Below are 70,026 nucleotides of genomic sequence, written 5' to 3'. Positions count from 1 at the left end.
AGGTGACGGCTCTGTCTTCTTCTGGTACTGTTTCCATCACTTCTTGACTGTTTGATTTCCACTTCGTCATCTTCATGCCAGCATCTTCCAGCAGCTCACTAACTTGCCTCCTTGCTCCGATGGCGGATTCCGCATCCTTAAATGATGCGATCTCGTCGTCCATGTAAACGTGCTTGCTGATTACTTCAGACGCAACAGGGTACTTCTCTGCGTTGAGTCGCGCATGCTCCTTCAGAACAAACTGCGCGACGAACGGTGCTGCAGCGTTTCCGAAGATCCATCTCTTGGCTTCAAAAACTGTTGGTTCTTCATCTTGCTTCATGTTGCGCCATAGGACGCGGTGGAACTTCTGATCTTTTGGCGCCAGCTCGACTTGAAGGAACATCTCCTTTACATCTCCGACTAAGGCGATAGGATGTTGTCTGAATCCGACTAGCGTTTCAATCAGGTCGCTGTAAAGCGATGGTCCCGGAAGGAGCTGTGAGGTTGAGACTGATTCCCTCACTTTTGGCCGCTGCGTCGTACACGATTCGGATCTTGGATGACGCCTTGTCCTCTCGAATGACGGGAAAGTGTGGAAGGAACCACTCATCCTCTCCACTGTTTGATCTCTGCGCCGTGGGAGTTTTGGTCATATAACCTTTCTTCACGTACTCTTCAAGAATGTCGTTATACTTTGCAGCAAGATGAGCTCCCCGACGATGAAGAGAATTTTCCAGCTTCACTAGGCGAATCAGCGCAGATTCGTAGTTGCTTTTCAGCTGCGGTTCGTTTTCTCGCCATGGTACTGCAACTTGATATCTACTTCCTTGTTTCTTCAATGAACTTGCAGCTTTCTTCATAGCCACTTTTTCTTCAGCTGACAGAAGATTGGTCTCGGTGGTCTTGACGTCCAGCACCTCCAGATCTGTCATCGCTCTCATTGCTTGAATTTCTTCGTTTAGTGACTTATCTGTCAGGCAAGTTCTCAAGGTTCTTGCGACGTTTGTCATGCTCTTCAGCTTTTGTAGGTTAGAAGGATCTTCATTGTCTTGAACGCAGCCGAATGCTGTCCATCCAAGTGGCGTTAGGACAGCGACTGGGCTCGAACTCTCGCCGGAGACAGTCTTCAGAGGCACAAAGATGGGCATTGTCTCAGGGCTAAGACCGATCAGTAGGTCCACTTCTCTTCCAGCCATCTTTGGAAAGGGGATGTCTACCATGTGTGGCCAACGCTGCTTCACATCCTGCCAGCTCGTACATACGGAGGCTCCTTCCAGACTGGGAATGACGTGAACATCTAAGGACGTTTCAAACCTACTCTGGGTAGAGGCTATCCGGACAGCTCCTGACGTCATTTTCACATCCGTCTTGCCATTGACCGTCCCAAGCTCAAATTTGACTTCTTCTCCTTGTAGTCCGAGCTCGTCTGCAGCAGCTTTACTTATGTAACTGGCGTCAGAGCAGGGATCTAAGAGTGCGTTCAGCTTCAGAAATCGATCCTGACAGTGCACTAATACCGGGGCCGTCTGAAACGCGACTTTTCCACTTCGCTTCTCTTGTCTCTGGGCAGCGGTATTAAAACTTGCACCGGGAGCCGCGGACACCTGTGCACTGCTTGTTGGAGCACTATCTTCTTTAGCACAAGCGCGGCCCTCGACCGTTCTCGGAATGAATTCCTTGGCCTGGCTGCTGAGTGTCGGAGTCCTGTAAGACGGTCGGGCTACTTCAGGTGAGTTTCGAGAGTTTCCACCTCCACTGGCATGCAGGAGGCTGTGATGAGTGCCACCACAGCCCTCAACAGCACAGCCGGGAAACCTGCGGCAGTTAGTTCCCCTGTGCTTGCCACGCATACATCTAAAGCACAATCCTTCGGTTTTGCAGAATGCATATCTTCTAGCAACATCCCAGTTCTGTAGTTCAGCGCAATCTTCAGTCGCGTGTTCTGCGTGACACACTGCACATTTCAGCCGACTGAAGACATGCCGGCTGGCCTGCCTTGTGACAGCGTACGTCTTCTTTGTTCCGCGGCTATGCATTCTAGGTCTTGGCTCATCCTGCTCGCTACTGGCTGCTGTTGCTTCCTTGGCTCTTTTTTCCAGCATGACTTCTTCAGCTAGCCACTTTGAAAATGTTTCGAAGCTGTCTTGTTGACTCGTCGTGCTTAGCCACCTTTGATAGTTCTTGATGTAGGAGTGGTGAACTTTTTCAGACACAAGCATATAAAATGCTGATACTTCCGAAAGATCTCCGTCTGATCCATTTTCCTTCAGACTGGTGACGAGACTTGTCACCTTATTTGAGTACTCTTCAAGCATCTTTGTATCGTTTTCACCTATCTTGGGGAAGCTGCGAATGCTGGCTATCTCTGCTCGCACTCGCCTGGCATGACCACCATACTTTCTTTCCAACTCTTCTCTAGCTTTCTCATAACCAGCTTTCGACAACCCATATCGTTCTACCATTTGTAGGGGCTCGCCGGTCAAACTGTTCTTGAGGTAGACCATCTTGAGCTCAGCCGACGCGTTCGAGTTGCCGACGAAAGCATCGAATACCGCCCTCCAGTCACTGTAACCCTTTCTGCCATCGAATATAGGCAGTTCTGGCGGCTTTATACCCTTGATGGACGAATCCGTCGCATCTTGGGATCGGTTCGTGTTTTCCTTGTCCTTTGCTTCATTTTCTTTTGCGTGCTCGGCTGTTCACTCGCTTCACTGCTCGCACTTGTTTCCTCACAATACAGGTTTCCTAACAGTTTCTTGCGGATATACTTGTTTGCCATGCTGACGGAATCTTGAATGCTGGCTTCTAAGTTCTACTCCATGAAACATGTCCCATAGTGGTCCTGATTCTACTTCACCGCTGTTCTTCTCTTCCCAGATGGCCTCTACTACATCTAATAGCTCACTCGCCTGCTCTCCTAGCTCACCTGTTATCTTTTGGAGCTCTGAGAGTGAGGATTCTTGGTCGCAAATCAGCGAACTTAACTTGGATTCATTCCAGGGCCTCGGCTAAGGAATTTTGACTGGTGGGCCACTTGGGCAGCGACATGGACTGACCTTCGTAGCCATGCCCCCCCCAATTTCCGATTTCTCCCCAGATTTCGGCCACTTAATTCTGCAAAAAACGTCAGGATGGCATTCAAAAAATGTAAAAAAAAACGGGGCTCGACCCCCCCCCCCCCCCCCCGACTCTTCAGAGAGAGAGAGAGAGGAGAGAGTAGCTGTAGGGACCCACAACCCTCTCAGTGGTGATACTCCCGCGGTGCACAAAAAAAAATCGCACAAGCACGGAATTTTAGTCTACGACATATCGTAGTACATATCGACATATCGACATGTCGTAGACTATATATTCCGTGGCACAAGTATGCACACAATATTGACGTAGATTATAAAACTTTGGACGATAACTTACGGCCGTGAGTGGATCGCTCGCCGACTAGCCGGAGATTCGGAAGCGGTCGGACGGGATCGGGCGTTGTTCGGTGGATCGGGAGGAATTGTGAACAGCACGAGTGCAACTTTATATACATATAAAGTGGGTTGTAGCAGGAACCCCAAAAGGGGGTTGTAGCAGCAACCCCAACGTCTCTGAAAATGATCATTAAGCCTATTGGTGTCGCATGGAAAATAATTGACTGAAAAGCCCAAGCGCACTGCGCAACCCTGATATCAGTGGCGGATCCAGGGGGGGGGCTGCGGGGGCTGGCAGCCCCCACCCAAGGAAAACTGGCGCCACTGCGCCGAAGGCGCAGTGGCGCCAATTTTCAATTCGCAACTCATCGGAGTGCCGCATACTAGGACTAGGATGCAAAAATCAGTCGAATAACGTCGTTTCAGTACGCTCCGCACCGATATATCCAATCGTGTTGTGTCACTGTACATACTGATCCTGGGCGCCTCTTGTCAGGGCCACTGGGCGCCAATATTTCAGCGCCAAATCATCTCATAAGTTATGTACACGTTCACTTCTGGTGAACAGTGTCCCAAACTTCAGATTTCTCTTGGGTGTCTGAGTGGAAAATTCGAGCCACCCAAAATGTGAGAGTGGAAAATTATCCATTCTTATTCTTGAGTGTCATCTTCAGCCCAAATGAGAAATTTTTGGAACGCTGACTGTGAACGGTTCGAAATTCGTCCAACTGGTCAGATGTGTGACTGCAAGCATCATACCGGTCGTGAAGACGCATAATGTCGCTTGCAGACTTCAATCGGCTGGAAGTCGCCGACACTACCTCTAGTTTGACTCTGGCTTATATCGTGTCTATCGGCGAGCCGTCTGAGATCGCTCGCAGGCTTATCCCCGACCGTCTGAACTGGTCTGTTCTTTATTCGTAGTTTTTCTTGTAACCGACTGGTCTGCGGCAGATGCTTGTGTGACTGCAACCACTCGATCGATCGGAAAGCTTGCAAGAACTCTCGCAGACCTCGATCGGCTGGAAGCCGCCGACACTATCTGTAATTGACAGAGGCAGACGTCTTTCGCGATTATTGCATAAAATTTAAAGCCTCGGTCACACTTCACCGGATTGGACCAACGGACGAGAAACAGACGATAACTGTCAGCGTCCGGTGATGTCCGTTTGTTTCCGTTGGACGTCTGTTTGTCATCCGTTAATATCCGTTCTATGTCCGGTGGTGTCCGGTTGAGCACACCGGACACCACCGGACATGGAACAGATATTAACAGATGAGAAACGGACGTCCAACGGAAACGAACGGACATCCCCCGGACATCACCGGACGCCGTCCGTTTCTCGTCCATTGGTCCAATCCGGTGAAGTGTGACCGAGGCTTAGTCCACGTAGTCCACTATAGTTCACTTTTTACCCCAAGAGGATATTGCAAACAATAGGTTGAAGTTTTTTTTCTTCACAAGAATATGTTTCACCAATGGGTACTTTACAGCCTGAAAATGTACGATAAGATCTGCTATTTCAATTTGAAATGTGAAAAATGTGAAAACTTAAATTTTTCGGAAAATTACTGGTGGGCCAAAACGTTGAGGCTGGTGGGCCATTTCGGATCACTGGTGGGCCATTTGGCCCACCAGTTAACATGTTAGACGAGGCCCTGATTCATTCATTCGAATCTCCTTCAGTATTCTTTGCTTCTTCTTCATTTTACTTTCCACAATCTGGCTCTCCATGATTTCTTCAACGGCTACGCCAGCGCTTGAATTGCCGGCTTTGCGCGATTTTCCCATATCCGGAGTCACATGCACCAGATGTTATTATAGTTTTGCTATCCTCGCGTTGTGTTTTGTAATCTTAAATCTTAAATAAATGTGATACTTAATAAATAAACCAGCTTAAATTGCTAAGTACTTAATAACGGTTTAAACACTCTTAACACTTCATGTTGACTCCTGTATTTCTAGTAAAAATCTTTTTTCATTTCTCGAGCAGCTCACGCTCGAGCCTCATTGCTATAAAATCCTCCCAAACAGGCCCTATTATACTCACGGTATTTGCCTGGCTGTTGGTGGGCATGTTCAGCGATATAGTATTTCTTCAGTCTTTTTAATCTCACCGTCTTCTTCAACAACCGCGACCAAATAGCATTTTAAATCGGCCATCAGCAGCACACTATTTCCAACAGCTTTCACAACACTCGGAAATGGTCGGTGCACTCCATTGGCCGTAATTAAAGGTAACGTAAAACCCGGAATATTTTAAAGACCTTACAAAATAACTCGAAACATTAAGTGCTTTCCAATCATAAATTGAAATGTGTAGATTTTATTATTTTTCAGCGATGGACAGAGCACGAGCCTTTCCAAATGCACGCACCTCGAAAACGGCCTTATCGCTACCCTGGCCTTATCGTAGGCATTGAAGTCTACGGACTACGGCTTGCGAATACGAGAAAAATCAAAGAGCTTAAACACATTCTGAAGCTGTCCAAGTGAAGACTAGAGTTCTGTTGTCGAGACGCGTCAAATAAACTTTAATTTAGTCCTTACAGGTCAGCTTGAAAATTGATCTTCAATCGTCATTGTTGCAAGTGGCGGCTGCCTGATTTTATCTTTAATATTGGCTTTGATTTGTTATCAAGGATGCATCACGTCAGGTTACGTTAAAATCAAATCAGTGGTATTAAAACTATAATCCCTATATATATGGCCTTGCTATTATCAGAAAATCAATTCATTGTTCCGATCCAGGTCAATCTATATTTTTCTGTCACCATTTTTCTCAGCTCACACTCATTTTTCTTTGATCATACCGCTGCACGTGCTCAAATTCAGTATCATCATCTGCGGCACGTAACACCCTCCCCCCGTGAGACACACGTCTCACCTCTAACCTATCCTGCCCTCCAACAGATGAAGCCGCTGGATGGGTCGCACGACGATGCCATCCACGGTGCGAACGGAGGCGGCACGCACTCGGGCATCTCGGCCGTGGTGTAGCTCGACGATGATCCCTGTTCTCCACAAGGCACGTGAAGAGCGTGGATTGTCTCCAATGAGCACCAGGTCGTGTTCCGCGGGTTTACGTTGGCCGGTCTCCGGACGAGGAGGTAGACGTAGCTCCTTCAAATACTCAGTCTTCCATCTGTTCCACAGATGCTGAAGAACTTGTTGCCGGTATTTTCTTCCAGCCCTGAGACGCTGGCCGCCGATAGAAGAGAGGTCAGCATCATGGAGACCAGTTTCATCGCCTGCAGAGTTGCCATGCAGGAAGTCTTGCGGAGACAGAGGACGGACGTCCTCAGGGTCATCAGTAAGGGCCGTCAGGGGTCTCGCGTTGATGGCTGCCTCTATTTGACACAGCACAGTGCTCAATTCTTCCCACGTGAGGAGGCTTCTTCTTAGAGTTCGACGCAGAGCGTCCTTCGTCATGCGTATCAGCCTTTCCCAGAATCCACCCCACCACGGGGCTCGCTGTGCACTAAACTTCCACTTGATTCCTCTCGTGGCCAAGATAGGTGACGCCCCTTTGAAGTTCAGTCCATTGTCGCTGAATATCACTTCAGGCTTCCCTCGTCGTGCTGCAAACCGTTCGTACGCTTTCATGAAGTCGTCTGTCGACAGAGAATCTACCAGCTCCAGATGTACCGCCCTAACAACAGTGCAGGTGAAAAGAACTAGCCACACTTTCACGGGAATCGATCCAGGACCTTTTCGATAGATGGGGCCTGCTATATCTACACCTACAGCGGAGAATGGTGGTCTCGTTGTCACTCTCTCCCTGGGGAGCGGAGCAGCCTCTTCACTGAACGGTTCTGCAGAAAACACCTTGCATCTGCTGCAGCCCCGAATCAGCTTTCTCACGAGTTTCCGGCCACATGGGATCCAGAACCTTTCTCTGAGTGCATGGAGTGTTTGTTGTACGCCGCCATGGCATGATGTTTGATGGCGGTCGAGTACCAACAATTCCACATACTTGTGCTCCGCGGGAATGATCACTGGATGTTTCTCTTCCTGGGTGAGTTCAGCCAGCTGTATTCGTCCTCGCACTTTCATCAGCTGATCGGTGTCCAGGAATGGATTCAAGTTGAAGATCCTTGACTTCTTGTCGACTCCATTCCCTGATTGTAGTGCCGTGAGCTCGGCGGCGTACGCATCTTTCTGCACTTCTTTGAGCCAGATCGTTTCCGCTCGTTGGATCTCCTCTGGAGATAAGCTTTCCTGCCGCTCTGTTAGACCCGTACACACCGCACTCCATCTTAGCACCCATGCCGTAACTCGATGTAGTTTAGCCAAGGTGCTAAACCTGCTGATGTCAATCACGTTTTTCAGACCACCGTTCCCGTCCGGGTGAGCGTGTGCTCTTGATAGCATGACTGGTACTATCGTGCCCCTTACTTCACTGAGACATTCTCGTGGCTCAGAAACCCGGTAGCTCGGGGGCCACTCTGTTTCGGGTTGCTCCAGCCATGTCGGGCCATTCTGCCACAGCTCATCTTGCATCTTCGTCACGGAGGCGCCCCTGGAAGGCAAATCCGCTGGGTTGCTCTGGCCAGGGCAGTGACGCCAGGTCTCCGGTGGGAACTTTTGTTGCACCTCGGTCACCCGGTTGGACACGAAGGTCCCCCACCGACGTGGGTCACTTCGTATCCAAGCGAGCGCTACTTCGGAGTCAGACCACAAGTGCACCGCTTCAGGTTGGATCCCCAGAGACATGATGACGTATTCTGTGAGTCGGGCTCCGATGACTGCCGCCATTAGCTCCAAACGCGCCAGACACATCGGCTTGGTTGGCGCCAGTCTGCTCTTTGACATCACAAGTCTGCTCTTGCGTGGACAGTCACCACTTGGCCGCAGGTACACGGCGGCGGCGTAGGCTTCTTGGCTCGCGTCGCAGAAAGTATGAATCTGAAAGGAGCCAATGTTCTCTGAGTCGTACGGTCTTGGAAAACAGATCTTCTCAAGCTCCTGAAGTTCCTTCTTCCAAGCGAGCCAAAGTCGCTGCACCTCTTGATTCATCGTATCATCCCACCCTCGTCCATGTATCCATAGCTGCTTCAGCATCAGCTTCGGTCGGACGGTGAACGGAGTCAGTAAGCCCAAGGGATCGAAAATCCTGGCTGAGATCCGCAGAATGTTCCGTTTTGTGGGACGCAGAGAGTCGCTCAACAGCATCAGAGAACTGGGATCGAACCTAAGGCTGTCGTCTGCTCTCGCCCACAACACTCCCAGGACCTTCTTCTCATTTGACCCGCCGTCAAGAAGGGAGACTGGGCTACTGCAGTCAGCATCCCTTACTCCTGACAGAGCTTTGTTGCTAGCCCATTTTCGCATGTTCATCTTCGCTTCGCAAAAAATCTGTTTCGTTTCCTGGATGAAGTTTTCCGCCTCCTCCTCGGTTTTCAGACTGGTGAGCAGGTCGTCGCAGTACAGATCAGTGCTCAACCGCAAAGCCGATGAACTCCAGACGTCACTGTACTGACTCAAGTGTCGCTTGATGGTCGCTTGGAGAAGAAATGGCGACGCGCTGACCCCAAAGATGACACGTGTCATCCGAAATACGGATGGTTCTTCTCCCGGGGTTACTCGCCACAAAAATCGAGTCACATCTCGGTCTTGTGGATGCAGACTTATTTGCAAAAAGGCCTTCTCAATGTCCGCTGACACGGCGACTTGATAGAGCCGGAAACGCAGCAGTATTCCAGCAAGATCTGTGATCAGATTTGGCCCGGGAAGAACACAGTTGTTGAGAGAGTGGGGCTCCCCGGCGGATGCGTCAAACACGATTCTGATCTTCCCATTTTTGCGCACAGCATGGTGTGATAGAACATGTACCGGACCGTCAGGCTCGGCGGGGGCTCTCTCTGCGTAGCCCTCGTCTATGTATTGCATGAGAGCCTGACTGTACTCCGGTAGTCGTCCGCTGCGCTCTAACGTCTTCTCACAACGCTCTAGGCGTGCTCGTGCGAGACTGTCATCCTCAGAAAGGTCGGCGAAGTTTTCATTCTTGGGCCAACGGACCTCGTATCGACCGTCGTCAAGACGCGTGCACGTGGTTTCAAAATGAGCCACCGCCTCCTCTTCTCGAGTTTGTTTTTCTTCACACGAACTTGCAAACGATGGGCTTCTGATGCCAATGGATTCTAAGTCCCAGAGCCGCTCGAGTTCATCACTTGTGTTGCTTGCCGTTTGCAGAAAGAAGACTTGTTTCGTTTCTTCCTCAGAAGAATGGAGCCGGCCTCCCAAAATCCACCCGAAAATGGATTCCATCGCGATTGGGCCCGACTTGTTTTTACGGATCCTTCCCGTCATGACATCTTGATATACATCCATGCCCAGCAGTAAGTCTATCTCTTGACCTTCCTTCCAAAGTTCCGGTGGGTCGGCCAGCTGCAGTTCCTTCAGATGGGTCATATCCTCTTCCTGTATTTTGAGGTTTGTGTTTACAGGGGCACATATTGCTTCGATCTCTGCCACATTTATCGTGAGGATATTATCTGAAGTGTCTTCCACCTTCTTCAATGTGACTGCCACTTTCTTCATGGATTTATAGCACTTATCAGCGCCGCCAAACGTCGATACATTTGTGTCTTGTTCTCCGATCTTCTCACAACCCAACTTCGTGGCCAGCTTCTTTGTAATGAACGACTGGTTAGAGCCTGAGTCTATCAGCACCCGGGCGCACTCGGTACCCGCTGGACCGAGAGCAACAACGCGAGCGGTCTGTAATGCCACAGCCGTGCTCTCTTGGATATGCGACCGAGCCGCTAGTACCTTGGCGGGACTTCCTGCGGCTTTAGATTCAGGTTCAAAGCAGAGCAGCTCATGATGTTTGCGCTGACACTTGCCGCATGTCTTCTGGAGTTCGCAGGTGCTGGCGATATGCCTCGGACGTAGGCAAAGAAAGCAAGACCCAGAAGTGAGCAGCCGTTTACGTCGGTCGTCGATGCTCATCCTTTCCACTTCTGGACACGTCTCCGATTCATGTGACTGTTCACAGAATGAGCATCTAGGCCGCCCGACTCTTGAGTTCACCTGTAAGGCTGATGCCGATCGCACCGAACTAACCTTACTCGACTCTTTTGCGTACCGCGCTTTGGTGTCATTCCATGAAGACTTTCTTTCAAGATCGTACAAAGTTCGATTCCTTGCCTCCAGGTACTGTTGAGCCGTCTCGGTCATCTCTTCTAGCGATGATAGTTTCCTCTCCTTCAGAAATAGCCTGAGCTCAGCCGGACACGTTATCATGAATTGCTCTCTGATCATGAGCTCTTCCAGGGCGTCTCTTGAGTCATCTGTTTCTTCCAGGGCGATCCACTGTTTTAGATACGTCTGGAGCCTGACCACAAATTGTTGTGGGGTCTCGTCTTGTTCTGGCCTTGATTCTCTCAACCTCCTTCTATATCCATCGGCTGTCAATCCATAGCGCTTCAGCAACGCATTTTTCAAGTGCATATAGTCTGCCGCGTCTTCGACTCCCAGTCGATGATAGACGTCGAGAGCTTTCCCCGTTAGCAGGGCACTGAGAGAGACTGCCCACTGGTCCTCCCCCCATCCCGCCGCGCGGGCGAACCTTTCGAAACGTTGGAGATAGCTGTCCATTTCATCTCGGCCTTCCATGAACGGCGGCAGTTTCGGTGTCTGAACAGTAGCTGTTGCTGCTCTAGTGACGCTGGATATCTCGCTTTGGTATTGAAGCTTTTCGAGTTCATGTTTGCGTTCCTTTTCCCTTTCCTCTCTTTCCTTTTCGCGTTCTTCTCTTTGTTTCTCATACTCCTGTCTTTCTCTTTCGTGCTCCTCTCTTTCCTTTTCTCGTTCTCTTTCACGTTCCAGTCTTCGCTCCTCTCGCTCTGCATCTTTATCCATGCGTTCAGATGCAAACTTGAGAGCTTCTTCCCCGTTTAGTCCGTGGCGAGCCGCCAGTTCTAAGTATTTCTCCATCGTTGTCCTGTCACGGTCACCAGTATGTTGCAAGTGGCGGCTGCCTGATTTTATCTTTAATATTGGCTTTGATTTGTTATCAAGGATGCATCACGTCAGGTTACGTTAAAATCAAATCAGTGGTATTAAAACTATAATCCCTATATATATGGCCTTGCTATTATCAGAAAATCAATTCATTGTTCCGATCCAGGTCAATCTATATTTTTCTGTCACCATTTTTCTCAGCTCACACTCATTTTTCTTTGATCATACCGCTGCACGTGCTCAAATTCAGTATCATCATCTGCGGCACGTAACACGTCATGACATTGACCCGAGAAAGCTTATGCTGCATATCAATCGATTGTTATTAACCATTGTTCAGCTGAACACATTCTAGGAGCTTTTATCGATCTCCCATGATTTAATTCAAAGTTTTTGTCGAAAAATGGCTGGTGACCTTTTATGACCTTGCATGAACTTTTGAGTGACAGCCGGCCATCAGCTGCATCCTGCCAATAGCATATAGGTAGGTACCTATGTCGGTAATCACTTGAGTAAACACTGTCATATTTATGAAAAAGATTTTGACGTTTTCGTTCAAGGCAGGGTGAGGAGGCCTTTGTTTTTCCTCCATCGTCTTGTGATGGTGAGGTAACAAATATGACTCACCCCAGGCTACAGTACATAGGTATACCTACTAGCTGGCACTGGTATCTTCGTGCAATATTACCGAGCTTCGAACTTTTAAGAGATGAGCTGTAGGAATGACAGAATTGCAAGGTGGCATGGTATAGTTACTTATAACCAGGGCTGCGGAGTCGATGGATTTTCGGCGACTCCGAGTTCCGACTCCAACTCAAACTCCGGCTTTCAAAAACCAGCTCCGACTCCGACTCCGACTCCGGGCAGAATTGTCGACTCCGACCGACTCCAACTCCCGACTCCGACTCCGCAGACCTAGCAGGGCTGCGGAGTCGACAGATTTTCGGTGACTCCGACTCCGACTCCGGCTCGGGTTTCTAAAATCGACTCCAACTCCGACTCCGACTCCGGTCACAACTGTCGACTCCGACCGACTCCGATTCCGACTCCGACTCCGACTCCGCAGCCCTGCTTATAACGACCTGTTGACCTGACCTCATGTGAACTGACCTCAACCAGTTGCTTTCTGGCTCTGCAAGATGCAAAATTTAGGTATGAAAAACTATCAAAAATTTCGCTGCGCTGTGAGCTACGTTTTTCTAGACCCGTAAAAAGCTGGAGATTGTTGAAGACAATTTTGCAACTTTTCCAATCCTATACCTAAGTCAATAAATAGGGAAAACTGAACTGCGCTATTTTGGACGGAATTCATTCTAAACATTCGTAAAAATTGCACCCGTGACCCGCCCCTTTTATGCCCTGAGAGAGGTCACTTCAGGTCATAAAGGATCTCAAACAATTTTTCCTACAATAACTTTTGAAAGAGGTACGCCAGAGCGATGAAAATAGGTACTTACATACCTTGGATGCATTTAGCCCAACAATACGCATCGACTGTTACGCAGCGTGATCCTTTCCGGTCAGCTCTTGACCTTGACCTCAGGGCAAATTTTCAAAATTGCTTTTTAGAGTACTTCATTCATCGCGTCTCGAAACACGAAAAAGACACGATTCTGGTGAAATGAATAACAAATAAAGCCTGTGTGAAAAGTTTTCCAGATTTAGGTTTTTTCAATAACGTCAATTTTGATAGCTTTTATCCTCCGGATGCTCCGCGGCTTTGCCGTGGCGCTGTGCACCTCTATTCGTTCACGAGTTAAGGCCTGGCTACACTATGCGTTTTCTGCGTGCGTTTTTTTGCGGGTTTGCGCTTTTTGCGTAATATCGTTCTAGAAAAAAGTGATAAATAATATAAGTTTTACATTCGTTATATACGAAAGCTATTAAAACTCTTATATTTACCAAAATTTATCATAAAAAAAACATCACAAAAGCGTAATATCGTTCTTTTTCTAGAACGATATTACGCAAAACACGCAAACCCGCAGAAAACGCACGCAGAAAACGCATAGTGTAGCCAGGCCTTTATACGCCGAAATGGCAAAACATATAGAAATATGCGGACCACTGACCACAGACCAGTGACCTTACCATGAACTATGAAGATAACACTAAAGTTAACCTAAAAAACGGCACATCATTCGACGGGGTAACATTCTAATGTCAGTCCGAAAACAACACTTATCCAGTCTGCATTCCTCGAATATTTTTTTCTTCAAAGAGCCAGGCCAGGGGGCTCCTTGGACCTTGAGATAGCAAACACATCCGACCCGGGCCCCGCACCCGAGCTTGCAGGCTGTGCCAAGGCTGTGCAACCGCCCAAATGACATTTCTGATTTTCCCACGATCATTTTACTTCAACTTAGCGGCTCTTGCAATTTCCCCCTGCCAAATTTTACTTCACTTTATTTGGCAGCACAAAGGCAGCACGGAAATCGTTACATAATCGGAACGATTGCGTCAAAATATGCGCAGTAGAGATTTGATGTGATGCGTTTATATCACTGTTTATATTATATATCTTTCAATTTATTTCAAGTCTCAAGCCAAGGATCAAGCACATCAAAGTTGAGTTTATTTCAAGGACCTCTCAAGTGTACCCAGCACCCTCTCAAGCTCATCAAACATTGATTCTCACTTTTTGAAATAAATTTGAGACGTGTGGTAAAGATTGAGCCTTATTCGATAACAAGAACAGATTGTTAACGTTGAGTTAGCTGGGGAGGCAGCAAATTTATAAAGCAATACTCCCCAGTTACAGATTCAAATCTTCCTTTCATCAATAAGTGTACCTACTCCATTGTCAGACATCTCAGCCTCTGAATGGCTGCTCCTGTCGCCACCGCCACTGTCAGAGCAGTACGAGGCGGCAAAAGGCTGATCCCTACGAGGGCAGCACTGGTTCTGGTGAGTAATACTTGAGTATGATACCTTGAACGATAACAGTCAGAAATATCATAGGTAAAAGTTACTTGTAGTTGTAAAGCATGTGTCAAGCTTGTTTTTTTTCGACCAAGGAGAGACGCTACACCCAGAGATGCTTTTTAATCAAACCAAACCAAACATTCCCTACAACCTAAAACCTACCACCTAAAACCTTAAACCTAATCTACAGTGCCTCTCCTTGGTTGCTAAAAAAGTGTGACAGCTGCTTTACTACTACCTACCAATTACTCATAGGGTTTTCAGCTGTAGAGGTACTTAAGTTGAACAAAGTGTGAACTGTTAAGAAACTTTAAGCATGACTGATATGTGCTCTGCGAGATTGAATAGCAGGTCAATCAGTCAATGTTGGCTTACTGGTACTTTCCATAAAAATCTTTAACATGTCTTAATTACTCTCACTTAGCCTGCTTATGCTAGTGATTGTAGACAGCTTTTTGAAAACGTTTGAGATAATTTTTCTCTTTCAGACTAAGAATGCAGTTGATAAAATCAAGACTGTCCTCAGTGCCAAGCCAGATGCAGTAAGTATACATTGTTCTTAAAAAATTCCTATTCAAATCTTTAAATGTGTGCCAATAAATATTTTGTAAATGCAAGTATTCTTTGAAAGGTAAGAACCAGTATAACGCCTTATGGGGCGACTAACGGAGCGAGCGAGAGGGTGGGCCTTGCACGTGCGAAATTTCGAGGGGGTACCTCCAACTGACTTGTGCACGGCACCCTACTAACCGGTCTCTAGCGATGTGCCAAATTTGAGCACAATCGGCCCAGCCGTTCTCGAGATCTGGAAGCGGCACCCTGCACGTGCGCACGTGCAAAATGGGTCCCAACTGACTTGTGCACGGCACCCTACTAACTGGTCCCTAACCGTGTACCAAATTTGAGCGCCATCGGTCCAGCCGTTCTCGAGATCTGGAAACGACCCCTGCACGTGCGCACGTGCAGCAGCACCCCAACCTTAACACATGCAGATGAATTATCTGATGGAGACCTAACTGTGTACCGAGTTTCAATTCAATCGGCCCAACCGTTGTGCCGTTATTGAGGTTGCAATTTTGGGGGTTCTTAAAAAATGTCCAACTTTACCACGCGCCACGTGCGGTGGTTGGCAAGAAGGCATGGTGGCCATCACACCACAGAACTTTTACGTCCAAGTGACATTCAGTAAAGAAGACCGCTTGTCAATCGGATGTCCCGTTCCTAAGATATTAGCTTTTGAAGAGCGTCCCCACGGCCGGCCGGCCGGCCGGCCGGCCGCTCATACTCAGAAATTTCCGTTAATCTAAGGAAAGACTCCGCTCGCTTCGCTCGCTCCGTAATAAGATGTGATAAATTTTGATAACTCCTCATATTTCTTATTCAGGGCATATTTTTACTTGACTTGTCCACTTAATACTCAAAGTTCCTAGTTGAATATAAATGTGGAGTGAAATGTGGTAGTGATGAATTATCCTCAGGTTGTCATACATTTTTGTTTGCCAAGAGAAAACTTGTTTGCATCTTTCTTTAGATAATGTGTCTTTCTTGGCTGATGGCCTAAGATTTCCTTAAAACTAGTGCCTTTTATGAGAGCAGCATCCAAGGCAGCATCAAACTGATCTCCATATGCATCACAGATTGGCCTCAAGGTTGGCGTTCGGCAGAGAGGGTGCAACGGGCTGAGCTACACACTCGACTATGCCTTCGAGAAGGGAAAGCTAGATGAAGAAGTTAAACAAGATGGTAAGCTTGGCAAAAGTGAACCGCCACGTTGGTCAACTTTAAAATATCCTCTCTTACATAGATCGTCATTAATCTGGTAGTGTTCTAATCTAAAGCATGAGACAAAAGGAGTAAGATAGAGTCCTTTGTCGACTAAAATTAAATAATCACACACGATTTTTATGCATCCAGTCCAACATCCAGTTTGAAATTACGTTACACGTTTCTGCTAATGCCATGACATTCACGGACATGTTTCTACTGCAGGCGTTACCGTGTTAATCGATCGGAAGGCGCAGCTCTCTCTGCTCGGCACAGAGATGGACTACTCGGAAACAAAGCTGGCCAGTGAATTTGTGTTCAACAACCCAAACATCAAGGGCACGTGCGGTTGCGGTGAGAGTTTCTCCTTATGATAGTGCAGAGTCTGTAGTGTGTGATATTCACGCGTAGAGCTGGCGTGTCGTCGCCTGGCAGCGCCGACGGTTCTGTGATGTTAATCGTATTAGCAGCGTCTTTGCTGAATCGCTCTTGGGTTGTTCACGAATGTTGATGTGTGTAAGATGTCTCAGAAGGCCGAGCCGTTTGACTGTTACCGTCACAGAGTTGTCGAACTGGTGACGGTGGACACTAGCGGATTGAAGCACGTTTTAATGTATTGTACAGAATTAGCGGTGCGTAACAACATGCGGCGCAGCGTTGGCCCCTGTTAAACATATAAACCATTGAATAAATCTCAGCTATTCGGGGCAGACCGGTGTCCTACCGCTACGACGGCTGGTGTCGCGTCATGACTGCAGGTTGAACTTCTCCATGTACTTCCTGGTGGAGAAGGACATGTTGGAGTCGGAGATGCCGTACATGGTCATGTCGGTGGGTCGGCCGCGCGAGGGCGGCGCCAGGTTCTCCTTGCCCAGGAGACGCGCCTCGACTGGGTGCGGCGACGGCCGGCCGCCCACTGAAACCGAACAGGAAGATGTCAGGGCCAGGCCTCGATAAATACGGTAGTTGGAATTAGTTCATGATGGTTCAGTCAATTCATTCCGGGTTCGTTTTTAGTTCTGCGGTGAGACATGCGTGAGGGATAAGTTATGTAGAACAATATGTTTTTATACCATGACCAACCTCAGTGTGGCTAGCAGACGACAACACTGAATTCAATCCTTTGCTGCAGTGTGATACGGAATCATTCCGTAGCACACAGCACATTCCGTCGGAATGTGCTGACACATCTATTCCCGGTTGCACTGCGGTGCCCACAATCGGCTTAAGATCAGCGGCTGTCGAATCTCATCCGTTAAATCACCCCTTTCGACTGTGTGCCCATCTAGTCACGTACCTGCGGCGGCGCGCTGCATCAGCTGCCGGCTGTCCACGTACTTCATGGCCAGTGTGTTCATCTCGAGACTGAGGTCCGTGCTGCACGGCACGGCTGCCGTGGTCCGCACGGCCCGTGGGGGACACGAGTAGTCCAGCACTGACCTGAGAAATGGCGACCGTCAAACGTGTGAGGCTTAAGGGGTCCCCCACCAGGGAATGAGGAAACAGGACAACGGGGGGTGGGGGCGAGAGAAAAGGCAGGGACACCGAACTGCGGCCTTTTTTTGAACGATCTAAACGGCACGCTGATCAAAAGCTATTTGTGATGAGATAGATAGAACATTGGATCCAACACGCTTTAATTCACCTCAATTCCATACGGCCATTTTCAACCTACTACACGGAAAGAAAACATTGAACCTAACCATACTCATCGTGCCAGAGCCCATTCTTAAAGTGTTATTGTTTTTCTGCAAGAGAAAGTAGCATCCGTCGCAAAGCCTAATTAACCCCCTTCCCATTAAGCGTCTACCAGCCCATCCGAGTGGCCGTGGCCCTCGGCTCGGAGCCTGACTCACTCGTCGTTGGCCTGGCTGGTGACCAGACTGACGCCGGCCGCGCGCAGCTGCTGCAGGGTGGCGCGCCGCACCGGGTCCGTCTCGGCCTCGATCACCTCTTCGTCCCGGTGACGCGGTACCGGCGACGCCGACAGACTCTGCGACTTGTCGCTGGCCTCGGCCGAGCCGCCGGACTCGGCCCGCGCCGCCGCGCCGTCCAGAATCTGGTTCACCTGACCCTGCGACGGGGGAGGAGAAGCAGTGTACCAAAATCATATTTTTGCTTGGGTGTCAGAGGGGAAAATTGCTGACCAAAAAAAGGATGAGAGTGAAAAATTGTCGGTCAGGTAAGGCCCAAAAAGAGTGGGAAAATGATCAAAAACATTAATCTATCTACAATTGTGACAGATGTAAAACAACCATTCCCGCAATTGCTCCTTCTCGGTGGAATGGGGAGTGGAAAATTGGGCTTGAAAACTGGAGGTGAGAGTGGAAAATGATTTGCATTTGGATGTCGTTTCCCACCCACATGACACATCTACAAATTTTGGGACTCTGGACAAGAGGCAGTCTTGTCCTGGACAAGAGGCAGTGTTTTTGTAGCACCACGGATACACCAAGTCATCGTGTGTAGCGCAAACACGGCGGCAGTGCCAAGGTAAATGGGGTCCTCGTTCTTTACCATAACGTTCTGGAAGAAGGTCGTGTCCGGCCGTCTGGGTCGGTCTGCTTCGGCGTCATCGGCCACAGAGCCGTCGCAAGACCTGAAAAACAACAGCACACTTCGTTAATCCGTTGTAGTTAAGGAAAATTACAAAAATAATATAAAGCCGAACAACATACAGAATACACTGCAGGTCTGCAATTAGGCGACAGTCATTCGGAAAATGGAACCACGAATTCATACGCAATCCATATTCATGCGTCTGTCCGTCTTATCACGTTTGATCGGACTACCTATGAACGGGTCGGTAGCTTGAACTCAGACTCTTTGAACTTGGACCTACCATAGACCTCTGTACACCTGGACTGAGCGCAGACATTTCGGCCATGACCATAGTGGCCCTAACTTTCAGAATTCAGATGTTATATCTCGAGATCAGTAACACCCACGCAGCACTACCTAAGCCTATATAGGTAGTGCTGCTCGTGCCTCAGTAGGCAAACAGCATCGACCGTCACGCGACGGAGGACTGCCTGGGCTGTGAGAATATCGACTGTTCAGACGGAGCTACCCGTGTGCTATCTCCTTATGTGCCACGTGGAGGACAACCCGTAGCACTGCTCAAGTGCCTAAGTGTTGTCATGCGTCAGTGGGGCATGCATCATAGATCAGGCCCCAGACTGAATAAGGACATATTGAAGACGTGGTAGCCGGCCATGGTAGCCGGCAGTAGTGAGATAAACGTCAGTAGTGTGCAATGTGCATGCATGCGGCAACGCGACCAGCCCACGGACAACACACAAAACCGTGATAATATCAGCAGCCTAAACGTTGGCGTGAAAGAAATGTAATTACGTACTAAAATTACGTAGCTGTAGAATTATGTACTTCGATGGTATACAGGGACAATATCTCCTACACGGCCACTTTGTCGTCGCTGTCCTTGACAGGTCACCGAGTGACATAACGGTTTTGGTGGCTGGTGGTTGAACGCTGGTCCGTGTGGAATATCGAGTGCGAATGCCTGAGAGTCAATAATGAGGCCGTGGCGTTGGTTTAGCGGGGGCCGTTTCGCATTCGTGTGATACGTTATGACTTCTGTGGAGTTGGTTATTCATTCGTGTAGGTATGAAGAATAAGAAAGTTCAGTAAAATAAAATCGTTTTGCAATGAGTTTTTTATAAATCGTTTACAGATCTACTGTTCAAAGTGGAAAAAGTCAAATAAAACCATTCGAAAGAGACATTCTTTTGCATAGGCGGCGGAACGGGGAGGGCACCTGGGCACCGTGCCCCCTTTGATTTTGGCATTTTAACATTAGCCCTATGGGCGTTGCATGGAAAGAATGGGACCAAAAGTCGGCAGTGCCCCCCCCCCTCCCTCCTTAATTGAAGGTGTTCCGCAGCTACTGTTCTCTTGTAAACTTAGAACAGAATCCCCTGTTCGAGGGTTGCCTCTGACGGAGATGCATGATATGATACTGCACTCCGAACTTGAGAGCAATGGCACGCGCCGATTAGTTTGCATAAAAAGGGAAGTGCACTGTCAGCGGTTCCAGAATGCGCCCATACAGTTTCAGAAATGCGTTAGCGGCAGTTGCTTGATGTTTGGCCCCACATTTGAGCTCAATCGGGCCCAAGAATCGGGTTAGCAGTTCCGGACACATAAGAAAGTGTGTGCACGTGCACACGTGCGGCAGCACCCACAGCAGCACCATCTGTTTCAGAAATGCAAAAGTGGCTAATGTATGTCATCTAGCCACACACCAAATTTGAGCTCAGTCGGGCCAGTGGCTACTGAGATATAAAGAAGGGGTGCGCACGTGCGCACGTGCACCAGCACCCCCTGTTTCAGAAATGCAATAGTGGCTAATGTATGTCATCTGGGCACATACCAAATTTGAGCTCAATCGGGCCAGTGGTTACTGAGATATAAAGAAGGGGTGTACACGTGCGCACGTGCACCAGCACCCCCTATTTGAGAAATGTGATAGTGTTCGATGTATTGTATCTGGTCACATACCAAATTTGAGCTCAATCAGTGACGCGGTTCTGGAGATATCATTAGACCAACTTTGTAAACACCCCTCACGCGCCACGCGCAGACCCTCCTCTGTGCCAGCCGATATCTCCCGCAGACACTGCATTCAATTTTTAATGCACGAGGCCATCAAACAGTGAAGACCGGACCTATCTGGGTGTTACTGATCTCGAGATATAACATCTGAAAGTTAGGGCCACTATGGTCATGGCCGAAATGTCTGCGCTCAGTCCAGGTGTACAGAGGTCTATGGACCTACCCATAGTTCTCCCAGCGGAAATGGCAAAAAAAAAAAAACATTCCATTCACAGCCATTGACGACCAGCAACCTTAACTTCTTCTCGGCTACAATGCCCATAATTCACCCCAGCAATAATATCGAACGGTCCAATCCAAGAATAACACCCACCCCGCCACTATCAGCGGCTGTACACTCACCCTCCCGGCGACTGCTGGTACACCGGCATGTCCACGTGCACACTGGCCTCGGGACTGGGCTGCTGCTCGGGCACGGGCGGCAGCACCAGTCCGCGCAGGGTCAGCTCCGGCTCGGCCTCCTCGGCCCAGCCCTCGCCGGCCACCCACTCCTGCACGCGCCGCCGCTGCAGCTGGGCGGTGTTCTCTCGGCCGCCGCTGCCGGTCACCTCGGCGGCGGGAGGAGGGACAGCGGCCGCCCGCTCGGCCGGAGGAGGGGGAGCGGCCGTCCGATCGGCGCGGGCCGGCGGACACGGAGCCGCAGGGTCGGTGCCCACATCGCGGCGCGGCGTTAGACTGAAGCTGGTGTTGACTGCCGCCGCCGCAGTGGTCGGCCGGCGCGGAGTGTCGTCCTCTGTCTGGGTGTGAGCCTCGCGCATCAGCACGCACCGCGCTGGGGGTGTCGGCGGCGTCTCGCGGCTCAGCAGCTGCCGGAACTGGGCTCGGAGCTGCGCCAGCTGCCGGCCGTTGTCGGCCACCAGTCGGAGCACGGCGCGCAGCTCAGCACCGCAGCAGGACGGCTCGGCCGGCACCTGTACCCCCGCACCGCCGCCGCTGGAGACGGGCGAGCCGGCGGAGCGCGGCGAGACTGCCGCCGACTCGGCGGGCGGCGTCATACGAGCGGCCACGGTCGGACGAGGCACCTCTCTGCCGTCATCGTAGCAAATGCTGACGTCCGCTGGCGCCACGGCGGCTGGCCGAGTCAGCGGGCTGGGCTGGGGAGGGGCGGATGACGCCGGGCTGGGGCGCGGAGGGACGAAGGACCCTGGGCTGGGCCGTGAGGCGACGGAGGACGTCGGACTGGGGCGGTGAGGAGCGGATGATGCCGAGCTGGGCCGGGGAGGGACGGAGGACCCTGGGCTGGGCCATGACGGCGCGTAGTGGTCACTGGCCGGCCGTGGGGGCGGCGTGCGATAGTGAACGGGCTGTTGTGGCAGTCGGGCGGGGTCGCTGATGCGGCCAGGCACAGAGCGGCTGCGATGGAGGATATTCTGCTCCTGCTGACGGTCAGCTGGCAACAGGGGCAGCACCAGACTTCGCTCCTCTGGGTTGAAGACGAGAGAAACATCGGGCACTTCACGCCGATACTCGTTGATCTGAAACGTGTTGCAATGATCAACAACAAATTTTTTCGTAACACATTTTTACTTAAAATGGACATAGAAAATAAGAGTGGGTTTTCTTTGATATATGGAAAAGCATGCTCTACAAAATGTATAACTCTTGAATTACTTTAAAAAATATCACCAATGCTCCTTCCTACTTGTACTTACTCAACAGTATCTTGCAATCATTATTACTATGCAGAACAGGATCACTCATCATATGAGATTAGGATGCATAAATAAATAAATAAACTCACATCTGGCTGCTTGAAAGGCTGCGGTGGTTGTCTTGTTCCTGATATATTTGGATTTCCATTCATCATACCTGCACCACAGAGAAGTGTCAGTTTCACATGAAGTGTCAGCACATCCTCAATCAATCCACACTCCTAACCAATCCTCACTGATGGAATTCAAACTGCATACACAGCTTCTATTGTGAGAAGGGAAATAAGACACTAGTGATAAGATAGATAGATAGATAGATAGATAGATAGATTTGTATTTCAGACTAACAGTCCATTGCTATGAGTTGATGATGGATGTACCAGATGGATGATGGATGAACAACAAACATCGATTAAGGCACACTCCCAGTCGATGCACATTCAATGTAGCACAGCATGACAATAGAGCTTACTGAGCCAAAAGCGTCTCAGTTTTGATCTGAAACGGAGATCCCCTGAATTGATTGCTTCAATGATGCTATTGGGGCTTTGTTCAAGTCTTCTCAGAAACTTATAAATAAGTTTCCTGAACACGCTTTCACAATTCAGCACTCTAAAATATGCACATGTCATACTCGTACTCTCAAATTTCGATAACCCGATAAGTCGTTTAAGAAGGTTGTGATAGCTCACAATGAGTCGATTCATAGTTGCCTTCCTATAGTTCCACCACAGGTGTGCACAGTACATCGATGAACAGTAAGTCTCAAATAGTTTCAGTTTGACATCTACAGTACACATGTGAAACATCCTTATGATCATATTCCCTCTGACAAATAAACCTTTGTTCTGATTGGCAATATCTAGATCATCAGTCATGTCTTCCTCTATGATATGCCCAAGATATTTAACTTTATCAACACATACTAACGGCATGGGTCCTAACATAAAATCAGGTATTTTGACATTCCTCATCCCCTTCGATCTACATGACATTGCAACACTTTTTGAACTATTATACACAACATCATTTGCCATACCAAATTCATGGCACACATTCAACAGTTTTTGCATCCCTGCACTTGATGGAGAGATAAGCACCACATCATCAGCATACATCAGGTGATTGACCAATTTCCGACCTATAAGACAACCTATGCCCATTTCATTTAATCTGCTAGACAACTCATCTATAAACACGTTGAAAAGGGGAGGTGACAAGATACCTCCCTGCCGGACACCATTGGACACTTTAAACTTTTCTGAAAAAGTGGATCCCCATTTAATGACCATTTCTTGCTCTTGGTACCAGAACGCAAGCAATCTTAGGTACACATAAGGAACACCTCTCTCTGAAAGCCTCTGAAAGAGAATTTTATGATTAACACGGTCAAACGCCTTGCTTGCATCAAGAAAACACAGATGGACAATGCTATTCATTGACTTATACTTTTCAACTATCTCTTTCAAAGTGTAAATGCATTGGTCTGTACCAAGGTTCTTTTTAAAGCCAAACTGGTTGTCCTGTGTCAACAAATAATTCTGAAGTCGTTTTTGCAGTACTACCTCGAAAAGCTTACTCACCATATTAGGGGTTGCCACAGGTCTATAATTATTCATTTCCGTGATTGAAGCAGCTTTGTTCTTTACTATTGGAACAATGCTCACCGTCATCAAAGACCTTGGGAGGAAACCATGAAGAAGGAAAGCATTGAAACACAAGCATAGTAATGTCACAAGCCTATGTGAAGCATGTAGGAGATGCTCAGATCATGCTGATAAAAGATATCTAACCATAATTTTACAGAGCATTGGTGCTTGTGAACGCAAGGGAATTGGCTCTACCATAGTTTCATAGTTGAGGGTAATGGTTACATGTTAAAGTTGGGTTTTTCTATAGAAAACAAATGAAAACCAATCAAGAAAAACATAGAAATTAGCACTGACAGTTTTTGCAACATAGTATTGATGGTGCATAGGTTAAGGTAGTATATACTTTCATATATCAGCAAGCATTGAAAAGTTCATGATTTGCTGCAGGGGTTTCATATGAAGGTGGCTCAAAGCCATGCTTCTCTACAGCACATAGGTACTTGGTTGTATGTACTGTACTTAACCCGCGCACCGACGGGGGTCTGCGCCAACTTAGTACCGACGGGGGGGGGGGCGGATGACCGCCCCCCCCCTGAGATCTCGAGAACGAAGCAAGATAGCGACAAGCGGTAAACGGCATCGGATACGCACGGACAAGGTCTACAATTTTTACTAAGGTCATTTTCAGGTCAGGTCAAAGATGACGTCACAGGGGTCGAAAAAGTCAAAATGGCGGCGCTAGATATGGAGAGGATTTTTTCTCGAATAACTTTCGAAGTAGTCAAGATAGGAACAAAATAAGGGCATCATCGTGATCCTCTCGTCAATCCGCATCGAATGATATATATGTTGACCTCGAAAGGTCAAGGTCAAAGGTTGACCTCAGGTCACGTGACCTCGAGGTCATCATGTATATCATTCGATGCGTCTTGACGAGCTGAACACAATGAGACCATCCGCGCGGCTGTATCTTGTTCCTGTAAGGAGTTATTGGCAAAAAACCTTTGGTGACCTTTGATGACGTCACATGACCTTACAGCTGCCCAACAGCAAAACAGACCTCAAGGTAGTGAAGGTTGATCGTATGTGAAGTCATGTATGGTATATGGGGCCATTCCGACCCGTTTTAGTGGTAAAAACAGGGAGTTGATTTTTCCCCCATTGACTTATAATGGGGAGGTCGCGAAATTGACCTGACCTTAGGTCACCGACATCAAAATTCCGAGATATACAAATTGTAGCTACTAATGACCTAATAACATCCTGCGACTTTCAAAGGCCTCCGACATCTACTGTAGCTCTGGCACGGTGACAAAGTTGCAAAAAAGTGACTTGAGGTTGGGTCATTCAAAGTGACCTGGTGACCTGACCTTAAAAGTTAGGAGGTTCAAACTTGCACACCATGTGTAAAATTGATGAGAGAATAGTCATACCAAATTTCGCGTATCCGCGAAAAACCTCGGGGAGCGGATATCCGCCCCCCCCCCGTCGGTGCGCGGGTTAAGTTGCCATGCATGTACTTTGTACCACAGTACATACAGTACTGTAGTATATCAGTACCTACCTATACACAAATGGTTGGCAACTATAGAGTATAGGTAACAGTTAAGCTACTCCATGCTCTTCAGACCATGCAGTAGCTTGATTCAATTATAGAGCAAATGAAGGAAGAGCACTAATTGGCACAGTCCTCCACTTAAATCTCAGCCAAATGCTTAATAAGAGAAGCATGCTATCAATCATTCATCAAATCACTGACCCACAAAAACAATATAACACAAACATGCATTCACAAGGTCATTTATAGAAGGTAGCGGTACTGAGTGATTTGTTTGCAGCCAGTTTCTAGCCGAATGGGAAATATGACACAAATGTGTTGTCATGGGAGAAAACAATATGGCCACCACTGAGAAACAAGTGTAAGAAGTTCCCAGATGAAGACAGCACTGACATCACCTAGATAGAAACCAATGACATCAGTACTGGACCTATGGTGAAGCGAAGTAGTGACCAAGAGTGACAACCCCTGATTCACATTGATATGACTGCAGGTCTAGGCATGCCTCGACCATGCAAACATCAGCCGTGTTGACTGTCCAGGGAAATTTGCCAAAAATTTGGCAGCCTTACAGAGATGGCAAGGAAGATAACACTTATTTGAAGAAATAGTATCAATAAATAGCTTACCTTTATTTCCGACTGCTTTGTTCAAGTTTTTTTTTGGAATCAGGATAAGAATGGCCAATGGGTTTTAAATTATTCCAAACTTATAGAATCTCATACAACCTACAACAGCTGAGCTAAATGAAAGGTAGGTACCTAAAAAGAAAAAATGTACCTTAGTATGGGTGATCTTTTACAAAAACATAATGATAAACATCTTTAAAATAACCATACAACTATGTGAAAAAGACCACCTAACTCAAGACCTGACCTAACTGACCTGGACCTAACTGACCGACCCCATCCCTTATATATATAGTTTCTTATAGGTATCTTGCCCCATCCCCTTCTAAACGCGCGCTTTTGCGCCGCAAACGAAAGAAGAGCGCCACACTCTGAGCTATCTTCTATTTACCCCGCGTTCGATGTCTCTCGGACGGCGAAGATTCTATGCCGTCCGGCCAATCACGTTCCAGAACTGTAGCCGAGCCGCGTATTTACAAATTGCAACCGAGCTCCGCCGTGGGGTAAGGTGGGCAGGGGTTTTCGCACTACGGCTGCGGTTGAACTACCGTCTGTGGTAGAAACTTCAGGACGATGGCGCGTTTCATACGAAATCTGGCGCAATGTTTGTTTGCTTCTGAACTTGTACTGTTTCTGTGAGTTCTTGAAGTGGGAGTGTTTCGATAACAATTTGTGGATTATTTGAGTTTCTTTATATAAACATAGAATAATATTATGAAACATTGTGTGGAAACTGCAAATACTGATATGATCAATTACTTAGTTTGGGAATTGATACACTAGACATTTTGCAGAGATTTGTCTGGCAAATGGTGTAACAAACCTCAAGCCTATCATGATCTGAAGCTGTTGTAACAAATCAAAATTGCTTTGATGTTACATAGTACCTTGTTGGAAAGACTGGAGCATGGTTCAAGATGATGTGTAAAAATTCCAGATTTGTGCGAAAGCTTGTGACTGAAGAACGAAAACAGTTTGATATGATGGCTCAATCAAACGTGGAAATGGATGACAAAAGTAGAGTTTCAACATTCCAGCATGTGAGAATAACTTCAGAAATTCATAGTTCTTGTAGTATTGCATTATTTTTATGTACAGTTATAGGTTTTGTTAGGGTATTTCAAATTCATTGTGTCAGTTGAGATATAGATGGATTGCGGAAATTTTTAGAATCATTGCATGGTAGCTAGGTACTTGTTCGGTAAAAAGGTATGTGATGACTGATGAATGCCATGAGGTTTTTTATGATTCAATATATGGTCGTTGTTGTACCTACAAAAATGCAAGTTTACTAGCAACTAGTTTCTGAATCAAATCGAAAGTATATTTTGCCATGAATGTAAATATGTACCTGCAAAGTTTGTCAATAAATTTGTGTGATGTTGACCAGAGAGTTTTATCATCTGGGCATTTATGTCGCTTCTTACATTAGGTGTTAAGCATAGTAATTACGGATGAACTTTGTGCCAATATCTTCAATGCACAATGTATGTAGCTAGCATGTCTACAACCCTCACTGATCAGTGATCCTGCTATACTATAGCTATAGGCATTTGGCACCAGCTTGACCAAGGGCATGAACTTCACAGTTGCACAACCTTTTGTCATGTACCACCAGTCACTTTTTTACTTAAGGTGCACATAGCAGTGAACACAACAATGTGCAGAGGGCCTACACAAAAACAACATGATTAGTGTGCACTATGCACAGCATTGTACCCTGATTATTTGAATATTTTGATCACTCAACAGTCAGCAGTCAGGAGATAATTATTGAATATCACATTTATTATACATCACTTGTCAAACGAGAGCATGATGACACACACTTTGACAAGCAATCATGGTAGTATTCCAATAAGTTGGACAGTCACCTCCCTGGGCGTCATTTTTCCAGGAAGGTACCTCTGCAGGTGTTGTGGTAGTGTAAAGCCCGCGCCTGTAGGAATAGGTTTTCCTGGTCGACGGGCGCCGCGTCGGAACGCGAGGCTGGCTTTCACCTCGGGCGGGCTGACCGTTCCGACTCCCGCCTCGAGCTGGGTTATAACGCGTGAGCGCCGGCCGATCGGGGCTCTCGTGTGGTGGCTTCGCTCGAGGTAGGTGTCCCGCTGACCCGGAGGATGGGGCTTTGTGCTCACCCCGCCTCCCTAGCTAGGCTAGGAGCAAGGTAAAGTAAATGTGTAGATTGCGCGTGTTAGGGTATGTTAGGCTAATCTGCGCGTTTATTCTGAGGCGACGCAATTTCCCGTAGACGTACATTCCCGAGCAGTCTTGTTTCATTCTTTGGCGTTATACTTGTTTTATATAAATAATAACGGAGCAGAAATCTTTATCTTGTTTGGCAGAGAGAGACATTCGAGACGAGAGACGAAAGACGGAGATAATGAATGAGTCACGGAGTTTAAACATTAACGTAACGTAAATGTAATAATAACGTAACTTGCAATTAAGACGGTGTAATGCACACCCAGGGGGGTACGCTCCGGCTGTTTAGCATTACGAAAAGTGGTGACAGACGTTTGTGGAGGATTGTCGACGAACTCTTGTTCCGCGAGCAGCACTCACGCGCTAGCGGAAAATCCACCAATCAGCGCTCGGCAGTGCTCGACGCTGATTGGCCCGACGCTCGTGACGAAATTGCGGGGGACCGCAGTTATTCTCTATGGACCCGAATAGGCTTTTGGATTTCAGAGGGGTTTCTTTAAGATTATATGCTGTTTCGAGCTGTTTTCGAGTTGAAATATATTTCTTATGACTGTTAGCTATATAATGGCACCATAAAATCATGATTTTAATTAATATTACCGATGTAATATCGGCCGAAAAGACATGCTGTCTTGGCACGGACTGCCCTGCGGCTGATGTGGGGCCTTTAGTGCCAGCGTATGGTAATAATGGGCTGAAGAAGGGTTATTGGAGACTCTTAGAGCCCCACCAGGATTCAGTATAGGGTCATCAGAGGCCGGGAACGTCCATCAGGGGTCTGAGTAGGCCTGCCATAGGGGCATACATGACACATCATGGAACATGGGTCAATCTAGATCCATTAGGGGCCGTTGAAGGGCCATCATTGTTCAGTGTGGGCCCGCAATTACCTCTAATGGGCATGCCGTGCCCCGATGGACTAACGCTGGCCTCCGATAAACCATCACCAGCCCCTGATAGGTCTACAAAGCCCCCTGCTGGGTCTAAATTGGTCACTGATATGCCCAAATGGGTCACTGAGAAACCCGTACAACATCCCCTGACTGCACCTGATGGACCAATGCCGTCCCCTCATGGGCCCACCACGGCTCTTGAATGGCCTCTTCAAGTCCCTGAAGCGCCTTTATTGGCCTAAATGGACCCCTGATTGGCTTATGTTGTCCCTAATGGTCCTATATGGCCCCCATGAGCCCTCAATTCGTCCCGAGACAGCCTTACATTATATGCCACCGGCCCCTGGTAGGCCTGCACTGGACCCACTGGGCCTATACCGACCCATAAAGGGCCCATGTCGAGCCCTCATGGGCCTCCGATGACCACACGCCGACATGTGTGGCCCCATCAGCAGTGGTCCGTCTATCCCATGTACTTACGGTCTTTTTGGCCGATGTGACACCGGTAGTATATAGAAATGTCATAATTAAATGTCGTTATTATATAGTCAAAGGTCACGGAAAGAATATCCAAGCTCAAAAATGGCCTCAAACCCAACAAAAACTGATACAAATCCCCTTCAAAAGTCATAAGTCAATGAAACGCCATAGGGGAGTAGCTGCAGTCCCCCGCAATTTCGTCACGAGCATCGGGCCAATCAGCGTTGAGTATTGCCGAACGCCGATTGGTCGATTTCCGCTAGCTTGTAAATGCTGCTTGCGGATATAGTCTTGAACAAGTGAGGGTCGCGGCAACTAAATATTGCTTGTCACCACTTTTTCTTCGGGAGCGTTCTACCTGGTTTATATAGCCTTGTGCACACCGCAACCCACGAGGGTGCGCGACCCAACCGTGTGTGCCCAAAGGTGATGCATTCCCTGTCCACCGGATGCCAAAGTAAAGTAAATGCAATAGTTGGACCACCACGGCCGGGTGGCAGACGGCTGTCGGGGGATAGAACGGGTGTTGGCGGTAGCGCTGCCGCTGGCATCACGGGTACATTACATAAATTTGGTGCATCGGCCGGGAATCGCTGTTACGTGTGCACATTGCGCTCAAGTCGGCAGTGAGCCTTCTTCTGATATGGAGAAGCCCGTAAGTCTCGACCGAGCAGGCTAGTTCGCGTGCACAATCATGTCAGTCGGTGTGACCCTTGTTCAGCCACTATATAAGTCTTAAACTGCGTTAGTTGGTTGGAGAAGCCCGTAAATCCGCGACCCAGACACCTGTTGTTTGGGCGGCATGTTGTGCAAGTCGGCAGCGATCCCTTCTCTTGATATAGAGAAGCCCATAAGTCTCGACCGAACTAGCTTGTCTTGCGTGCGCTTTGTGCTGTAGTCGGTGTGACCCTTGTCCGACCGCTATATAAGTCTTAAACTGCATTAGTTGGTTGGAGAAGCCCGTAAATCTCGACCGAACAGCCCCAGTCGATGTGCCGATTTAATTTGCTCACTCCGTGAAATATTCATTACTCAGGGACAATCGAGCGAGCCAGCCACCAAAAATTCATTAGGAAAATTTTGTTGACGACTGCAATAATAAGACATCGGTGAGAGGAAATATCTGACCGATAAACGGCGAACCGTATGATTGATTGATAAAAGTATATGATTGATATAATTGAATGTTGTGCGAGTGATGAAATTGAAATGTTTTCGTCACGGATAAAGGCCTGTCCTGACGAGAACTTCAATTATTGTTATGCCTGATATCTAGTGTTATGTTTGAAATGCTATGGAACTTTGCTGTGCTTCATTTCTTTCTAAAAACTATAAATGGTCAATTCAAACTTTGCTATCAGGCGCACTGGCGGATCCAGGGGGGGGCCACGGGGGCCATGGCCCCCCCCAAAGGCCTAAAGTGGCCTGTTTGGCCCCCCCCAAAACGTCAGAAAAATTTCTAAGAAAATATACCTTGATGGAGGTTTTTAGCCACTTGGTGAAGTAAAGTTTCCACAGCATAATATGGAAGCAATATGGTAGCAGTGAGGGTCAGTCAAAAGTTGCGCGAGCGGAGTCGACCTTCAAAAAAAGACTGTTGTTGGCACGTGTTTATGGCGCGGCAGCTGGTAGTTGGCGGTCCGCGGTGTTTCGCGTGGTGTGGCATCACTGGCGGATCCGGGGGGGGGGGTAGCACGGGAGCCTGAGGTGCCCCTGACAGGCCCGTGGTGCCCTTGCTAGGCCTGTGGTGCCCCTGGACCCTGGCAGGCCTGTGGTGCCTCTGGCGGGCCTAGGGTGCCCCTGCTAGGCTGCTGATGCCCCTGGGACCTGACAAGACTGTGGTGCCCCTGACAAGCTTTAAGTGCCCCCAACAGGCCCGTGATGCCCCCGACAGGCCCAAGGTGCCCCTGCGGCCTGCGTGATGCCGTGATGCCTGCGAGGCCGGTGGTTCCCCTGCGAGGCCGGTGGTGCCACTGCGAGGCCGGTGGGGCCCCTGACAAGCCCATGGTGCCCCTGCGAGGCCGGTGGTGCCCCTGCTAGACCGGTGGTACCCCTGGCAGGCCTGTGGTGCCCCTGCTAGGCCGCTGGTGCCCCTGGGCCCTGACAGGACTGTGATGCCCCTGACAGGCCCAAGGTGCCCCTGTAAGGCCGGTGGTGCCCCTGTAAGGCCTGTGGTATCCCTACTAGGTCTCTGGTGCCCCTTTGACAGGCCCATGGTGCCCCTGCGAGGCCGGCGGCGCCCCTGGCAGGTCTCTGGTGTCCCTGACAGACCTGGGGTGTCCCTGACAAGCCTGTGGTGCCCCTCACAGGCCCGTGGTGCCCTTGCTACTTGCTAGGCCTGTGGTGCCCCTGGCGGGCTGGTGGTGCCCCTGCTAGGCCGGTGGTGCCCCTGACACGCCTGTGGTGCTCCCGGGCACCAAGGGGGGTCATGACCCATGTGGCCCCCCTTGGATCTGCCACTGATACATAATATATTGATTTGTAAAGGCGTTATGGCTTATGCAATATGCAATTGCAGGCACTTGGTATGCCTCACTTATCCCTTATTGGGGGCTCTGGCGGGCTCCTGAGGGCCCACGTCTATCTCCGGGAGCCCTTGACAGGCTCCTTTGGGTCCTTTCAGTCCACTATAGCATAAGAGGTCTCCATGCGAGTCCTATACATCTGAGGGCGTACCCTGACGTCTGAGGTACCCAACTGCAGCTCCAATGGTCTCTTACACTGGCGGATCCAGGGAGGGGGCATTTAGGGCCATGCCACCTTCCCAGAGGTCTAAAGTGGCCCGTTTGCCCCCTCCCACAAACGGTAATGAAACATAGTTCAATCAGTGCGTGGCCTAGGAGCCGAGTTAGACAGGGGGTGTTTTACCACCTCCCGGCCCGCAAAGGGACCCAAGCACTGACTCGAAGCGGGTTAACTGGTCGACAAAAGCAATGGTAAGTGCTAACAAAGTAATATAAAGGCATGGGTCGGGTGGGCTACCATTTATATATTTTTCTTTCTAGTTAAAAAAAAATCATAGTGTCGGGGCTGTGACGAAAAATAAGTGGCCTAAATCCGATGAGAAAACAGGATTTGGGGGTACCCTAGGTTTGGCTCCAGCATGAGTTGGCCCCCCCCCAAAACGCAAGCCTGGATCCGCCAGTGATCAGGCGTTGAATTGTAAAACTTTATAAATTCGTAATGATATGATTTTGACAGCGATGTACCTAGGGGAAAGTGGGGTAAGACGGACACCTTAACTTTGGAGCCATTTTTCGGCCGGTTAGAAACATCATAGAAACGGGAAACTGAGTGAAAACCTCTTTTAGACATTTTACTTCCATTTGCCAGAAGATGAGACTTAGACCTGATTCAACAAATAAACTGCAGCTATTTTTGCAAAACCTTGCAAAAACCCGTCTTACCCCACCCCATGGGGTAAGACGGTCACATGGGTAGGGCAAGACGGCCAGCTTCTTTCACCGACCAGTACAGCTCGCAACAAATGCCCGAAATTAGCTGCATTGATACAGTCGCTCGTTGGTCTCAAGTGCCTCGGAAATGGCAGTATACAAGATTTGTGCAGAAGGCGTATGCTCGTATATAGGCCCTAGATCAGAAGTCATGTAGAACCGTTTTTCACATTCATCATTCGAGAATAAACTGTGCCGAAGGAATATTGCTAACATGTCTGTGAGTATCGGAATCGAAGATATTCTTATAAGAAATGCTTCTTTTTTTCCTACAGCAACAAAAATATTTTCACCATTACAGACCCATTGGATTCATAGTTGCCCGTCTTACCCCTAACTCAATGTAAGAAGTTCAGCACAATTTTTCTCTGTGGACAATTTGATGCAGACAAAGCAAATCCGCGGTAAATGAACACTGGTGGCATATGAGTGTACCACAAGTGATTGCGAGTTTTTAGCTGTATAGTGCTGCACACAAAAACTTGCACAATACATTATGGATGTTTTCAATGAAATTAGTGTTTTAAAGAAATCAAAATAAAAGATTATCGACTGAACACAAAATCACCAAACTTCAATGGTGGTGTGTAGTGGGAAAGACAATTCTGGTCCTAATTTTTCTCGCTCGTAGCGCTATTGGTTTGGTCTGCAGAAGGGGTGCCCGTCTTACCTACCCTGACCGTCTTACCCCACTTTCCCCTACCTACAATTTTCGTGATGCGTAATGTGGTTTTGTCATTGAAACTGATCACTTCACTCGTCAAAATCATTTGAAATGCCGGTTAAATTATTACCTAAACATTCACTAAGCGAGCTGTTAGAATTAGGACCATGTTTCCTCAGAATTATTTGTAAATTTTGCATTTAACCGTTCAAAGGTTATTTCACCGTTTTACTGTTCTTATTCTCTCATTCACTGATCGGGAATCAATGAAATTCTGGGAAAAATTCTGAATAAGGTATTCATAAGGAAATGTCAAAATTGCCATATTTTGCTCATAATTCTCATGAATTATCGTAATTGAACATATTGATTATTTCCCATTTTACTATAACCTGGGCTAGGCTCACTGATCGAATATAAATTAATTGCCGGTGAAACTTTAAATTCACTAGGTGGAAATGTCAAACTTGTCTGTTTAACTCAAACCTTTGATAAATAATGCATTTTGCCGTATTAAATCCTTTCACCGTTTTAATCTATTTGCTTCGTACAGGTTTTTGTAATCGTTTACTTTGATCAAATGCTGCAAGTCGTTAATTAAATTTCATTCATTTAACAAATGTGTTATGGATACGTATTGCCCGACCTTTATATTTAAAACGCTTTATTGTATTTGTAAAGCTCGATTAAGACGGTAGGAATGTAAATTTAATTACCAATTACTTTCTTGATTTTCCGTTTAGGTACGTGCCTAAGCCGACGTTTTGAAACGTTCATGTAACAAAATGAATCATCGTTAAACATCGGCTTTTTAGGGATGTTATTTACCGTTTAACTTTTGGCACTTACGCGCTTTACGCCCGTGTTCTACATGATTCAGGGACCAAATAATATAAGATGTCGTTTTAGTTTATATCCACTTTATTTGCCTGTAAATGTATCAAGATAAAGCAAATTTCAAACTTACTCACATTTTACTTGCATATCGTTTAAATTGTTATAACGTTTCAATATGCTTTTCATTGTTGGACGAAGGCTCACCGGTTACATTAAATTGCTTGTCATAATTTGAGGTAATTGATTTAAAAATAAAACTGTCAGCATTGTTCAGGTTATGATTTTAAGCATAATCTGGTTCAATTTCACAGTTTTAATTTCATTTTTACGTTGATGATGATTAGTTGAGCGTACAGCCCTTTTATGCGTTTCTTCGGATACCGATCCTGTGGATCTATGTCTGGTTGATGGTTCCCCGCTCCCCTAATTGACAGCCGCCAACGAACGAAATCGTTCTTTCGTATTCGAAGAACTCAGAGCCGAATACCAGTTTCGCTATTCTGTCCTTATCTCCAGCGCCGGCGCCGCCCGCTCGACTTGGTCATTGGTCAATGGTCACCGACCTAGCCGGTGTGTTTGCTGTTTGGCCCGTCGTCCCAATCCATTATTCCAGCGCCGCTGGGCATGCGTCGGAGCGCTGTAATGGCGGAGACTAGTGGAATGCGGTACCGCATTTCCGCAGACTATTATCCTCCATGGGCGAAATGCGCCAGAGCCTCGTCTCCCAGTCAATTCCATCCCGGTCCCGCTCATTATATCAGCGATCGGTCATTTCCTCTTCCTGGCTTTCACAGCCATCGGCGCTGCGCCGCACGCACATTTGACCCGCTTCTCTGCGCAGTGGGAGTCGAACCATGTCCCACTTTCTCTTTCACCAGATCCCACGCACCATCTAATCACTTCCCCGCTCGCCATGTGCCAGTGACGGTGACCCGACCCACAGTCGGCTCTGTCGCTGAACCGTTACCAAAGGGCCGGCGACGAGAGATACCGCTCTGAACTCAGTTTAGGCGGAACGAAATTTGAATGACTTGTTTTGTGCAAAATTTCATGGCCCATTCAGCATGATCATACCGACCATTACCTGTGACCACGCAATGCCGCTCTAAACTCAGTTTAGGCGGAAGGAAATTTAAATTATTTGTTTGGCGAAATAAATGGCCCGTTTAGCATGATCATACCGGTCAATACCTGGGACTACTGAGACGGCCGCTCACGTGGTCAGGTCGGATGGTCGACTGTGACGTGTTAAACGTACAATTTCGGAATAGTTCAGTCTTAACCAGTGTCTCATGGAATACAAATTTCATTAACAACCAAAGCTTGCAGTCATGAGGTATCGATTTATTTGCTGTAATTTTCAAAGTCCGACCATCAATCGGAAGAGGGCCATGAATCACGGACAATCATCCGCGGTGTTGTGATGTCACGCCCCACGGCCAATGTTAGCCGTCTTTAACAACCAGAGGTGCCCCAATAACCGCGGCTGGTATGTACCGTATATCCTTCCTTCTATCCAATACTCTCTCCTTTCATCAGGCATATTTAAATTAAGCATGTGCTCTGTAACTGGTTGATTAAAAGTATGAAACGTTGAATGTGCGAAGTGTAATGAAGTGTTCTGTAAATGGTTGATTGTTCGCAAACGTTTAAATGTGGAAAGTGTGATGAATATGATGTGACTGACTTAGCTAGGCATTGCGTAATGAACGTTTTTCCTGCCGAGTTGTTTTGTTTTTTATCGTCAGGTGCGCGGCGGGCGATCTCCGAGAGCCTCCGACGGATGTGGAGGACAGATCGCCTGCACGACAGGGAGCCGCGTCGCCCTCGGCTCGGTCAATGTCGCCGTCGGGAAGCAGATACGAGAGAGTAGAAGTCGTCGCGGTAGCAGAGGAGAGAAGGAAGTAGATGTCGCCGTCGGGTAGCTGAGAAGAGAAGAGAGTAGAGGTCGTCGCGGTAGCAGAGAAGAGAAAGAAGTAGATGTCGTCGTCGGGTAGCAGAGAGGAAACGAGAAGTAGATGTCGCCGACGCGGTAGCAGAGAGGAGACGCACCTGCACCGTCTGTCCGCCGCGTCATAGAGAGAAACAAAGGACGTCGCCAGGAGGCGTCATCAGCTGCGCCGTCGGCAGAGGGCGCCGCAAAGTGACGGCGGCGTCGCCAGCATCACCGCCGAGTGAGGGAGCGCCGCCCCGCCGTCCGCCGCGATAGAGAGAGGAAGTCGCCGCGCCGCCGCGAGAGAAGAAAGAGGGAGAGAAATGGAGCGGGGGACCGCTTCCGCCGCGAGTGGGGAGAGAAGCGGTGTCGCCAGGAGAGCGTCGCCGCTAGCGCCACCAAGTGGCAGAGGACGGCGCGACCATGAGGGCGCCGACGCCGGAGTACCGCGCGTCGCCGCCACGAGCGACGCCCGCCGTCTGCCGCGGTAGAGATGAAGAAAGTAGCAGCAGATGACCAGAAGTAGCAGCAGATGACGCCGTCGCGAAAGTAGCAGCAGATGACCAGAAGTAGCAGCAGATGATGCCGTCGCGGTTGAAGGAAGTGAACAGAAGTAGCAGCAGATGATGCCGTCGCGGTAGAAGGAAGTGAACAGAAGTAGCAGCAGATGACGCCGTCGCGGTTGAAGGAAGTGAACAGAAGTAGCAGCAGATGATGCCGTCGCGGTTGAAGGAAGTGAACAGAAGTAGCAGCAGATGATGCCGTCGCGGTAGAAGGAAGTGAACAGAAGTAGCAGCAGATGACGCCGTCGCGGTTGAAGGAAGTGAACAGAAGTAGCAGCAGATGATGCCGTCGCGGTTGAAGGAAGTGAACAGAAGTAGCAGCAGATGATGCCGTCGCGGTAGAAGGAAGTGAACAGAAGTAGCAGCAGATGACGCCGTCGCGGTTGAAGGAAGTGAACAGAAGTAGCAGCAGATGATGCCGTCGCGGTAGAAGGAAGTGAACAGAAGTAGCAGCAGATGACGCCGTCGCGGTAGAAGGAAGTGAACAGAAGTAGCAGCAGATGACGCCGTCGCGGTAGAAGGAAGTGACACAGTAGGGCGTCGCCAGCTGAGGGCGCCGCCATCCGAGGGCGCCGCAACCCGTCGCACCGCCGTCCTCCGCGAGTCTTGAGAATAGCGGTGCCGCCGAGAGAGCGTCGCCAGCTGAGGGCGACGCAAAAGGGCGCCGCCAAACGAGGGCGCCGCCGTCCGAGGGCGCCGCCGCCGGAGCGCCGCGCCGCCGACCGCCGCCCGCCGCGATAGAGAGAGGGAGTCGCCGCGCCGCCGCGAGAGAAGGACGAGAGAGAGGAATGGAGGCGACGGTCGGAATGTCGGAGGCATCACGCCGTCGTCCGCCGCGCGCCGCAAGGAGAGAGGAGGTGTCGCCGAGAGAGCGCCGTCGCTAGCGCCACCTAGTGGCAGCAGTCGGCGCGACCATGAGAGCGTCACCAGCCAAGGACGCCGCCGCCGGAGTACCGAGCGTCGTCGCCACGGGCGCCGCCTGCCGTCCGCCGCCTGAAGCGAGCGAGAGAGAGCGTCGCTGCTAGCGCCACCAAGTGGCAGCAGACGGCGCGACCAAGAGGGCGCTCGCCGGAGAGGAATGGAGGCGACGGTCGGAATGTCGGAGGCATCACGCCGTCGTCCGCCGCGCGCCGCAAGGAGAGAGGAGGTGTCGCCGAGAGAGCGCCGTCGCTAGCGCCACCTAGTGGCAGCAGTCGGCGCGACCATGAGAGCGTCACCAGCCAAGGACGCCGCCGCCGGAGTACCGAGCGTCGTCGCCACGGGCGCCGCCTGCCGTCCGCCGCCTGAAGCGAGCGAGAGAGAGCGTCGCTGCTAGCGCCACCAAGTGGCAGCAGACGGCGCGACCAAGAGGGCGCTCGCCGAGAGAGCGTCGCTGCTAGCGCCACCAAGTGGCAGTAGACGGCGCGACCAAGAGGGCGCTCGCCGAGAGAGCGTCGCTGCTAGCGCCACCAAGTGGCAGCAGACGGCGCGACCAAGAGGGCGTCACCAGCCGAGGCCGCCGCCGGTGGTGGAAGACCCTACGAGTCTACGACTACAGGTGGCGCTGCGGGCGGCCTGCTGCTGAATCAGCCTGGGCGCCGCCAACAGAGGCGGATCAAGGAAAGGAGCTGCTGCGCCCGACCGGGCGCTGCCCCCTGCGGTGGCAGCCAAGCGTTGCCACCCACCGCTGCGCCCCACTATGGCGATCTGCTGCTGCAGCCCGGGCTCCGCCGCCCACTGCTGCGGTCCGGGCCCGCTGCCGGCTGCCTGCTGTCTGCTGCCGCCCGATGCCGGCTGCCTGCCCGCTGCCGACCTGCCTGCCCGCTGCCGGCAGCCCGGCAGCTGCATGCCGCCTGCCTGCTGTCTGCTGCTGCCCGCTGCCGGCTGTCTGCCCTCTGCCGGCTGCTTGCCCGCTGCCAGCAGCCCGTCTGCTGCGGCCCGAAGCTGCTGCCGGCTGCCTGCCTGCTGTCTGCTGCTGCCCGCTGTCTGCTGCCTGCCCGCTGCCGGCTGCTTGCTGTCTGCTGCCGCCAGCTGCCGGATGCTTGCCCGCTTCCAGCAGCCCGCCTGCTGCGGCCCGAAGCTGCTGGCGGCTGCCTGCCTACTGTCTGCTGCTGCCCGCTGCCGCCTGCCTGCCCGCTGCCAGCAGCCCGCCTACTGCGGCCCGAACCGGCTGCCTGCTATCTGCTGCCGCCCGCTGCCGGCTGCCTGCCCTCTGCAGGCTGTTTGCCCGCTGCCAGCAGCCCGCCTGCCGCGGCCCGAAGCTCCTGCCGGCTGCCTGCTGTCTGCTGCCGCCCCACTGCAGCGGCCCACGCTACATCGCAAGCGGCAAGCGCAGTAGTCTGCCGCCCCACTGCTGCCCGCTGCTACAGACCGGGGAATGCCGCCCCAGGGGTGGCCGAACGCTGCCACCCTCATGCACCTGAATGTCTGTGTAAATGTCCGATGTCTGTAAATATGTCTAATGTGTGTATGACTTGCTGTTGCTCCGCTTGAAGGCTGCTCCGTATCCCTGCTACATGTGTTATCGCGGTCGGTGCATTTTTTCGGAACGTCCAAATCTGTCGACTGTAAGGCTTTACTAAAGACCCCCTCCCCGGAAGTAAGGGGATTTAACCCACCTTGCGGAGAAGGGGGTATTTATGTAAAGCCCGCGCCTGTAGGAATAGGTTTTCCTGGTCGACGGGCGCCGCGTCGGAACGCGAGGCTGGCTTTCACCTCGGGCGGGCTGACCGTTCCGACTCCCGCCTCGAGCTGGGTTATAACGCGTGAGCGCCGGCCGATCGGGGCTCTCGTGTGGTGGCTTCGCTCGAGGTAGGTGTCCCGCTGACCCGGAGGATGGGGCTTTGTGCTCACCCCGCCTCCCTAGCTAGGCTAGGAGCAAGGTAAAGTAAATGTGTAGATTGCGCGTGTTAGGGTATGTTAGGCTAATCTGCGCGTTTATTCTGAGGCGACGCAATTTCCCGTAGACGTACATTCCCGAGCAGTCTTGTTTCATTCTTTGGCGTTATACTTGTTTTATATAAATAATAACTGAGCAGAAATCTTTATCTTGTTTGGCAGAGAGAGACATTCGAGACGAGAGACGAAAGACGGAGATAATGAATGAGTCACGGAGTTTAAACATTAACGTAACGTAAATGTAATAATAACGTAACTTGCAATTAAGACGGTGTAATGCACACCGCAACCCACGAGGGTGCGCGACCCAACCGTGTGTGCCCAAAGGTGATGCATTCCCTGTCCACCGGATGCCAAAGTAAAGTAAATGCAATAGTTGGACCACCACGGCCGGGTGGCAGACGGCTGTCGGGGGATAGAACGGGTGTTGGCGGTAGCGCTGCCGCTGGCATCACGGGTACATTACAGTAGGCAGGTTGAATTGGGTTAAGTTAGGCGAAGTAAGGTGGTTAGGACCAGGTCAGACCGTAAGGCCTGGTCAGGTTGATTTTAATCTTTCATTCTATTTTGACATAGATAGGCCTATTACCTATGTTTTTGCTCAAGCATGAATTTCATTAGGTAATGAGTTAATTTTGCTTTGTTTTTATCTGTCTTGTTTTGTGTTTTTGTCCCTTATATTTTGCAATTTGCCCCATAGGCAAGGGTGGAGCTTTTCCAGGGAAGGTGGTGGAGCATGATTGGAGGCGCTCAACCAGACGGCATAGGAGGGCACGGTTTCTGAACGCGCACTGATGCCTGATTCAAGCCACAGAAAAAGTACCAGATTGTTTTGCTTTTTAATTACAGCGGGAAGAAAGGTGTCCGGATAATTTCGTTACACCCCCTGTAATGTTCAAATGGTTGCTACATTCGAAATCAGCTAAAAAAAACTAGCCTAGAAACATGTAAAACTCGAAAAAGCAACCGAGGTCATCAAAGGTCATTGAGCTGACCTGACCTTCAGGTGACCTCGACATCCACCCTAGTGCATGGGACCAGCATCATATCACATGTTTCAACGCTTGAAACCACGTGAAAACTGCAACCGCGCGGCATAATGCGAGCCGACATACGCCGAATCGCGATTCGGGCCAAATATGGTCTCGAGAAATAGGTCACAGGTCAAAGGTCATTTGGGTCAGGGTCATGAAATTTTCAGGGTAGGTGTAAAATTGATAAAATCGGGGGCATTGAAAGTTTCGTCGCGATCGGACGGTTTTTACGCGAGTTACTCACGAAAAACCGATAAAGCGCACCCAAAAAGGCAGAAATATGCACATGCGATATCCTATACTGCGAAAAAAGGTGCATCATTTTTTAACGTCGCCGACAAATTGTAATTACCCTAAGCTCAGGCAGATGTATGATAGAAAATCCCCCAAGTTAAATACACTACGGCGGAAATAAAATACCCTACGGCGGAGCTCGGTTGCAATTTGTAAATACGCAGCCGAGCCCCCGCTGACCTTGGACGGGATTGGCCGGACGACATACTAGAATCTTCGTCGTCCGAGAGACATCGAACGCGGGGTTCAGGGTATACAGGGTGCGGACAAAGTTCTGTCATATTTCCGCATTTCCACAAACAAGTGCAACCTGAGCAGCTATATTTTATAAAACCACCAAACACTGGTTTGCCACATCTTACCGAATGCTTTCACTCCCCCCTCACTCAATATAACCCCCTTCAGCGGCTATAACCTTCTCCACACGGGGGCGGAAAGACTGGCATGTTTTGAAGATGTAGGCGGGGTCCATCGCCTCCCACGTCTTCACGATGTGCGCCTTGAAAGCCTCTACATTGGGATGAGACACTCCCTGGACCTCCTCCTGCAATACGCTCCAGATGCCGTAGTCGAGTGAGTTCAGAGGCCTCTTGCACCAAAATCCTCTTGCACCAATGCTTGGATTATTTTGCATCGTATACCAAATCGAAGACTCAAATGTGACAATTTGCGTGTAAAATTTATCAAGCACCTGTAGGATTATGCATTGAGCTATTGCAAACAAATTTACCACCGTTTGATTAGCTTATTCTGAAACCGGTTTTTCGATTTTACCTAGCTAGGTAGTTTGGTGCAAGAGGCCTCTGGTCGGGTGACTGAGGGGGCCACATCTCTTTGCGCCAGAGATGGGCCGCTCTCCGAGCTCTTCCGTCAGCTTCTGCTGGGTGGAATTTGCAGTGTGCACAGGCTGTTTTGCCAGCAGTGTGTCCTGCTGGGACACAAAATTGCCATCTGGATAGGTCTCCAGGATCCATGGGATGACGTCATTGTCCAGTTGACGTTCGTACACCGCCCTCTTCACCTTCTCATTGGCGTCAATGAGGCTCATTTGGCATTTCTTGCCGTCCGAACCCACCACGCCGAGCACCATCACCTTGTGTGGATGTTTATTCACCGGATTGAATCGAACCATCGGATCGACAGTCTCCCCTGCTCGTATTTGGGCTTTAAAGGGACCATCCCACCTTAACATTAGTTTTGAGTTGAGATAGCCAAGTTTGCGGCCAGGCTCAGAAACCACCATTTATCCTGGTCGCAACCCCCGCAGCTTTATGGTGTTCAAGAAATTTCTTCCCTTTACTTGCAGGGTGGGACCAGCTTAGTCCCTATCTCTTAACCATTAGCGGTTTGTTGATGACGTCAGCAGTCATTTCAACGCCCGCCATTCCTTGAACCCGAGTTTTGCTGACCTTGAGCTCCCTTTTATATCAACGTGAAATCCGTCGTCGGCGCTGAGAAAGCCTATTGCTTTTCATTGTAATTTGAATATTAGAAAATACCCACCACTGGAACTTGGACTGATATTATACCAAGGCCGAAGATGATCAAGCTGCCTGCTATATCTGGAGCTTGGTGTTCAACTTCAACATGGAATGAAAAACAAAATATCAAAGCAAACTGGATATGGTACTGCAAGTTTAAGTCCAAAGAAATTTGAAGAGCTGACAATTGACATTAATTCTTTTCCCGCAAGGTTTCCATAGGAGATCACACCATGAAGAAATATTTTTGATGTTAACAGTTGAAAGGGGATTGATCTTCCAGTTTTGACAAAAGACGCTGCTGACTGTCCTTGGAAAAGGATGTCGGCATGAGGTGCAATTGTGCTTGTGAAGTGGTTATAACTGGTCTTTTCACAGTGTTAAATTAAATGTGCCATTGCAGCCAAGTGTGTTATCATGTAAGGTAAAATCAAAACTACAATGTTGATTTTACGAGCATTGAGAAGGCTGGTAGGTAACACCTGCCTGTGCTCGTAAATCATGCTGCCAAAGTATTCTAAATTAATTTTATCATACACTTTTGTTGTCCAGAATGGTTGCACTATTGTTTGGTATCATATTATTCCATGTACATATGGTAGTGTTAAGTCCGACCAACATGTTACCAGATTTGAAGCTGTTACGTTACCTAAGTACCTACCTGTTTTTTTTTTTTTTTTTACTGGCGTGGTGAATGTCACCTGGATTTTGTTTTGAGGTGCAGACCTAGTAACTCTGACTACATGGGTTTGAAGCTATTATCTATTCTGTTTTTACTGGCCTGGTGAATGGCGACTGATGTTGTCTGTGGATGGCACTGAAACAAATTTTGAGTGTCAACTGCCATGTACAGTGTTTTAATACAATGCTGAGGGCTGAAAGTTGTCTTGTTTAGAGTGGTGAAAGTTCAGGATATGCCAGCCACCATGGTGGGTCAGAGTTAATGTGTTGCAGTCAGTTCGGCTTCGGCAAGCACACGGTTGGGCATACGCATCAAGTCCTGCTCTGCCATACTTTCAGCCAATTTCACCTAGGCAAGTCTTTTGTTTTTTCTGCCAAAAGCTATGACATTGTGAATTTCAGTGCTGTGGCCTGTGTGTAGCTTTCAGGAAAGCAATTCTAAATAAAGCTCTGATAAAGTGCATGAAATCAGCAATGCAGCCCTCTATTACATTTTCTACAACATCTTACTTGTTCCTTGCATGGAGAGAAAAATGCAATGTTATGAATTCGTTTATTCACATAATTTGACAAGCATGCAGTTACCTGCTACTATCACTGCACAAAACAGAGCAGAAAACATCAGTTGATCAAACACAAGACACAACAGAAGTTTACAACATAGGCCTGCCGAACCTGCTTCCTCCCACCACAGTTGATGCCATTTCCTAGCCTGGCTTGATGTGAGCACTGAATAGCTGCTTTGTCTAATTACAGCTCACTACCATTCAACTTAAACTACTCTCTTTAAAGTAAGAGTGAGAGCGTTCAGTGTTCATAGCAGCTCGACAGACGACAGACAACAAACATCTTGACAAACCAACCAGTATTTGATTTGGCTAATGATTTATGTGCCTGTTGTATCATGGCCAAACTACTTTAACAGCAATAATCCCTGTTTCATCTTGATCTTGCTTTTAATTCCATTTGAACTCAGATCTTGAAACAATCATCTGAAGTGATATCAGATACTGGCTTCTGTTTCTCTTGAAAGCAAGTTAAAACAACAATGATAAACTAAGGCAGGAGATGTGAGTTGTGGCAGTAGATTTTTGATTCAACATATGTCAACCTTATATTGCTTGAGACCTCTGTGACAGACAAACAAATATTTATAGTTTTTTGATAGTTTGGATTCTTGGCTTGATTTAGCAGATCAGCTGTGAACCTTGACTTTGAAATCACATAAATGTCATGGTACCCGAACGAATCCTCGCATGACATTTCTTCGTCCGCATTTCTTCGTCTACAAATCTTCGTCGGTGCATTTATTTGTCCATCAATGCTTACTCTTGCATATATTTGCGTTGAAGAAGAAATGCGAGCCGATTTTCATATACCCTGATGCGAGACAAAGTAATGCGATACGAATAAATGCCCTGACGAAGATTTGCAGACGAAGAATTGCGATACGAAAAAGTGCCATAAGAAGAATTGTCCTGGAATCCTTTGTTGGCCATCATATATTGACCTTGATAAGATAAACGCATCATTCGCGCAATATTTGTCGCAATTTGATACCAAATTATTGCTTCCAAATGCCGACGTAAGGAAAACCTTTATGTGACGTCATAGAAACAGAGGAGTTCCCAAAAAGTAAACAAAAATAAAAGTCTTATATCTCGAAAACGGTTGAATATTTTCCGGTAAAATTTGGTAGATGTTCATTTTCGCTCTTTGTGATTCACGCTACATCACTTTTATGCCAATTCATTAACTTTTTTGAAGGTGGGAGGCAGGGGCGGCGCCACGGGTTTTCGATAGGGGGGGACGGGGACCTTGCCTGACCGAAAATCCCAAAAGTAGATACTGATCGTGTATGCAAAAAAAAAAAAAAACGAGGCACGTAACGCCGCGAAACTTGGCAAAGCCCAAAACACATCGAATGGTGCATCCCGTTTCCAAACTTATCCTAGGACACCTAAGATCGATCACCTTTTCAAGCATCCTTGCCTCTAAAGTCTAAATCAAAATTTGCAGTCTTGCCAACTCAAAGCTGGTTTCCTACAAGCTGCGAATTGCTTAGGTATGAGTAGCAGTGCCAACTATTCTTACGTTTCGTACTTTCAAATTTTCGATCTTACGTCTGGTCAGCTTTATGGCTTCACCATCAAATAGTCATGGAGGAAAAGTGGGAATGTCTTCTGCTCTGACAAGTGCGCCAAAACTGCTATATAATTTCAGAATCATGACATCACCACCTGATCCATATGCAACGGGCAGGGTGCAGCTAATGGCTAGCCGTCAGTGGTCATGTCATCGGTGGTCACTCAAAAGGTCATGCTAGGTCATGGAAGGTCACCAGCCGTTATTTGATCACACTTTCTGATGGATTTTCTTACCAAGAGCTTCGCGGAAAAAACGAGCGCATGCACCGTTGAAAAAAAAAATTGAGTGAAAGGGTCTCAGGTCCGACGACCTCTGCAGGTGAAATGCCCCAGGTTGGATTCCGGTCCTTGTTGATTAACTTCGTCAAAAATGGCAGTAGAGCTGTGATGTCGGCACCATTGTGTTCGTCATGATCGAGCTGGCACGACCTGCATCGTTCTCATATTCACCCTCCAATCGTAACAACTACAGCAGGGATTGGCAAATGGCGGGGCACCCCCTTTGGGAGGTAATGAAGGTCTCTGGAAACCTCATCCCTCATCTCTTTAGCATTAGTGGCTCTCCTTATGGAACAGGTCTCTTGGCTGGTCTGTTTCACCCCAGAATTCAAAGACTAGTCAAGGTAAAACCGAGCGCACCACAGTGAGCACAATTTGATAAGCTGGTGTAGGTATCTCAATTTTCATGTAGAACCTTTCACGTATCACGTACCTAAAACCCTTTCGTGCACTCATGCAAAAGCAACTGCCATGTTTCAACAGCTGGTAATGGCATTTTCACAGCCGCTGACGTAAGAAGGGGAGGGGGGCTCGATTAGACCCCCAGCCGTTCGGCCGCCCACCGAACTTAGTTTTGAAGAAAAAAAGAGTGCTATCGAACCCCTTGACGAGAGGGAGCCGATGCTACCCAATTATAAGGTCTTGGGCTACTGCGTGCTTTTTGGTCCTGCCTGTAATCTATCCGAACACTTCTCCCCAAGTGCTGGGGTTAAATGGCATAGATTTCAAATGGTTCCTGTGGTAGAACTGCCATGCTTGAATTTGACTTACATATTAGGAATGGACAATATCCATAGAGTAACGGAAATCTATTGAATTTCAGTAGACTTGGTTTTGTCGGCAATGGGGTCTGGCAGTGGGGTGGGGAGGTAATAACCCTGTGCCTGGCGCCCCAAAAAAGGGAGGGGCACGATCCCCGCTACCGATCACCTTATAACTACAGGCATCACAGCTCCACACCTTTTGCAGATGGCCAGGACCCCCTGCAATACATCCCAACAGCAATTTTTATTCAGAACCTGCCTTGATTAACCAACGATGCATTAAATGCGACGGATAACTCTACAATGCGTTATTATCAACTATTGAACGGGCCTCGCCGATAGGGGGGTACTGTACCCCCCTAACTTTCGATAGCGGGGGACCTGTCCCCCCCGTCCCCCCCGGTGGCGCCGCCCATGGTGGGAGGGTCCCTTTAATGCGCATGACTGTTCGCCAGGTGACTCCACATTTTGCCGCAACCCGCTTATCGGTCATGCCCGATCCGGCCGCCGCGCGCAGGCACCCAGCGACGAGGCAACGTTTAGCCTGCCTATTCATGACTGACCGTGAATGGCTGGTAGTTTCTGCCCTCCAGCCAGGTGGCTAGGTCACCGAAGGTTACGCCTGCGGCTATTCGCTGCCCAGAACTCAACCGCAGCGCGCGTAGGCGAGCTTACCATGCATATGACAGAACTTTTTCCGCACCCTGTATAGAACGGGGGACCATCAAAGCGTCCAAAACCGCAGCATCCAAAGTACGCAACATCCAAAACCGCAGCGTCCAAAGTACGCAACGTCCAAAATACGTCCAAAATCGGGTATATAGGGAGCATTCACAACGTCCAAAACCGATACATCCAAAACCGCAACATCCAAAACGTATCATCCAAAAACGCAACATCCAAGGACGCATCATCCAAAGTACGCAACATCCAAAGTACGCAACATCCAAAGTACGCAACATCCAAAACCGTTAGGTTAGGTTAGGTTAGGCTAGGTTAGGTTAGGTTAGGTTTCCTTATGCCCGGTAGGCATAAATCAGTAGGTTAGGTTAGGTTGGGTTGGGTTGGGTTAGGTTAGGTTAGGTTAGGTTAGGTTAGGTTAGGTTAGGTTAGGTTAGGTTAGGTTAGGTTAGGTTAGGTTAGGTTAGGTTAGGTTAGGTTAGGTTTCTTTATCCCCGGTAGGCAAAAATCAGTAGGTTAGGTTAGGTTAGGTTGGGTTAGGGATAGGCAAAAATCAGTAGGTTAGGTTAGGTTCGGTTAGGTTAGGTTAGGTTAGGTTAGGTTAGGTTAGGTTAGGTTGGTTTTGGATGTTGCGTGCCTTGGATGTCGTGGTCTTGGACGTTGTGGTTTTGGAGGTTACGTACTTTGGATGTTGCGTCTTTGGATGTTGCGTTTTTTGGATGATACGTTTTTGGACGGTGCGGTTTTGGATGTTTCGGTTTTGGACTTTGTGCGGGGTTAGTCGTTCCCAAAATAACGTCACGGCAGTCCTATACTAGAAATTCATCCCTGTTAGAACTAATCACTTATTTTCAAATTCCGATTATTCAAAAAAAGAAAGTATAGACTAAGACAAATAATCTATGCTAAGACATCATAGAAATAATTGGTATAATCTGCAGAGTAAGGAATGGTCTTGGAAATGACTCATTTTCCTACTGAAATTTGAGAATGGGTATGGTAGAAAAGTTAGAAAAGATCCGTGTTCTGGATGTTTTTCGTGACCATCAGAAGCCCATCAATTTACCCCGTAAAGCTTTTCGGTACCTTTTTTCTTGTACCTTAATTTATTTTGTCACTGGTTTTTGATGCAAGGTCCTAAAGTTTGTTATCATTATCAGGATCTATATCAATATACCGGAAAAACAGGTTTTCATTTTTGATGAAATTTAAGGCCCTTTATGTACCGATGACATTTTTGTGTGTGGTGGGTAGATCAGTAGGGCTAGTTCAAGTTACTTACTTTGTTATAGGCCGTGGGTTTGTTGAAAACCAAACATACGCATTGGGTTTGGTTTTGTTCTTGGTTTTGGTTTTGTTGAAGAAGTAGATCTTATTTCACAGAAGGTACCTAACATTCGTGATTTCAGGTTGCGTTCAGAAGCATTCAACTGCAATGATAACCACAATTTATCTGCATTTATGTATATCTGTCATTTCCCTATCGGTCAATGGTACCTACCTTGATCTGTTTCATCAGCATCCAAAGAGTGGGCATTCAAAGTCCAATTCATCTTGCTATTGCTGGGGTCGTGAAATATGCCGGTAATTGTCAAGTTTAAGTCTTAAGCAGATTTCATTGATAAATTTTTCATATTTTTACATTATTTGACATCCTGAATCCAAAAATGATACTCATATGTCTAGCAAATAAAAGAAAAAACAATCAAACCTGACCTAACCTTACCTACTTACCTATAACCTACCTACCAACCTACAACCTACAAACCTACAACCTAACAACCTAACAACCTAAAACCTACAAACCTACCTACAACCTAAAACCTACAAACCTACAACCTAACCTAACCTAAAACCTAAAATTTTTGCTGTTACATATTCGTATCAACAGCGTCACAATTGTAGTTAGGACCTAAACTTGACATATACCAATATGCCCAGAGGGTACCTCGACCTCTCATGAACGGCCACCAGTTTGTTGAGTTACTTTGCAATTCATGACTGTAGATTGTGTAGAATGTGGATGGGCTTGCCTACAGTTGACAGTTTGCATTTTTATGCAGCTTTTAAAAAGCAAGATCCTGTACCTATGGCATCTTACTGCCGGTTTCACAGGTCATTTGTACCATACATTCTGATTTTGCTGAGCTGAGCAACATTTAAGATGATAGTCTTGCCATCATTGGACCCTGGATGCCTTATAACATCGAATGTGATCACCATAGGAGCTAGGAACAATTAAGGTGGAATAAGCCATCCATATCAATTTGTTATGTCCCATTAAATCAGTCATCAATACAATACTTGTCCAACAATTGACATTATGGCAAGGTTGATATGTTAGATAAAGAATTGATATCATTGATGCATTTTGTATTGCAGATGTCACTTTGAGTCTTGCTGGTCTGTATGCACTAAGCAGCATGTTTGGATCACATCCTTTTCAATTAACTCATATTCATTTTTTTATTTTCAGGATTGCACTGTTTGTTAAACCATGTCTCACCAAACTGGAATAACAGCTAATGATGAATTGGTGACATTCTTTGGCAACTGCCGCAATGGAAGTGTACGAGCTGTCAAAATTTCCATTGAAAATGGTAAGTATGCGTTTACTTTCTTTAACCTTTCTGCCGTGACAACCAAGAAAAGCGTAACTCGCATTTTTTCGATTTTGAGATTTTGATACCATTAGATAGAGAATAGCAATCTCCATCTTTCTGCAAAACCGTTTTTCGAAATTCGTATTATTTTTCGAGTTATATCAAATTTTCTTTTTCGAGAAAAGCGTAAATTTTTTTCATCCTCCCTGACCGCAAGCAAAAAAAGCGTAACTACAAACGCAGCTATTAAAAAAGCGTATCTGCAGCGGTCAGGACGATGTGATAGGCAAGAAAAGCGCAACTACGTAGTTGCGCTTTTCTTGCTTATCACCGCGCTGACTTTTACGCACTTGCGCTTTTTTGCCTTTCAGGTGAATGCATAACACTTGGTAGAAGTTTAATTTTGCCAGGGAAATTTGCATTAAAAATGTATTAAGCCCTTCTTGCTTGCGTTTGCCGCCTTTCTATGTTTCACCAATATCTTCTAGTAGGTATCCGGGCGTTTGAATGGAGGAAAACTGTAAGATAAAAGCAACCAAAGTTCAAAACCACCAACTTGAAATAGTAGGTATAGGTATGGGGTGCCATGCCATACCCTGGACCAAGGCCACACGAGCGATATCAAATAGTTTACTTTATTTATTGTGGTGCATGCTCGCTGTGAACTCTTATCAGAAGCGTGTGCAAATTGCGGTTTAGGAGCAGACTTGGTCTCTGAAGAGGTTTAGAACTAAGCGATAAAAAAAAACGGAACAAAGGTCCACGTGCAGCTAAAGGAAAATGTGAAATCAGGAGTAGAGTCGAGCGAGTTCTGGTGAAATAGGACGATCAGGGGCGGGATCTTCCCACCTGCATTTCGACATCCCAGCATTAAGAGAGGCGACCCAACCCCACATGGCCGCCCGGCCAGCCAGCACCGGCAGAGCTGACCATATGGCCGCCCGGCTTGCCCGGTCTGCCAGCCCCGACAGGGCCCCCCCCCCAGGCCTGACCTGCCAGCACCGACAGGGGCGACCCCAAGGCCGCCCGACCTGCCAGCACCGGCATAGGCGACCCAACGGCCCCACGCCCGCCCGGCCTGCCAGCACCGGCAAAGACGACCCCACGGCCGCCTGACCCGCCAGCATCGGCAGAGGTGACCCCACGGCCGCCCGGCTTGCCCGACCTGCCAGCACCAGAAGAGGCGATACAAAGGCCGCCAGGCTTCCCGACCTCCCAGCACCAACGGGGGCGACAGCCGACAACGTGGCCGCCCGGCCTGCCCGACCTCCCAGCACCGACAGGGGCGACCCCAAGGGAGCCTGACCTGCCAGCACCGAAGGAGGCGACCCCACGGCCGCTTGGCCTTGCAGCACCGGCAGAGGTGACCCCACGGCCGCCCGGCTTGCCCGACCCGCCAGCACCGACAGAGGCGAGCCCACGGCTGCCCGGCCTGCCAGCAACGGCAGAGGCTACCCCAAGGCCGCCAGGCCTGCCAGCACCGGCAGAGGCGACAACGTGGCCGCCCGGCCTGCCCGACCTGCCAGCACCGGCAGAGGCGACCCCACGGCTGCCCGGCCTGCCAGCACCGGCAGAGGCGACAACGTGGCCGCCCGGCCTGCCAGCACCGGCAGAGGCGACCCCACGGCTGCCCCCTTTCCAGCACCGGCAGAGGCGACCCCACGGCTGCCCCCCTTCCAGCACCGGCAGAGGCGACAACGTGGCCGCCCGGCCTGCCCCGCCTGCCAGCACCGGCAGAGGCGAGACCCCACGGCTGCCCGGCCTGCCAGCAACAGCAGAGGCTGCCCAAAGGCCGTCTGGCCTGTTCGGCCTGCCAGCACAGACAGATGAAACCCCGCGACTGCGCGGACTGTCAGAACTGACAGGGACGAAAACATGGCCGCCCGGTCTGCCAGCACGAAACAAAGCGACCCCACGGCCGCTTGGTCTTGCAGCACCGGCAGAGGTGACCCCACGGCCGCCCGGCTTGCCCGACCCGCCAGCACCGACAGAGGTGACCCCACGGCCGCCCGGCTTACCCGACCTGCCAGCACCGGCAGAGGCGACCCCACGGCTGCCCGGCCTGCCAGCAACGGCAGAGGCGACAACGTGGCCGCCCGGCCTGCCAGCACCGGTGGAGGCGACCCGACGGCCGCCCGACCCGCCAGCACCGGCAGAGCTGACCATACGGCCGCCCGGCTTGCCCGACCTCCCAGCACCAACAAGGGCGACCCCAAGGCCGCCCGACCTGCCAGCACCGGCATAGGCGACCCAACGGCACCACGGCCGCCCGGCCTGCCAGCCAGCACCGGCATAGGCGACCCAACGGCACCACGGCCGCCCGGCCTGCCAGCACAGACAGATGAAACCCCGCGGCCGCTCGGACTGTCAGAACTGACAGAGGGGAAAACGTGGCCACCCGGCCTGCCAGCACGAAATGAGGCGACCCCACGGCCGCCCGACCTGCCAGCACCGGCAGAGTTGAGCCCACGCCCTCCCGGCCTGCCAGCACCGGCAAAGACGACCCCACGGCCGCCTGACCCGCCAGCATCGGCAGAGGTGACCCCACGGCCGCCCGACCTGCCAGCACCAGAAGAGGCGACCCAAAGGCCGCCAGGCTTCCCAACCTCCCAGCACCGACAGGGGCAACCCCAAGGAAGCCCGACCTGCCAGCACCCAAGGAGGCGACCCCACGGCCACTTGGCCTTGCAGCACCGGCGGAGGCGACCCCACGGCTGCCCGGCCTGCCAGCAACGGCAGAGGCTACCACAAGGCCGCCAGGCCTGCCAGCACCGGCAGAGGCGACAACGTGGCCGCCCAGCCTGCCCGACCTGCCAGCACCGGCAGAGGCGACCCCACGGCTGCCCGGCCTGCCAGCACCGGCAGAGGCGACCCCACGGCTGTCCGGCCTGCCAGCAACAGCAGAGGCTACCCCAAGGCCGTCCGGCCTGTTCGGCCTGCCAGCACAGACAGATGAAACCCCGCGACTGCGCGGACTGTCAGAACTGACAGGGACGAAAACATGGCCGCCCGGTCTGCCAGCACGAAACAAAGCGACCCCACGGCCACCCGACCCGCCAGCACCGGCAGAGGTGACCCCCACGACCGCCCGGCTTGCCCGACCTGCCAGAACCAGAAGAGGCGACCCAAAGGCCGCTAGGCTTCTCGACCTCCCAGCACCAACATGGGCGACAGCCGACAACGTGGCCGCCCGGCCTGCCCGACCTCCCAGCACCGACAGGGGCAACCCCAAGGAAGCCTGACCTGCCAGCACCGAAGGAGGCGACCCCACGGCCACCCGGCCTGCCAGCACGAAATGAGGCGACCCCACGGCCGCCCGACTTGCCAGCACCGGCAGAGTTGAGCCCACGCCCTCCCGGCCTGCCAGAACCGGCAAAGACGACCCCACGGCCGCCTGACCCGCCAGCATCGGCAGAGGTGACCCCACGGCCGCCCGACCTGCCAGCACCAGAAGAGGCGACCCAAAGGCCGCCAGGCTTCCCGACCTCCCAGCACCAACATGGGCGACAGCCGACAACGTGGCCGCCCGGCCTGCCCGACCTCCCAGCACCGACAGGGGCAACCCCAAGGAAGCCTGACCTGCCAGCACCCAAGGAGGCGACCCCACGGCCACTTGGCCTTGTGGCACCGGCGGAGGCGACCCCACGGCCGCCCGAATTGCCCGACCTGCCAGCACCGGCAGAGGCGACCCCACGGCTGCCCGGCCTGCCAGCAACGGCAGAGGCTACCCCAAGGCCGCCAGGCCTGCCAGCACCGGCAGAGACGACAACGTGGCCGCCCGGCCTGCCCGACCTGCCAGTACCGGCAGAGACGACCCCACGGCTGCTCGGCCTGCCAGCACCGGCAGAGGCGACCCCACGGCTGCCCGGCCTGCCAGCAACAGCAGAGGCTACCCCAAGACCGTCCGGCCTGTTCGGCCTGCCAGCACAGACAGATGAAACCCCGCGACTGCGCGGACTGTCAGAACTGACAGTGACGAAAACATGGCCGCCCGGCCTGCCAGCACAAAACAAAGCGACCCCACGGCCACCCGACCCGCCAGCACCGGCAGAGGTGACCCCCACGACCGCCCGGCTTGCCCGACCTGCCAGAACCAGAAGAGGCGACCCAAAGGCCGCTAGGCTTCCCGACCTCCCAGCACCAACGGGGGCGACAGCCGACAACGTGGCCGCCCGGCCTGCCCGACCTCCCAGCACCGAAGGAGGCGACCCCACGGCCACTTGGCCTTGCAGCACCGGCGGAGGCGACCCCACGGCCGCCCGACCCGCCAGCACCGGCAGAGCTGACCATACGGCCGCCCAGCTTGCCCGATCTGCCAGCACCGAAGGAGGAGGCCGCTCGACCTGCCCTACTTGCCAGCACCGACAGGGGCGACCCCACGGCCGTCCGGCCTGCTAGCACCGGTATAGGCGACCCCACGGCCGTCCAGCCTGTCCGACCTGCCAGCACCGAAGGGTGCGACCTGACGGCCGCGATTGCTAAGCATGAAGCATGAAGTCTTAGCATGAAAAGTCGTGAGCTATTTCGAAAGGCATCTAGGCATCCGAAATGGAGAAAAGACGTTTTCGTCCTGGCGTATTTGAAACACCGCATATTCGCCGATACCATAAGATCTCGCAAGCAAAAGAAGCGTAACTACGTAGTTACGCTTCTTTTGCATTTCGCTATGGAGCCGCGCGCTGCACATACTGGACCGGCCGGACTGGAGTGAATGTAGTTACGCTTTTCTTCCCTACATGCCTCGCTGCAATTTGAGCATCGAGTGAAAAGCAAAAACACCTTACACCATTTTCTAGCAATATCTTATATGCCACGTAAAAAATATTTACACTGTTAGGTTCAGTGCAGTATTGCGAACAGTTTGACACCAAGTTTTCTTTGATTGTTTAAGAACCGACGATAATACAAGGTAAAACAGAAAAATCGCTCTCCTGAAAAATCGTCAAAAGCGAGTTACGCTTGTTTTCCTTTTCACGGCAGCTTTGCTGTACCAAATTTTCTGCATTTGTTTAAATCGTTGGGGATAGGTAGGTATTGAATTGTTAGCACCCTAAATGAAGTTAGGGTACTAAAAGCAACCTTGCTTGGCTAGCTGCTTATATTGCATCCATATTTAGAAACTTATATGTGCCTTTGCAACCATCCAGCTGTTGGTAGTTATGTTTGTTGTGTGGCCCCTATCCCATCTGATCAAAATTTGATTTCTCCTGTCCTTATGTAGCTGGTGGCCATCACATTATGTGTCACATGCCAAGTCAGGTTTGACCAAATGTTTCTCACTCACAAAGTCTCAATAGCTGGTGATTCACTGACCTTTTATGCCAACACTGCTGATTCTGTCATAAATGGAAGTTACTAGTAGTGCCTCTTGACCTTTCACTGGTGAACAGGGCAGCCCTCAGACTATTGGTAAGTGAGAAGCCAAGAAATACCATCAAATTGGCACTGTGCTCTGACAAATGAGCACAATACCCACAGTGACTATAAATACAACCAGTATAACGCCTTTTGGGGCGACTAACGGAGCGAGCGAGAGGGTGAGCCTTGCACGTGCGAAATTTCGAGGGGGTACCTCCAGCTGACTTGTGCACGGCACCCTACTAACCGGTCTCTAGCGATGTGCCAAATTTGAGCACAATCGGCCCAGCCGTTCTCGAGATCTGGAAGCGGCACTCTGCACGTGCGCACGTGCAAAATGGGTCCCAACTGACTTGTGCACGGCACCCTACTAACTGGTCCCTAACCGTGTACCAAATTTGAGCGCCATCGGTCCAGCCGTTCTCGAGATCTGGAAACGACCCCTGCACGTGCGCACGTGCAGCAGCACCCCAACTCTGGCACATGGATATGTAGTGCCTAGTGGGTGCCTACCTACATGCCAACTTTCAGCGCAATCGGCCAAGTAATTACCAAGATATTGCAACAATTACAAAACTGACACCTCTTCGTTTTGCACGTGGCGCGTGCATTAGGGGTCACCCACATGCATCGGGAATAGTGCAATACTTGGTAGAAGGAATGAAGCTACCCTACAAAAATTACCGCATGTAAATCGGTCAAGTGGTTGCTGAGATATAAGCCTCGCAAAAGCGTGACCACGGCCGGCCGGCCGCTCATACTCAGAAATTTCCGTTAATCTAAGGAAAGACTACGCTCGCTTCGCTCGCTCCGTAATCAGACAATACCAACAGCTTTGGGGCCAGTGCACCTTGGGCTGATTATACTGAAAATTGGCCTGATTTTTTTACAATGAAGCCTCAAACACAGATCTGCATTTGTGCTCTGTCTGATGTATTTATAATTTATATTCTTGAATCCACATAACGGGTGTCTAGTAATTTTTGGCACAAAACTAAATGTCTCATAAATCACATATATTTTGCTCAAACGTCACCAAACTTCACACATGGTTGGAAGCACTCATACTTAACGCTATCTGATCAGTGCAGGCTGCTGTTGACTCCTCGTCGCTCGGCACGGCGCACGTGCTCCGGGACCCTCTCCATCATGGTGCGCGGCACCTCCTCTCGGATCGAACGAAGAACCCTCTGAATACGGTTCTTCAGCTGGACTTCTGATGCCGTTCTCCATCCGCCCTTGTAAACTTCCTGCTTGACGATGCCCCAGAAGTCCTCGATGGGGCGCAGCTGAGGCACGCAGGGCGGGTTTTCATCACGCGCAACAAACGGCACCCCAGCCTCCTCCAGAAGGGTGACCGTTTTCTTGGCATAGTGGGCCGCTGCCAGGTCTGGCCAAAAGATAAACCCACCATGAGGGTACTGTTCTCTCAAAAATGGGAAAAGTTTCTTCTGGAGACACTCTTGGCGGTAGAAGTCGCCCCCTACGTTGGTGCGGCTCGGGCAGATGACAGGGCTTGACACCCCCCTGGGAGAGATCGCCACCCAGACGAGAAGCTTTCTCGGGAACTTTCCCACAGGCCGGAATCTGACGTCATCCGGTACGTCTCTTCCAGGGCCAGCGTAGAAGCCGGAGTTTGCGGGCATATCACTTCCTGAGAACGTAAAATAGCTCTCATCATCCATGACCATCTCCAGTTCGGCGTTCCTCGAGAACGACCCACGGGCCAGCCGTCTTATCCGGGTCTTCTGCCGCTTTTCTTGCTCAGGAGTGACCTCGGGCACCTTGATCCTTTTCTTATACTTTATGTTGTTATCATGAAGGATTTTCGCCACATACTGATGAGATTCGCCAAAACGCCGGGTCAGCACGCGCAGGGATGTTCCAACGCGTCCCTTGGCGGCATTCAAAAGAAGGAGCTTCTTCTGGGGCCCAAGTTTGGAGGGTTTTGCGCCAGCTTTCCCTTTACCGGCGTGCTTACTGCTACCCCTAGTCTCAGTGCCCTTTAATATACGGTAGGCAGTTTTTCTCGACACTCCTGCTACCTCCAGCCGTGACACAACCTCGCTTTTTGGTAGGAAATGGTGTTCTTTGGCAAAATCGGCCACAAATTCACGAACCTCCGTTTTATTCAAAGTCTCCATGATAAGTGAATATTGCACGAAAATAAAATAAAAATGTTGTGGCGCCTGCACAATTGTTAGGTCTTCATATGCAAAGAATTTCAGTGACATTGGGTGACATTATTGTAAATAAAAATAAATCAAACTTTTGTGCCAAAAATTAGTAGACACCCGTTAGAGTGGGGTGCAGCATGACCCCAGCATTATTAAAGGATACAATGGCCAACCATACCTACTTAAGTGAGATCAGTCTATGATTATCTGCACAAATCGCTGGACCTATTATCTGCACAAAATGCTGGACCTCATGCAAATACTGCACTCAGCTTTCTTCATAACCTGATGTTGATTACAACATATGCTAAGTTGTTCTTTGCATATTCCTCCTGCAATTTAAGCTCTTTGTTGGTCTTTTTGAAGTCTTGCTATTTTATATCTGACGACCAATAAACGATAGCGGTGCTACATTGCCGTTGGCTCCTTATTCGCCGTGGTGCGTCGCCCGATGTTCCATCCAATGGTGTAGTATGTTTGTCTGGTCGGTCAGAGCGACAGCTGAGTTTTCGCGACGGCGGGGCCTCAGAGCGGGGCCACGCCGCAGGGCTTGAGTAGAACGGCACTTACCGGCTGACCTACCGCAGGTACTGGCAAGGGCGGTGACATACGCTGCTATCAATCGCTTTGATTGCGATAGAGTGAGGTGACATATTTCACAGCTTTTGTGCTACCTGTTGAAACAGAAAGATAAAAATGCGTACAAACTATTGGCAACGACGGCCGCCTTGGCTGCTGCTACCCTTGCTTCTCTCACAGCTAATGCTACCGCTGCTGCTGTCTCTGACTGGTATCGAGCCTGTCCACTCATCACACACAATGTACATGTCCATGCGGCGGGCGCTCTGGACGGCCCCATCAGTCGCCGTGACTGAAACTACAACCACCCGAACGACTACGACCACAACGAAAAGGCAGGGGCGACCAGCGGGACGGCAACTACCTCTCCGAGCAAACCAGAGCCGACTGGCACTTCGACCATCATTCCGGGGCCGGGAGAGGTGGCCGACGGCGAACCGTCCTCTGTGAACGGATAGCTGGCTACCGGCCTGTCTGGAGGCTTTGTCAGGAGTGGCGAGTGGCAACAGGCCCGGTTTTCTGTAAGGAATGCACGAGTACGACAATAGCGCATGTGTGCACCTTCAACTGATCACGGTACCCGCGTCAGCTTTCGTCGAAATGCTTAGCTTGCCCGGAGTTGGCTCATCTGTGTCTCTTCTGATTACTTCAAAGGGACGATTATCAAAATGCGCATCTGCTGTTGCATTCAGCGATAAATCGTTGCTTGGTCCATGGTGTTGCCCGTGCATCTCGATGGAGTGGTGCGCTTAGGCCAGTTTATCTGGACAAAGGACAAAGATGGATGTCGGATGAGATCACACTGCTTCCTAACGATTCAGTGCACGCTGATAACTGAGAGGAGGTGCGGTGCAATATTTGATTTTGAATATTTGATTTTTTGAAAATTTTGATTTTTTTTTGCCGAAGCTGATGCTCTGCCAGCGAAATTGCAATTCTAAGCGGATCCAAACAGATTTCAAACCGCGACCCCGAGGCCCGTTCAGTAATGGGGGATCGTGAGCTGACCCGGAGTCCTGACGGCGTGTTTCAGAGCAGCTGAGCCTGCACACACACGTGCCGGCCGACTCGACCTGGGAGCGGGACTGGGACAGCGTGGTTCCCGACCTGGTCGATGACAAACAGCCCACCTATGTGCTCTACAGGTACGGGACGCTGCGGTATACTTACTTGCTTTACTGCGGAGTCCTTTACAGTTTACTTCTGATGACCACTCGTTAACTTCGGAGCGCATCCTTATTGCTTATTCAGCCGTCTTTTTCTATGTATTTATTTACAGTTCATTCCCGTTGTTGTGTTCCTTAAAAGAAGCACGTATTTTTATCGTGAACTTTGTCTAACTTCTTTTTTATTAGCGTGTCTTAGTTTCGGTAACGTTCCAGGCTGGACTCGAAGAACTCGATGGGTTTCGAGTGGCTGATGATCACCTGGTCGCCGGACGACTCGCCAGTCCGACAGAAAATGCTCTACGCCTCCACAAAGGCCACGCTCAAGAAGGAGTTTGGCGGAGCTCAGATCAAAGATGAAGTGTTCGCGACCGTAAAGGTATGATGCATTTTAACTTACTTGCAATGATCAGTGACCACAGTTCGCATATTCTTACTACTTGGTCAGCAATATCGATAGTCGCTGTTTATTTTTTGGGGACTGAATACGAGTACGCGATAGCAAAAGTTTGCATCAATGGTTCGCATAAAAGCTTGCTGTTTGTGTTTGCTTTTCCTGTGTTTGTGTCGGGAACATCGGCCTCCGGTGTCTATCTGCTATGGTCAGCGATATCACCATGGTGCCGCCTCTCTCCGCAGGAGGACGTCACGTTCAGCGGCTACCAGCGCCACCTGCGGGCGCAGAAGGCGCCGGCGCCGCGCTCCATGGCAGAGGAGGAGAAGGCAGAGATCCGCCGGGCGGAGGTACGACGACCGCAGTTTCACACTGTTGAAATTTGAGTGGAATCTCACACCAACACACAGACCTTTAGGCGTTCTTCTTCAAAATATGCTTGGGCTTAGTAATTGCCAGGCGGATGTGCATTTGACAGATTAAATTCAGCCTCTGTCCTTTCATGGTGCCCGAGGAGCGATGTTTGACGGCAACATTGATCGTCGTTTGTGCTACCTGTTGTCATGATACTTATGATTGCGAGTAACGCTGCACGAACCACAATAAATTGTTTCAAATGTTAATTTGCTCCCTTATCAGCCATTCCGTCACAATATTACGCTGTTGCAGAGCTGTAGATTACTTTCCTGTGTATTTGTGTAGCTAATGCTGGCAGCTGTGTGTATGAGTGTGTGTGTGTGTGTGTGTGTGGGGGGGGGGGGCAGGATATGACCCCGTGTGACCTGTGATGTGACCTTTCCATTCAGGTGAGTGTCGACGTGGCGGTCGACACCAAGCAGCAGACGATGGGCAGCGTGGCCTTCCCCATCAGCCGAGACGCGCTGGATGAGATCAGCAGGCTGTCCGAGGGCCGGATCAACTATGTGCAGCTCAGCATAGGTAGGTTAACTCGCTGATTGGACCTGGGACGTCCCGATGATGGGGTTCGGGATACTGGGTGTATTTTTAGCCCGGGTGGTGGTGTCTTTTAATATTAGACTGCCATGGATTACGACAGCGTTATTGGCAACATTCACTGTTTAGTGGAGCTCATAAGAGCTTCTACTATGGGGAAATGGTGTACTAGAATTATTCGCTATCAAAACATTTCGTAGCGACGCTACTCGAGATTTAAAGGCCAGGGGCGGTGTTTTAAGTACTTATTTTTGCTTAAATATCACTTCCTGCGTTTGAGAAAAATGACCATGACGCCTATGCGAGGGATCCAGAATCACCCTGGTAGGTATTGTTCTTACTGGTTTCCTTTTTCCCTCCTCCTCTCTCTCTCTCCCTCCCATAAGTTTTTTTATCATTTTCCGTTTCCGTTCGGCAGACCTGGACCGGGAGACCATCAACCTGGCGGGTTCGGACAGCACGCCCGTGTCGGCGCTGGCGTCTCGCGTGCCCACTGACCAGGCGCGCTACCACCTGTACGTGTTCACACACCAGTACGAGGGCGACGTCTTCCACAGTCTCGGTGAGTCGGCACGTAGTGGGTGTGACCAGGGTGTGCGGCGCACTGTGGGCAGTGTGACCGCGGCGCTGCATCATTCGGTCCAGAGTAGTGCCGCGGCTCGGTGAGAGTTCAAAGGCCACTTATAAACCACTTGCGCAATGTATTATGAGAATGCGTAACAAGAAACTCGAGTATCCTGTCTGTAGTTTTCATACATGATATAGGTAACTTATGTTATGACACTCGTCTGCAGGCCGCTGCGGAGTTGATTGTTTTTTTTGTGACTGACTCTGAATCCGACTCTAGATCCGACTCTGAGCATTTCTGTCTGAGCCCTTATCATTATAGTTGAGTTCAGGTTAGATATCTTCTTATCTTGCCTGGGACGATCCTCGCGGGTTCCAAGTCTATAGGTTTCAAATGTATTTTATGCAAAAAAAAAAAAAAAAACTATGAAATACAAAACTAGAATAGGCTCTGGCGCGGGCTCGTACGTCGTATGGAGCGGACCGCAGAACGCTCCTTTTGTATCGGTCGAGTGTCCGATCGAAACTGGATTACGCGTGTCTCGTATGCGACTCTGCTAGCGAATCCAGTAAAAAGGCTCGTGATTCCGTGCATCATGCAGCGCTCCGTTTTAGGTCGTCAAGCTGGCAGACAGTGGCATCTCCATGGATCAGATAAACTGAGGAGGGTAAAACGTCCTACCTTGGAGCCCTGACAGTCTTGTTTTCAAAGCAACAGGCACCAGGAAGTGGTCTTCTGCAGATTGCGTTTAGGCCATACGTATGCAACGCATGGTCATCTCCTCCGTGGAGATGAACATTGAACAGCCCACATGCAATCAGTGTGCCGTGCCTCACAGTCGCTCAATTCTGTTATCTTGTCCATATCTCGAACCGAACCGGACACGCTATCTCGGCTACATCGCTCCGGGTACCACTATCCGCCACCTGCTGGGTGACGAGTCACCGTGGGTTTTATCAGACAGGAGACAGGAGTAAGACAACGCTCATCCAAGACAGGAGTATGGTCTAAGTTTCGGTAAAACATGTTTTGGATAGGTCATCGACCGTACTATTGTCAAGCAAACAACTGTAGGGCATGCCTGAGTCATGCAAAGTTGCCTCCCGTTCCGGGCACAACTGTCGACTCCGACCGACTCGGACTCCGCAGCACTGCTAGTTAGTCAGGCCAGCACACTCGAATATCCACTATCCCCCCCCCCCCCCGAACTACCCCGTGTCGAAGTTGTTCACCTTTCACATATATCATCGCCCCTCCGCAGTGTTCATCTATTCGATGCCGGGGTACTGCTGCTCGATCCGCGAGCGGATGCTCTACTCCAGCTGCAAGTCTTCCGTGATTGATTTTATTGAGAATCAGTGTCAGCTGAACATCACGAAAAAGGTAAGCTGCACGGCTGATACGTGGTGTTAATTCCTAGCGAAGCCGTGTACAGAACCGTAGTAGTGCAGTGCATCAGAGCAATGGCGTATTCACAGACGATGTTTTGTTTATTGGAGTGGTGAAAGTTATACCTTGGCCACTCACTGGTAGTTATCTTACGATGGCTGTCGTAAGAAAAACATTCGTGCTGTTTACATGCGTGTAACAAGCTTCTGTTCATGCCCGCCTGTCGCTCACTAACTAATTGAAGTGTAAATCTGTGTATTGATGTGGTCTCTATTTCCCCAACAGATCGAAATAGACGACCCCTTAGAGCTGACGGAGCAGTTCCTACTGGACGAGATCCACCCCAAGAAGATGCTGCACCGACCAAAGTTCGCCAAGCCCAAGGGCCCGGCCAACCGGGGCGCTAAGCGGCTCACCAAAACCTCGCCGGACTCGTAGCCGAGAGGTGGCCCTCTCTTTGCGCGTGCTGTGCCGGTAAGCGGGCGGGGCGCCGGGCGCGACCGGCAACTGTCGTCTGCCACATGACTGCGGAGTGTTCTAGTAATCGCTGCGATTTTGCCGTGATCTATTTACCAGTGCCGTCACATGATTGGCATGTCAATCAGTCTCAGTCCGCTAGAGGTTGGCTGGCAGACGTGCGAACGGCGCCAAAAAGTCGGCGACAATTTCTGTGATGTGTAATCGTTAACTGTACGTCAAAGTCCTTTTATAGCAGAGTTTCGAAAGGTTTTGTATTCCGAGGAATTTGGCGTATCTTATAGGCTTGCTGGTGATAGCAGCCAAGGTTGTGATAAAGGGCGAGGCCACCAATGCAGCCTCGCTTTCTCCATATATTGAAGCACTGAAGCGCCAATCGATCATCTTGGATCAGCTGAGAGCGACACCCGGTTCTGTCGGCGATCAGGGGCTTCTGTATCTGTCTGGTACCAAACTTCCCGAGCCATCCTTGTGTACCTCTGGTGCGGTTCTTAACTTCTTCGTGCCGTGTTACTTCTTCAGACCCAGGATCGTTGGGTTTACCAAAGACTGTCGGAAGTTATGTATCGATGTCTTGAAAGTCGCCTGTCGGCACCGTCTTCATGCTTGGTATCGATTAGTTGTTAATCGCCGCTTTGAGATATAAAACGTAGCTGCACCCTGCGTTGATCAGATACAGGTGTGGACGAAATGTCATTTCGAGCTGTTTGCGGATAAGATACAGCAATATCTGCGCGTAATAAGCGCCAATTGGACGCTAATTGGATATTCGATCGTCGTGTGCTGATAATTGATACCGCCCTTTAGACCACAGGCCAACTGAAATGCGTATTTAATTATCAATTTCCACCTGGCCCAGGTAGTGAGTGGTGGGCGATGAACAACGCTGACGTACTATCCGCGACTCGTTTTATATGCGCTAATATACTGTGTTAGCTTATGCAGCTTTTCATTCATTTTTACTCTCAGAACCAGTTTTTTACATTCATATTTTGTCCCATGAACGGTCAACAGAACATACGCCGTTCACTTAGAAAACATTTATATTCATACAGCAAGGCACATCATTGTTTCACGTAGCATGCGATCCCACAAGCATGACGGGCAGCGATCGGCCGCACCACCAAACGGCAGCTGCGCTCATCTTATGGCCCAGAGATCCACCCACCTGTACGTGGCGCCGGGACAAAGAATCCAGCTTCAGGCACATTCCGCCACGCAAATTGATTGGAAAGCGCAATTATATGTCCGAGCTAAAACTAGATTCATACCATGAGGCAATGCAAAATGGAGTATCATCGCGAACAAAAATGGCACCGCCTAACAACCAGCGCAAGTGCTTAATCAGTATAGTTCGGTAGTCCAGTGCCCCATGCACAAAAGAGGCGATAAACATATACAAAAATTACTCCAAGAATGATATTCATCAGGTCACTGCAATACTCATGGCCGACAAAACCGATTGATCGTCAATGCGTGGGCAAGCCTCGCCCATAACATCGCACTTGTCATCAACCCTGTCAGTGCAAGCCTCCCTAGCGAAGCGGCGGCGGTCCACTTTCCACTACAATGATCACGAAAACCACGTAACAACTCAATCAACAAAATTATGGGCACTTTATGTACACTTTATGCACATGACCAGACACTTGTGGTATGAGGATGAAACAAAACGTGACAACTCGAAAAGCCCTCGGACTTCACGGGGCAGCACTCGTGATGTGTACATGAGTCCGCGGATGCTGCTCCTTCAGTCGAAGCTAGGAATGTCGTCGAACGAGAACCCATCGTAGCCGAAGTAGGCCATGTAGGCCACGCGCACGTGGTAGGATCCCGGTATGAACATGATGAGACCGAGCAGAATCAGCGGCCACGTCCGGTCGGCGTACTGCGCAAAACAAACAAATGTCACAACTCACCCACGAAAACGGACGCAGCCTTTTGCAATTAAGATTTGCTAACTTGTTCCTGTCTTATCGAACTATGCGAATAAAAGATACCTGGAACCATGAATCAAATATGAACAGGTAAAATATGACATTGCTTTCACATATGAAGCTATAACAATCAATAAAAATCGTGAGATGAAACTAATGATTCTAAAGCAATGTCTGTAAACACATTTCCGTTGCAATTTTAATCCCAATCAATGTGTGACGTTAGGAACATATAAAAAATTTACGTGCATGACAACTTTATCACAAGCCTAGCGAGTCCTGCCACACAGGCCAGCGGCGACCAGCGACTCACTCTTTCATCGATCAGGAAACCGGACACAAGGAGGCTGCCCATGACGAGCAGTGTGGTGCCGATCGCAAACAGAAATGACGCCAAAAAGATGCTCTTCCATGGAATCGGCTTCCTTACCACCATGTACTGTAGACGACAGGAGAAAAAACATCAGTCAAATACATTTCAGAAATAAATGGTGACCAAGTCACATCGTTACAATTTTCAAGTACTGTAGTTCAGGTGGTTGTAGGTATGTAAGATGTAGCAACATGTAGGTCAAAACACAATTGCAATGCTTCAAGACAATTATGATGCTGAAGATGATTTAGTGAGACAAGGCACACCAATTTTCAAGGCCTTGCAAGGCATGATTTTGACCAGTAAAACGGAAACCTTGCTCTAATGACCAAAGGTACTGCCAGTATTTTATAATTAAAACTACCATTGATTGTGGCTGGTGAGTCCCACTCATGAGTCACTTCACTTTCAGTCTGTGGGGCCTAGAAAATAAGGCATCCATATCTAACACTTGGTGGCAGGGTGCTCAAGGCAAGCTAGCAGTGTCATCCTGGATATCAGATTACCCCACTTATTCACCACAAGCCATAGTTAACCCGCGCCCTGGTGGGGTCTGTTTATAACGCGACCTGGTGGGGGGGGGGGGGGCTATTTTTTGCCCCCCCCCCTCGTATCTCCGAAACTACTGGACGGATCCGCAAAATTCAAACGGCGTTCGAAAGGCCTGTCAAATTTGTTGAAGGAAACCAAATTTCATTGACCTCGGGGTCACCGATGACGTCACAGGTCAGGTCAAAGATGAAATGTTTCACCGTTCACGGGTCTTTTAGGGAATGCGCTATAACACCGAGGAAAACGCATTTTGTCGAGAATCAGCGATAGGGCGTCAGTTGCCTAGTAGATATGTTGCTATTAGAGGTCACTGACAATACCAGGTCAGGTCACAGGTCAGGTCACCAAGGGTCACAGGTCAGGTCACATGAGCCCAACTTTACTAAGGTTGTGTGATGCATGTTTTATGGCCAATTTTTCATTTCCAACTCAATCGTGTTGGTTATAAGACTATCAGGTACGGCTTAGGTCACTTTCTGGTGAAGTTCAGGTCAAGGTCAGGTCAAGGTCAGGCCAAAAAAGGTCAAATTTTAAAGTTGATAGTTTTGTATAAACTGGGTATTGATTCGATGCAGCTCGTCACGGGGAGTCTAATGGTGGTCTTTGTTTTGCGCTACGGGGTCTAGAATTGCTAAAAATTGAGTTTGAAAATTTGACGTCATCAATTTTGAACAGTTTTTTCGCTATAACTTCGCCAAAAAAAGAGGTATCAATCTCAAATTTGGTATGTGGATGGAAGGCGGGAAGGACTATCACATATATTCCGGTTTTTGCGAAATTCAAAAACTTTTTGGATTTTTCGATTATTATATCCAAAAAAATTATTTTTTGATTTTTGGGAGTCAAAATTCAAAAATTTCAAAAATCCGAGATAGCAGTTTTGTAGCCCTGTCGATTCTACAGCTTTTATGTCTTTATCATTTTTCTGTGTTTTCAAAGCTATAGGCCTGACAGCTCTTCCCCCGAAACCCTTTTTTGGGTCGAAAACGGCAGAACATGACGTCACTCTGACGTCATTTCCGGCCAACCTATCATAGCCTTTGGAAACATTTTTGGTCACAATGTGTAGAATTGATGTCCGGGAGGGTACTGAAAGTTTGGTGACGATCGGCGCAGCGGTTCTGGAGATATATCGAAAAGTCTGGAGGGGGGGGGGGCAAAAAATAGCCCCCCCCCCACCAGGTCGCGGGTTAAGGTACCAGTGCTAGAGCCATCAGTCATCACTTACTGATTGATCAGACATAAAAACCCAAGGATCAGAACTAATGGCCTGCTGCAAAGCCCTCTGTCCTCTCAATGGTGGGGAGCCCGGCAGCAAAACATGGAAGGTAATCTCAAAATATTGTTTGGTGCTGGGGTACTACAACAGCATGCAGTACAGTGTTGATTTTTTGATGTTATACAGAATTTCCATAGAAGGGTACACACCCTTGGTGATGCTTTGCAGTTTGGGTGGTCAGCACAATCACTGACCTGTTGATCACTGAACTCTCCATCGCCAATCTGTGTCAGTCTGTGGTACTCCGCAGCTGAGCCACTGCCTGTACGACGGCGCATGTTTGACAAACAGCCGTATACAGTGGATCTAACACCACCAACAGGCAACAGCAGTAACAGTCTGCAAAAACATCACAAGAGCATCAATGTATCGTGTCAGACATTGTGATATTTATTCACTTTCCATGACAACACAACACACACACGATGACAACACAAAATATTTAGAATATTTGCTTTTGTGTTGTCATCAAATGTGATTATATATCACAAGAGCATTAATATTTGCTGATGACCTGTCAAGTGCTAAATAAAAGTTGCGAGTACAATCAAGATGCGCGGATCTTAATTTCAACTTTCGTCATTTCGATCTTGTATTTTATATCAAAATCTAGTCTCAACGGAAGCAAAACTATACTTTAAATAAAGAACCATAGGTACCTGAAGAAGAGTCAGTTGGGCAAACTAGACCTTTGGAATCAAAATATGGAGGCATCAAAAGATTGATTCCTTTTGACCATATTTGGGCATAAATGCAGACCATTTCTAACTTACCAAACACATAAAAATAAGAGAGTGTTTCCAGAAGGAGCATGCCTGATCTTGAACAGAAATGCTGAAAGTATCTCCTAAGCAAAATAATATTGCTCCTATCATAGCAATTTGAATTCTATAGGTAGTGAAAGGCAATCAAGGAATTGATTCACTTTAAACAGATAATCATAATATTGATTCCCCATCAGCTGGCTAATCATTATTTTGATTCACAGGTAATGTTAAGAGATAGGTAACAATGACTTGCAAGAATACAGCATTTATCTATTATTCTCATTAAGTGTGATCCACGGTATATAGAGAACTGTGTGATCCTCAGCACCACAACAGATACCTTTAGCATTGTTGTACATAACCTTCACAACATTTGATAACAATTCACAATTTTTAAATGTCAAGAATACAAAAACTGAAGCAACAGGTAAAAGCCATATAATAAATATAAAAGCACTACAACAGTGATAATTAGGGGTTTGAAAATTTCATTTTGCCATTTTACACAAATACTGATTGTTTAGTATGCAATTCATGATACAAAAATAACAAACAGTGTGATTTCCTCAAAACAGCTTTTACGTGATGGACAGTGCCTCTATCTTTTTCCCATTCACAAGGCCAAAGGGACAATTTGTTAGTTTTGAGGTAACACTTTTTGCAAACCTACCACATTTTTCTACCTTTTTAAAGAAAAATCTCACCGTCATGGGCCTTTTTCGGTAAATGTCAAGTTTACGTCCTAAGCACATTTCAATGATATTTCTTTCATAATCTTACATATTTTGACATGCTGAATCCAAAAATCATACTTACATGTCTCGCAAGAACAAAATTATCACCAATACACTAAGCAATTACACCTTCCCACAACACACGATCAAAACAAATCGAGAGGAAATTGAAAGTGTCCAGCGTTGCCATTTGTGAAAAATATTTTGTCTTTTTTTAATGTCGAGAAATAAAAACATTCAATATATTATAAAAATAGATAGGAAATATGTAAAAAATATTTATTTAAAAAGAAATATTATTATTAGAAATAGAATAGCAAAACAACAAAGGGGAAATGTTGGGAACCGGGGTTATTGGGTGGGGAGGGTTAGAAAAACAGGGAAATGTTGGGGATCGGGGTTCATGGGTGGGGGAGAGAAAAAATGAAAATGACGTCATAGGGAAATGTCGGGAACCGGGGTTTGTGGGGAGGGGATGGAGAAAAATACGATAAGAATGGTTACAATATTTGGGAAATTTTAGGAATCGGGGTTCTTGCCTCAAATCTAATTGTTACCTAACCTAACCTTACCTGACTTGACCTAACCTAACCTAACCTAACCTAACCTAACCTAACCTAACCTAACCTAACCTAACCTAACCTAACCTAACCTACTGATTTTTGCCTACCGGGGATAAGGAAGAAGTTGCTTGCAGGAATAGATTGCAGGCAAGAGTAAATCAAATATTTTTAGGTTAAGTGGTCATGCATCAGGCTTCAGGCCTTCGGCCTGAAGCCAGATACATAACCACTTAACCTAAAAATATTTGATTTACTCTTGCCTGTAATCTCTCCTAAGGCATTGCCTTCGGCACTGCGCTGCTTCGCCGCGAGAAATATTATGACGTCATTATTCACAGTTGAATAGCAACTGTTAGATATCATTCTTGATTTTGGCCAACTTTGCACAAGTAATCGCCCCCCAGTTCTCAGGATTTTCCTTTCCTCCCCCCCCAGCCAATAACCCCGGTTCCCAACATTTCCCCTTTGTTGTTTTGCTATTCTATTTCTAATAATAATATTTCTTTTTAAATAAATATTTTTTACATATTTCCTATTTATTTTTATAATATATTGAATGTTTTTATTTCTCGACATTAAAAAAGGACAAAATATTTTTCACAAATGGCAAGGCTGGACACTTTCAATTTCCTCTCGATTTGTTTTGATCGTGTGTTGTGGGAAGGTGTAATTGCTTAGTGTATTGGTGATAATTTTGTTCTTGCGAGACATGTAAGTATGATTTTTGGATTCAGCACGTCAAAATACGTAGGAATGTGAAACAATTATC

The 70,026-nt window shown here is 49.0% G+C and overlaps 5 protein-coding genes across 23 annotated transcripts in view; 2 read left to right on the top strand and 3 right to left on the bottom strand.

Moving 5' to 3' along the window:
* The window catches only part of LOC122389683 (polycystic kidney disease 2-like 1 protein), a 17,637-nt gene extending 11,944 nt beyond the window's left edge, over window positions 1–5,693 (bottom strand). The window contains exon 1 of the mRNA XM_043381927.1: window positions 5,447–5,693. Coding sequence (XP_043237862.1) covers window positions 5,447–5,473 — 27 coding nt within the window. The 5' untranslated portion in view covers window positions 5,474–5,693. The remainder of the gene's footprint in view (window positions 1–5,446) is intronic.
* An 8,132-nt stretch (window positions 5,694–13,825) lies between these two features.
* Window positions 13,826–16,760, top strand: LOC122389693 (iron-sulfur cluster assembly 1 homolog, mitochondrial-like). Its single transcript, XM_043381966.1, has 5 exons — window positions 13,826–13,932; window positions 14,172–14,271; window positions 14,778–14,831; window positions 15,927–16,032; window positions 16,279–16,760. Exons 2-5 carry the CDS (start codon window positions 14,188–14,190, stop codon window positions 16,425–16,427), a joined length of 393 nt encoding a protein of 130 aa, XP_043237901.1. The 5' UTR covers window positions 13,826–13,932; window positions 14,172–14,187; the 3' UTR covers window positions 16,428–16,760.
* On the bottom strand, window positions 16,650–26,460 carry LOC122389692 (skin secretory protein xP2-like). Of its 3 annotated transcripts, none has more exons than XM_043381964.1 (7): window positions 26,120–26,460; window positions 22,430–22,497; window positions 21,031–22,163; window positions 18,571–18,652; window positions 17,910–18,127; window positions 17,351–17,493; window positions 16,650–16,969 (listed from the first exon to the last, which is right to left on the bottom strand). In XM_043381964.1, exons 2-7 carry the CDS (start codon window positions 22,493–22,495, stop codon window positions 16,800–16,802), a joined length of 1,812 nt encoding a protein of 603 aa, XP_043237899.1. In that variant the 5' UTR covers window positions 22,496–22,497; window positions 26,120–26,460; the 3' UTR covers window positions 16,650–16,799. The 3 variants fall into 3 exon arrangements, with proteins under 3 accessions (XP_043237899.1, XP_043237900.1, XP_043237898.1); XM_043381965.1 differs by having other exon boundaries at window positions 26,376–26,416; XM_043381963.1 differs by having other exon boundaries at window positions 26,271–26,292.
* A 15,071-nt stretch (window positions 26,461–41,531) lies between these two features.
* On the top strand, window positions 41,532–63,992 carry LOC122389691 (twinfilin-1-like). 17 transcript variants are annotated; one of them, XM_043381948.1, is made up of 9 exons: window positions 41,532–41,605; window positions 49,864–49,987; window positions 59,138–59,249; window positions 59,487–59,649; window positions 59,910–60,014; window positions 60,471–60,603; window positions 61,037–61,180; window positions 62,448–62,569; window positions 62,861–63,992. In XM_043381948.1, exons 2-9 carry the CDS (start codon window positions 49,885–49,887, stop codon window positions 63,011–63,013), a joined length of 1,035 nt encoding a protein of 344 aa, XP_043237883.1. In that variant the 5' UTR covers window positions 41,532–41,605; window positions 49,864–49,884; the 3' UTR covers window positions 63,014–63,992. The 17 variants fall into 17 exon arrangements, with proteins under 17 accessions (XP_043237883.1, XP_043237880.1, XP_043237897.1 ...); XM_043381945.1 differs by having other exon boundaries at window positions 41,556–41,614; XM_043381962.1 differs by having other exon boundaries at window positions 41,559–41,598.
* An 85-nt stretch (window positions 63,993–64,077) lies between these two features.
* Window positions 64,078–68,884, bottom strand: LOC122389690 (transmembrane protein 230-like). Its single transcript, XM_043381943.1, has 4 exons — window positions 68,777–68,884; window positions 67,388–67,532; window positions 65,303–65,428; window positions 64,078–64,940 (listed from the first exon to the last, which is right to left on the bottom strand). Exons 2-4 carry the CDS (start codon window positions 67,469–67,471, stop codon window positions 64,803–64,805), a joined length of 348 nt encoding a protein of 115 aa, XP_043237878.1. The 5' UTR covers window positions 67,472–67,532; window positions 68,777–68,884; the 3' UTR covers window positions 64,078–64,802.
* Window positions 68,885–70,026: the final 1,142 nt, after the last annotated feature.

The sequence above is a fragment of the Amphibalanus amphitrite genome, unplaced genomic scaffold, assembly GCF_019059575.1.
Source record: "Amphibalanus amphitrite isolate SeventyFive unplaced genomic scaffold, NRLGWU_Aamphi_draft 000368F_arrow, whole genome shotgun sequence".
NCBI classification, from domain to species: domain Eukaryota; kingdom Metazoa; phylum Arthropoda; class Thecostraca; order Balanomorpha; family Balanidae; genus Amphibalanus; species Amphibalanus amphitrite.
This window is presented reverse-complemented; position numbering and strand designations above follow the sequence as displayed.

Coding starts and splice junctions, on each gene's coding strand:
- LOC122389690 (XM_043381943.1), bottom strand. CDS start 67,471: ATGCGCCGTCGTACAGGCAGTGGCTCAGCTGCGGAGTACCACAGACTG. Junction 65,429..67,387: donor GAGAGTTCAGTGATCAACAG/GTCAGTGATTGT, acceptor TGTCGTCTACAG/TACATGGTGGTAAGGAAGCC. Junction 64,941..65,302: donor GTTTCCTGATCGATGAAAGA/GTGAGTCGCTGG, acceptor TGTTTTGCGCAG/TACGCCGACCGGACGTGGCC.
- LOC122389693 (XM_043381966.1), top strand. CDS start 14,188: ATGGCTGCTCCTGTCGCCACCGCCACTGTCAGAGCAGTACGAGGCGGC. Junction 14,832..15,926: donor TCAGTGCCAAGCCAGATGCA/GTAAGTATACAT, acceptor TATGCATCACAG/ATTGGCCTCAAGGTTGGCGT. Junction 16,033..16,278: donor TGAAGAAGTTAAACAAGATG/GTAAGCTTGGCA, acceptor TTTCTACTGCAG/GCGTTACCGTGTTAATCGAT.
- LOC122389692 (XM_043381964.1), bottom strand. CDS start 22,495: ATGATGAATGGAAATCCAAATATATCAGGAACAAGACAACCACCGCAG. Junction 17,494..17,909: donor ACCAGCCAGGCCAACGACGA/GTGAGTCAGGCT, acceptor GCCATTTCTCAG/GTCAGTGCTGGACTACTCGT. Junction 16,970..17,350: donor GATGCAGCGCGCCGCCGCAG/GTACGTGACTAG, acceptor GTTCGGTTTCAG/TGGGCGGCCGGCCGTCGCCG.
- LOC122389691 (XM_043381948.1), top strand. CDS start 49,885: ATGTCTCACCAAACTGGAATAACAGCTAATGATGAATTGGTGACATTC. Junction 59,650..59,909: donor AAGTGTTCGCGACCGTAAAG/GTATGATGCATT, acceptor CTCTCTCCGCAG/GAGGACGTCACGTTCAGCGG. Junction 60,015..60,470: donor CAGAGATCCGCCGGGCGGAG/GTACGACGACCG, acceptor CTTTCCATTCAG/GTGAGTGTCGACGTGGCGGT.